Source organism: Haliotis cracherodii, unplaced genomic scaffold, assembly GCF_022045235.1.
Source record: "Haliotis cracherodii isolate W230 unplaced genomic scaffold, xgHalCrac1.p SCAF_6, whole genome shotgun sequence".
Lineage (NCBI taxonomy): Eukaryota > Metazoa > Mollusca > Gastropoda > Lepetellida > Haliotidae > Haliotis > Haliotis cracherodii.
This window is the reverse complement of record NW_027266319.1, coordinates 18,488,397-18,560,485: the sequence shown is the minus strand read 5'-3', so window position 1 is coordinate 18,560,485 and position 72,089 is coordinate 18,488,397. Positions and strand designations below refer to the sequence as shown.

General features: G+C 40.7%; 2 protein-coding genes across 2 annotated transcripts; both read left to right on the top strand.

The window, feature by feature from the left end:
- Positions 1-16,071: 16,071 nt before the first annotated feature.
- LOC139445037 (MIP-related peptides-like) lies at positions 16,072-50,604 on the top strand. The gene is made up of 4 exons (XM_071226099.1): positions 16,072-16,182; positions 46,759-46,854; positions 48,834-49,633; positions 50,437-50,604. The coding sequence occupies exons 2-4, from the start codon at positions 46,785-46,787 to the stop codon at positions 50,506-50,508; spliced, it is 942 nt and encodes a 313-aa protein (XP_071082200.1). The 5' UTR covers positions 16,072-16,182; positions 46,759-46,784; the 3' UTR covers positions 50,509-50,604.
- A 122-nt stretch (positions 50,605-50,726) lies between these two features.
- On the top strand, positions 50,727-69,351 carry LOC139446298 (uncharacterized). The gene is made up of 5 exons (XM_071227648.1): positions 50,727-50,869; positions 66,376-66,774; positions 68,180-68,450; positions 68,699-69,026; positions 69,257-69,351. The coding sequence occupies exons 1-5, from the start codon at positions 50,727-50,729 to the stop codon at positions 69,349-69,351; spliced, it is 1,236 nt and encodes a 411-aa protein (XP_071083749.1).
- Positions 69,352-72,089: the final 2,738 nt, after the last annotated feature.

The window sequence follows — 72,089 nt, the reverse complement described above, 5'->3', positions numbered from 1 at the left end:
CAGTGTTGTGTTTCCTCTGCATGAGACAAATGAAAGTGATGCACAGCATGTATTGAATAACAAAACTTCTTACTGAAAAATAGGCCGCGACTGCTTGTAATGTTAACAATGTTCTAAATCTTAATGGAATCTTCCCTGAATACACAACAAGATTTCGTCAGAAATATAGTCCCTGGTCCCATAAAACAGTTTATTCTCTTAAAACCACCAACAAGGTACCGTACATAGTGAGTGAGTGAGTGAGTGAGTTAAATTAAAGTCACGTCGGCAATATTTCAGCCATAATGTGACTTGAACAAGTTATACAATATTTATGAAAACTTACCGTGCATAGAAATGACTCATGATGATTTACAAACCCCAAAATCTATACATATAGAGGCAGCATGACAGTGGTATGCTCCCCGTAACATGTTTTGTGTTTGAGTTTTGGAAACGGTTGGCACATGTTTAGAAGAACCTACTAGTTCAAACACCTGCATCTTACGAAAAGAAGAAAAATAGTTTATTTAAGTGTCCAGCGGTGTATACATAAAATTACATCAATTTATACAAGAGGTAAAATATATTAAAATATATACATCGCCCGGCCAGCGTGGACCTATTAGACACTTATGTTCTTAAAAGCACTAGAAGTGCTAAAATAGTTATAGTGGACAGTGATTTATTTGTTAATGGTGCACAAAATACGAGATTAAAGTTAAAATGCTCGTACATTTATGACAAGCATTGCCATACAATGACATGTTTTATAAAATATAAAATATACAAAGGCATACAATACTGGAATGGGTTTATGACACGTTGTTATATAACCTACGTTTGTACTCGCCGGTACGCCGGTACCTAGAATCTGTTGGCATGCATATTCCAGATAGTTTAAGAAAACACGAAATAGGAAGTTGTGATTACAGCGGAATTCCAATGAAGGAAGATATAAGATTTTTGGTTTTATTCTATTATATTGTGTTTAGGAAATGCATCCTGATGATTAAATGTCAAACGAAATGCATTAGAAATTCATAACCAGATCTCCATCTCATTTCTTTATCAAATTGAACTTGTATTGGACAAGAATGAATACACATGAATTTGCGTTTTGAAATGTCTTTCAATATTAGATTTCACAGTGGAGATTATTGAGCAAAAGCCACCACCATGATATGTCTAGATTAATGCTACATATAGCATAAAGACACACCTGTCTCACCCGCATACTCTAAAAAGTGAGGTGGGTTAAAATTGGGTTTACCCTCTACAATCTAATGGCACTTGTGTTGCGATGTACATGCACGTGTGTGTGTGTGCGTGCGTGCGTGCGTGCGTGCGTGCGAGTGTGTGTGTGTGTGTGTGTGTCTTCTTGTACCAATCCGGACTTTTGTCGGTCTAAAGTGCTTGCCCACTTAGATGCTACGTTTAACATGGATGCCCCACTCGGACACATTGCACGCACTCGGAGCTGACCTGTCCTTGTTGTATCCCAGTAATGTCTAACGCCAGGCAGGGTAACAACAAGTACCATGGTTTAAGGTCTTTTTGGTAGAATGCGGCCAGCGTATCGAACCACCGACCTTCCACTGTGGAAGGTAAATGTTTCGTCACCATTTCAAATCTATTTTATCTATTGCTTTGTTTCCTTTAATGCTTAAGGATTGAAGATCAATTCTCCCTGCATGTGCCTTGTTGGCGGGTAAAAGCATCGACCACATTTCCACAGTGTGAACCAGCATTATCGCCCCGTGAGATAGCCGCACTTTTACAGCGACTCATAGTTCCAATGAATGGCACCATCATTCGGTGTCAATATCGCCTCTGCAGCGCTGTGCGGTGAGATTCCCAAAAGCAACTGTTGTAGCAGCTTAATGCCGCACCTGACCATTGTCAAACCGCCACCAATTCGCTTATGGCACCACAGCAGTATCCCGAACGCGTACATGACGTCGTATGTAAACACGCCTACGACCTTCATCGAAGAAATGTGACCAGAGACTGACGGCAACTGACGATGATTCCAATGCTGGTGACGTCTGTATCTGATTCTTATTGCAGCCGGGTTATGAAAAGTAGATAGCAAGAAACTAATATAACTCTAAAGAAAGAAGCCAGCCATTAACAGAGACCAAGGCACTACCTACCCAGCATGTACTCCGGTCCATTGGGCTTTAATCATATCATCAGCCACAAATGAGCATCTTGATTGCCTTATTATTTTAGTTACCATTGTCAACCCTATGTTATGTCGCCGGGTCGTAAAACCTGTCTATTCACCGTCTCGTGACCGCACCGCTTCCCTTCTCCTCTAATTGTCCGGCTTCCGTCTCCATTCGGCAAAGTCCGGCGGTCGGTTCGTTATCCAGCGGCTTAAAGGGGCACTGATCTAACGCAATTCCCCGGGACTGGTTGTTGCCTTTGTTATTGTTTTTTCCCAGTGAGTACCCGGATGTATAGCAGAACTCTAGACTAGTTCGCAACCTCTGCTGCGCCATTCGTAAGCGCATTAGTCACTTTTATGGGTAGTAATAAGGGCGTATGGTCACATTGATCAACAAAATGAAATACAGTTTTCGAGATAATAAGGAAATGTAGGTATATTTGTGGGTAGCATCGGTAATGGTGACGAAGTTTTGATAAGTCACTTGCTTGGTAATTTTGCGATTTTCGTTTACACTATTTTTACTCGCAACACAAAGTAAATATTTCACCTGAACATTGCTTTTTTTATAGTGTGTATATTTTTTTACAGTTAAAATGTGTAACATTTTAAAGTTTTTCAAACGCCTCAATATTCAGTTATATTACAAAGTGACCGAAAAATATTTCCATCTGTATTATTATGATAACGAATTCCAAACATTTTGATGTTTAATGTCATCCCCAAGGGACTGAAAATGTTACGTTGAAAAGTACATTTCTATGTTGTTTGGCTTCTAATCCTACATAATAAGCTGTTGTGATGTTTTTAGGCCCTTTTGATCGTCTTAATCAATTTTAGTCAATCTGGACAGATTTTTCAGTCAAAATGACTGAAATATTTAAACATTTTACAAACTGACACGCTCACAAAGGAAAAGACTTGTGAAAGCAACGTCTTTCGCGAATTGAAGAATTTCCCAACCAAAACGTAGAGGAACAAGAACGAATCGGTTCAATGCTACAGCAAATGAAGGAAAACAAAATGCGAATATTATTATTACAACCTACCAAATTTATGTGTATACAATTTAGGCAGCTTCCTTGTTCGAGGAATGTATCCGTGAATATCCACAAAAAGGAATAATATCCCACTTGTCTGCAGCTGTACAAAGAAACTTATTCGATGTCACGTGTCTCTGTAACAATCAAATATTTAAAAAGATATATATCGTTTCGGGATATTATAACACCGTGTTCGTTTCTCAACTGATCACTTAGATTGTTTCAGGTGTTTGACATAGGTGTCAAGTCTCAAGGGTCGGCTGAGAAAGCCCACTTGACAACTATTTTCATAACGTAAACGGTTCCTAAAAAATCCATTGAGTGATAGATAACAATGATCAATCAATCAACGTATTTTCAGTTAACCCTTTGAACAAAGTATGTTGTTTTTACATCGGCACTTCACGCCATGATATGAGTGTATTCCCTTTGTTTTAGTAAACCTAGACATGTAAACACTCACTTTTGACATATCCACTGTGCAAGATAACAGTGATAAATCAATCAACGTATTTTCTATTAACCCTTTGATGACTAGGAACGATCCGTTGATTTACAAAAAAAGTAAATCAACTGATCATTCACCTCTTGCTGGGCTGCCACGTGCATATTACATAACACACATTTCACCTCACTTCAAACCTAGATTTAGATTGAATAACTACCCCAGACACAATAAATGCCAAATGGGAACCTTTGTCAGGTAATCTAAGTGGTGCTACCACTAATTGTACCTGTAATAAATTCATTAACTGAGCATCAAGCGAATGACGACAAATACACAAGTGTAGGGTTATACCAGAAAACGTGGATGACAACAAGGGATCGAGTAGTAATCGTATTATCGACGCAATCCGAAATCCGAAAATGCTTTCACTGCATGGATACTTTTTTTTATTATTAAACTATAACCATCTAGGGTATTTCCAAATGACGACATCCGATGAGCTCCGCCGTTCTTTTTGTCTGTTTGTTTAGGCTGAAGAAATTAATTAACACGCGCTCTTTGTCGAAATCTTTATAGATCACAGTTAACCAATCAGTGTTCAAAAATGCGTAAAACAAATATTGCCTCCAGCCTCCAAGTTTATTTAGGTGTCCTTGCAGACGGTAGCCCAGTCTCTTGTCACGCTCAGTTGCGTTGCGTATCATCCGGGTACTTTCGGGGGAAAAACAATAACAAAGGCAACAACCAGTCCAGGGAATGGCGTTAGATCAGTGCCCCTTTAACATTCTTTGTTAGAGAATTGATGACCCGTATTTTTTTCTCTCTAGTAGTTTAATCGCATACTCTTATCACGTCTGTATTTGTTAATTGTTATCTCGTATATGTATGCAAACTAATAGCTTTATTGAAATTGTTTTAGTAACTTTGATTTTCACGCAGTAGCGGGATTATCTAGTACTGGTAGATATTTCCCATTTTTGCCACCTCAATAATTGTACATATCAGGTTGTAAATCGTTATGGGTACCGTTGGATAGCTTATCTTCAGTGCTTTAATTTGGTATCTACATCTTCCGTATCGTGTTATCTCACCAGGCTACTGGATTCCCACGCCTGACCAGAACAGGCTGTTCTCTCCGCGGTCCGCAAACTCTAATATGACCCTTTGTGAAATCTTTTGTCCTCACCACTGAGGTATCGCAAGAACGTTTACGGGTAGTCTTGCTACTGGTTTGGTCAGGTCGAATCTTCGGTTTCGTTACACTCTGGTGCCATTGAGCTTAAACTTAATGGCTAGGCTTTATTATTTCGTACCCCGCTTTTCTAGTAATACGTGGATAACCACTTTTCCCGTGATTGCTTAGTTTAGGTCAAGTACATATTTAATACTGTGAGTCAAGGTTCTCTTTTGGTCAAGTTAACTTTGTTAATGATTGTGAGTCTAGATATCCTTAAGTCAAGTATCTTGTCATTTTGGAAGTTTTAGAATGTCCTTGCCCAGTCAAAGTGACTAAGTCTTTAGTTTATAAAACCAGTTTGTTATTCAGACGTTTTTGTCTATTATTTTCCATGAGATAGGCACTCTATGTTTAATTCACGCTATTTATCCGAGCCAAGGTTATTCACACATTAGAGTGTTAAGTCAATTAACTCACAGGTGTTGATTGGTCGTAGCCAACTTAATTGATTGTCTACGCATCTTGTCAATTATCTTGTCAAAGTGTTGATTCAGCTACGCACTTTGTATTACTGTGAAACAGTTGCTTAGCTAATAAGCTTGTATATTTCTTCTGATTTAATTAAATCAGTGATCGTTGTTAGTGTAAATTGTTTTTTTTATATCCTTTTTAATGTTATTTATACTTACTACTAAATGATAATCATAAACCTGTGAAGTCTATTACCACGTATTCATTATTAGTTTATTCTTGCTTAAAGACTCTCTGGTGGGGGGCGGTCGGGTAGCCTTGTGGTTAAAGCGTTCGCTCGTCACGCAGAAGACCCGGGTTTGATTCCCGACATGGGTACAATGTGTACTTGTGTGTCCCGCCCTGATATTGCTGGAATATATTGTCAAATCCTGTGCTCTTTTATCATTACATTTGGGATGTATTTTGTAGGGGTAGATGCCACCCTTAATACTGGAACAGGGCGCCCAAACACACCATTTTGACATGTGAAAAGCATGCGTTTTGTCTCTGACTTGATTATATAAAGCCATGTCTTAGCAGTTTTAAGACACAGTTGATCTTTCACTGTCGTGAGACCTGACCAGGGGAAAGGCTTTTGTGAGTATAATATTGTGTAATTTCAAGGATAAATGTGTGGAATAGTTCCTTTGTGTTTAATTGTAAATAAGGTTTGCTTTGCCAAAAGGATTCACCATCATGGAAATATAACCTGTTATATATGTTATTTTCAATGTTCTTAACTTCTGGTATTGAAATACATGATAGTTGTCGCCTAGTAGTTAGGCATTTTTCATTATTTCAGGCCTTAGTGTGATTGCTCCTACTTGCGGTCCCTAATTTGTACATCCATCACCGACCTTTGAATGGGACACCTGATGTTGGGAACTATTGCTGACTTAGCCTGATGTCAAATATTGCTGACTTAGCCTGATTTCAAATATTGCTGACTTAGCCTGATGTCAAATATTGCTGACTTAGCCTGATGTCAAATATTGCTGACTGTAATAAATGTAATCAACCTAAAGTATTTTTCTTTTTCGTTTGTAATAATGTGTGCTGTATATCCTTAGTTCTACTTTAGATTTGTGACACATATACTCACTCTGGTCTCTGAAGTACAGCTCCTTGACAGGTGTTAGGCCCACCCAGCAAACTAAATTTACATGCGCTGAATCCATACTCACCAGACGAAGGGGCAAGAAGTAGCTCTGAAATGTCGTTACAAAGAATAATGTGTTCATCCCTTGATATTGTTAATGTGGTTGGAACCAATTGTCCAATTGTTCAATATGTTCATATCTCGAATGGTCGCAATGAGTTCGGATCTTACAATTTGCCATGGAACACAAAATTTGTAACAATTTTGGTTAGTCCTTTATTGCTCCGGTATGTCCTTGTTCAGTTTGTTCTATTACAAATGTCAAAACTTCATCATCCTTTGGTTGTGGGCGACTGGGTGTTTGTTACTATTAGTATTAGTTTTGGACAGGGCGGCTACAACACTATTGGTTGCGTTGAGTCTAATTCAAATATATTCAAATAGAAAAGAAAAACTTCAACGTAGAAACATATACTCAACAACAAAAGTTCCTGTGACACCAATATTTTAGTGTATTTTTCGAACAAGTAAAGTTTGGTTTTCAATATTGTAGTACATGTATGGAATCAAAACCCAAATGCTACAGAAAAGCATGCATTCCATGCAAAAGTTGACTTTTATGCAAGCCCCATGCATATCACTACCCAAGAATTGGTATAAAAACATGTGTAACCAATAATAAAAAAGGCAACTGGATTCGAACAACACACCTACGAAATCGATTCCAGCCAGCAACAGTGACTGCAAGAAGTATCCCTGGCCTTCGACGAATATCTTCACAAACCGTACGTCGTCGCCTCAGATGTGCAGGGATTGTCGCCAGAAGACCCGCCAGACGTCCCATTTTGACAGGAAACCACCGTCAAGCACGTCTACAGTGGTGCAGACAGCGTCTACGCTCGACAGCCATGCAACGGGGACAAGTTCTATTCACTGACGAGTCTCGTTTTCACCTCAGCCACGGCAATGGCCGGATTCGAGTGTCCCGACGTCGAGGTGAACGTTACGTCATACCAGCGTTATGGTATGGGATGGGATTACAGCGAGACAGAGGACCCGTTTGATAGTGGTAGAGGGAACTCTAAATGGACAGCGCTACCGCGACGAGATCATCGGCCCTGTTCTACCGTTTTTGCGTCGTAATGGCCCAGGCATTACCTTTCAACATGACAACGCCCGGCTTCATATTGCTCGGCTTGTTCAGGATTCTCTTCCATAAAACAACGTAGATGTCATCCCCTGGCCGGCTCGCTCCCCTGATCTCTCACCAATCGAGCACATGTGGGATGAGATGGATCGGCGCCTTCAACGTCAACCACGTGATCCACACACTCCAGGAACGTCGAAACATGCTCCAGCAGATATGGACAGACATCCAACAGGACTTTGTGCGACGCCTGGTCCATTCCATGACACGAGGATGCGTTGCTTGCATCGCAAGCAGAGGTGGATTTGTAAATTGACATTTTTGGCATGTTCATGTTTGTTTTGTTTTTTATGAAATCACGCATTTACTGAAGTCAGTATGGCAAATTAAACCATTTGAACACTTACAGGAGTATCTGTTGCAAACCAAAATTGTTTCAGATTTGGTAAAAAACATAACTTTGCATTAAATCTTATTCAGTGTCACAGGAACTTTTGTTCAGTATATTTGAAATACGATTCTCACTCAACAAGATAAGATTATATGTCAAGAATCTTATTTTCATTAAATCTTGGTTTTTACGATTTATTCAGCGATGCTAGCGCTGTCCGCAAATGCCTGTTGGTGGCTTTCCTATGTTACAGGAGAACATTTAATCGAACAAAGTATTACTTTACCACACGCAGTTGCCTTTAATGTACCCCTAACCACCCAAGGAAACGAAAACGGAGGAAAATTGACATGATACTCCTCTTGGGCAAACATGGGTGTCAATTGCACGATTGAACACTTCGTCAAACTGTGTGGAAAATAGTCCATCAAACTTGTTTAGAAATGTACTTTCCGTGTCAACGACGTACTAAAAACGGAACCATTCAATTTGTGATAGCTGTTTTCTTTAATCTTTCAATAAACATTCCTTTTCAGAAGGTTCTGAGCTACAGCGAAGGATTCGCTGATGTGCCTTGTGATTGGTTATGACAAATATTGTGACGAATTGTTTTTTCGTGTGAGGTTTTGCTTTTCAGAATTAAAAAAAGTCTAAATTTCGCCTTCAGGTCATAGCGATATTCTATTTAGATGTGTTTTTTTTGCAGCGTGCATTGGGTACAGATGTTCGAAGTTTGCAAGAAATTGTGGTTATTTCTATTCAGTGTTTTATGTGCGATTGTTCGGTTGATGTCTAAGCTCTTTCGTGTGTGAAATACTGCTGTGAATCCTTAAAATATGATAAATATAGTGTATCTTCAATGTCATAAATAAAAGTTGCAAGGACTGTGAATTGATTCAATCCCAATACTTCCTTAATTGCCAAGTGAGTGCGTTCGGTGTTGAACAGTTTCTGTTATATCACGGCGTGACAGCAACATTACGTCTTCTGTTCTTCGGAAATGACCATGTAATGTCATCCATGAAATAACACGAACAGACGAAATTCAAACTGAAAATATCAATTTAAGTTTAAACAAGATCGGTACTGGCACTATCGTGTCCCTCGATTTTCTGGTTGTCTGTTTTGTTTACAGGCCGCCGTCACATTGCAGTTGTATTGCAATGTGGCATCAGGGAACAAGTGGTCCTCTTGGTAGGCCAGAACATGCTTACCCTTTTCGCGAACACCTGGTGTCATCAATGATTCTCAGTAATCGATTCATATGATTGCCTTAAATCCAGAGTTCTAATTCGGTGTGACGAATAACGTCCCTTGGTTGCCAGGATCCGCTTGTCGTGTGTTCATGTGCCAGATTTATCAGTTTTAGGTCAGCACGTGACAATGGGCATTCCTCAGAGCTGTTACGCAATGGCATAACTTATCCCCCTTGCTGATTAGAATAGGTCCCCAGCAACCTATGCCTGTCGAATTAATGAGTGAGTATAGGTTTACGCCGCTTTTAGCAATATTCCAGCAATATCACGGCGGGGGAAATGGACTTCTGACTTTGTACCCATGTCGGGAATCGAACCCGGGTCTTCGACGAGACGAGTGAACTGTCTAACCACTAGGCTGCCCCGCCGCCCGCGAATTAATGGATCGGGTGGTCAGGTTCGATAACTTGGTTGATGGCGTGTCATCGTTTCCTGACGGCGTGGTCGATGCTTATAGTATCACTCACTGGATTGTTTAGTGTTCACTCGATTGCATGAAGCAACAAACTTATATAACTGAAATTTGCATTAGAGCTGCATTTAAGTCAATTCACTACTTCACTCACCTTATGATCAAATGAATTATTTTATCTGAGACTGTGTCGACCTTTGTTGTGATCCTTACTCTTTTCGAGATATTTCCCACACAGTTGAACCTACAGATGACTTAGGAAATAACACTGTTGCATTGATAATTTCACAGTACAACTAGTTTTGATGAGATTGAAAAAAATATGTCACAGATGACACGTATTCGATAGTAGTGATTATACGACAGACCACTTAGAGACGTTGAAACTATTCTGAAACTAGTAAACGTTTTGTATTTGTTTTGTGTCTTTATCGTCTGTGACATGGCATTGGCTTCAATTATTTTTTATCACTGCGGGATTCATAATTGTGATTTATTATAATATGTATGTTTCTAGGTTTGTCAGCACCATAGCCGTGCTCGTGGGTGTCACCGAAGTGGTAGACGTCTGACACCCGCATCACTTCGGGCTTTCTTCCCACATTAAGCTGAGATATAACTGGAATACTGTCAAATGCGGCGTTAAACCCAACTCACTCACTCACTCATTATTATGTGCATGGTGTACATGTTTTCTTTTGGTTGTTGTTGTTTTACACTGCAGTTATTATTATTGCAGTTGTCAGGGAATGTAAATAATCGAGTCTGGGTCTGACAAACCAGTGGTTGATATTATGAACAACGTCACAAGCGGTCGAGTAAGGAGAAGATGACGCCGACCGCCCAAACACAGCAACAGCGTGATTGGGAATTTTCTAAGCTGAGTGCACTCTTCCATCAGCTTACTAACTTACCCATCGGCTCACTTACATCACCAGTCCTCACAACCCACAGCCTCGGTAACCAAGCTCACAACCTCCCCCAGTGTCCACCAACTAACCAATCGCTCAACTGATTCACTCATAGACCTGCTCACCAACCAACTAGCTCACACGCTTCGTCAGTGTCCACCAACTAACCAATCGCTGAACTGATTCACTCATAGACCTGCTCACCAACCAACTAGCTCACACGCTTCGTCAGTGTCCCACCAACTAACCAATCGCTGAACTGATTCACTCATAGACCTGCTCACCAACCAACTAGCTCACACGCTTCGTCAGTGTCCAAACTACCAACTAACCAATCGCTGAACTGATTCACTCATAGACCTGCTCACCAACCAACTAGCTCACACGCTTCGTCAGTGTCCCAACTAACTAATCGCTCAACTGATTCACTCGTAGACCTGCTCACCAACCAACTAGCTCACACGCTTCGTCAGTGTCCCACCAACTAACCAATCGCTGAACTGATTCACTCATAGACCTGCTCACCAACCAACTAGCTCACACGCTTCGTCAGTGTCCAAACTACCAACTAACCAATCGCTCAACTGATTCACTCATAGACCTGCTCACCAACCAACTAGCTCACACGCTTCGTCAGTGTCCCACCAACTAACCAATCGCTCAACTGATTCACTCATAGACCTGCTCACCAACCAACTAGCTCACACGCTTCGTCAGTGTCCCACCAACTAACCAATCGCTCAACTGATTCACTCATAGACCTGCTCACCAACCAACTAGCTCACACGCTTCGTCAGTGTCCCACCAACTAACCAATCGCTCAACTGATTCACTCATAGACCTGCTCACCAACCAACTAGCTCACACGCTTCGTCAGTGTCCCACCAACTAACCAATCGCTGAACTGATTCACTCATAGACCTGCTCACCAACCAACTAGCTCACACGCTTCGTCAGTGTCCAAACTACAAACTAACCAATCGCTGAACTGATTCACTCATAGACCTGCTCACCAACCAACTAGCTCACACGCTTCGTCAGTGTCCCAACTAACTAATCGCTCAACTGATTCACTCGTAGACCTGCTCACCAACCAACTAGCTCACACGCTTCGTCAGTGTCCCACCAACTAACCAATCGCTGAACTGATTCACTCATAGACCTGCTCACCAACCAACTAGCTCACACGCTTCGTCAGTGTCCAAACTACCAACTAACCAATCGCTCAACTGATTCACTCATAGACCTGCTCACCAACCAACTAGCTCACACGCTTCGTCAGTGTCCCACCAACTAACCAATCGCTCAACTGATTCACTCATAGACCTGCTCACCAACCAACTAGCTCACACGCTTCGTCAGTGTCCCACCAACTAACCAATCGCTCAACTGATTCACTCATAGACCTGCTCACCAACCAACTAGCTCACACGCTTCGTCAGTGTCCCACCAACTAACCAATCGCTCAACTGATTCACTCATAGACCTGCTCACCAACCAACTAGCTCACACGCTTCGTCAGTGTCCCACCAACTAACCAATCGCTCAACTGATTCACTCATAGACCTGCTCACCAACCACACGCTTCGTCAGTGTCCAAACTACCAACTAACCAATCGCTGAACTGATTCACTCATAGACCTGCTCACCAACCAACTAGCTCACACGCTTCGTCAGTGTCCCACCAACTAACCAATCGCTCAGCTGAGTAACTGCTTCACCTACAGTCGCACAAGCGAACACTCTATCTCACTAATCCACCGAAGCTCCCCTGTCTCACCAATTTATCAATTGCTCACCAGATTCACTAACAGCTACATGTACAATAACCCACCCACGGATCGATCACTTACTCATTGCATCACTCAACTGCCACCCGACTACCTCACGGTCCCAGATCCGCACTGCCCACACTTACCCATTGGAAAACATGTGGCATGCAAATGTGTGTATACCAGTAGCACTTGCCTACCATTCAGTACGGGTTGAAGTGCGGGACATGTTTGTGCTTTGATGCTCTCACATGTCACAGCATAATCCGTGAAGCACATTTCGACTCGACAACCTTGTCGGACAGCAAGGTAAATAGGATGATTATACGTATTAGCGAAATAGATTTGAAGAGAGTAGGAGTAATCACATCGGAAATACAATCACTTGTAATGTGATGTTCAGTTGACCAAATTACCAGAAGACATCATATGTGCATTCGGATGTTATTCCGATGAGTTTCCAATGATATATCTATATCTTTATTGGTTGTTTATGTGTCTATGTTGTTTCAATCGTCAACACTGTAGATTTTAGATAGCGTTCAGCTGTTCCACATGCCAATGTCTTCCAAGTACTTGATGACATATGTCAGACAATACAAACTTAACGTGACATGTTCACATGTGTGTGTGTGTGTGTGTTGGGGGGGGGGGGGGGGGGGGGGGGGGGGGGGGGGGGCACGGGTGGCCCAGTCGTCTAAGGCGCCGCGATTCGCTGTGCAGAGTTGCGTCCCTTGGGCACGCCAGAAACCTATGATTGTGGGTTCGAATCCCGGTTCGCCCCAATTATGTTTCTAGGTTTGTCAGCACCATACCCGTGCTCGTGGGTTTCACCGAAGAGGTAAACGTCTGAGACCTGCATCACTTCGGGCTTTCCTCCCACATTAAGCTGACACGCCGTGATATAACTGGAATACTGTTAAAAGCGGCGTTAAACCCAACTCACTCACTCACTCACACGTGTGGACAACACAACGTGACTTTCATCCTGATCGTCAGAGGGTGCGTGAAACATCTCTGTCGCTACACTGAACTGCGGACGTACACACAGTCCCCGATCGCAGTGCTTGCATGCTGTAAATTATCAATACAGCACGCCACAAACTCACTCGATATTATCGCGATTATTTCATATCTATTCCCTTATCAACACCCACAAACCATTTCTAATCCTGTCCCATCTAATGTCTAGGAAGTCAATAACAGAGACAATAGCCTAATGGTTAATTGATCAGAACGGAAGAGAACAAAACGGAACAGCGCAAGAGCTTCAGAAAGTGAACAGAACAGTGAAGATGGTATTGTTTGTGTCTGGAAGCGACAGAACCGAGCTGTGTCTCATGACTGAAATCATGATATCCCACTGATTGTGGTAGATTAATTACATCGTGTGATTGGTATGAGGACGCCTACCAGGGTATCGTCTATGGCATATAATTAATGGTGTGGTGGTATCCGAATGATGACATCACATTAGTTCGTTCATGATCAGGCACCTGAAATGGTATCGTATGCATGGTATGCATTATTTTCCAATACATTCATAGTGTTATCAAGATGGTACCACATAGACGGTATCACAAAGCACACTGGAGATATTTTCATAGTGTCACATATATTTTACTACATTCATATCACATATTTTTAATCATATCGGCGTTATTCCATTGGTGATAACGTCATGGCATCAGTTACCATATTGATCGCCCCCCATAGGTGATATCATCGATCTGTCACATTGATGGTATCACATTGGATGGAACTTGGTGGGAGTATTCGATCAACCATTATAAATACCTTATATTATGAGCAGAACAAAACACGTAACCCTTTAGGTTGGCATATACAACTAAATACAAATAGTTCTTGTGTTACTGGGATCTTAATATGAAAACATGTACTTTTTATCCAGATTGAAAAGAACTAGATATTTTTGAAAAGCCTCATAACCCTTTAAGAGAGTTAATGTGATAAGAAGTCAGTTTATGATATTTGATACATGAATATCAGGAATGAAAGCGTTAAAGAAGTGAGTCCATGGATAGTTGAAATCAGAGCCTGAGAGATGGGTTATATCAAGGCAATGACTATATTGTGAGGACACCGGCTCAGGATGGACCAACTTTGATGTTGAATCTAATTTATCATGGCAAGACTTAAGAGAAAAGTATTCCATTAATTATATTGAAATACTGAAAATCGTCAGAATTTACAAGATCAAACGACGATATTCAAAAATACATATATCAGAAATACATTTATCAGAATAAAATAGCATTAGCCAGATTTCAAATCTTTGTCACAAGGAAGCATTCGGTATTCAATCCTGCAATAAATGTTTAAAATTAGATTTCATTCGCATTTATCTTCTGGAGTGAGAGGAGGTTGGCAATGGTAGGTTAATAAAGTCTATTCTGTTCAAAAGCATCCCAATACATAACTAAGGAATTGTTTGCCCGATGTTGAGGAAAATGAATAGATTCTCCTAAAAGCTTTGTAATATAACGGCTATTGCAGTTCCTACATATCTTAAAGAATCAGGAATTGTAATATACTCTCTCTGAATTAGACGAAAGATTAAATCCTCACAAACTGAACCTCAAAGGTTACCACGTTCGTGTATTGCTGTCAATCTTAAGCAACTATAGACGAGAGTAGTATCATTGTCGCTTCTGGTGTGGGTTGGGTTTGCTAACATACTTTCATCCTCGGCCCATGTTTTCCAAGTTGTAACACAGAGTTATTACTACAAATAATAACACACCAAAGCTCATCAAAATGATCCATTGTTTAGTTAACCAAAAGTCAGAATGTGAACAACTCCAATAATTGTACTAAATGAGCCGTTACCAGATTTTTCATCACCTTTCAACTGTACATCCTCACCAGAAGCGGGTGGTCACCTTAACCATTATGCACATAAAATTAGCTCATTGTCTCTGTTGCACGTTTCTCTTTAGTAATTGCAATTGATCGTCAACTTTGTTCTCAAGTTCGTGATAACTTTATTGAGCCCGTAACTGAAAGACAAAGACATTGGGAAATGCGTGACATGTTTGAAAGGTATTCAAATTCAAACAGATTTCCTATGGGCTGTTTTCGATCGTTCAGAGGTCGCCGTCTAAGCGGCAGTCCCCACACACCGCTGCAAGCCATCAGAAACATATTTGAGTTAATCCGGGCTGCACTATGCCCATGAGCCTCTCCAATTCGCCCTATTGGTAGTGTCTTTCTGTCAAGCTGTCATACCGACGTTTCTCACCGAGTCCTCGATGCCAGTTCAATATGTCAAAATCTTCTTTTCTGACAATCAGAAAGCTGGTCTACCCAGACAAGACTCGGCTAAGTGTGTAAAATCGAATGAGGCTCGATCAGAATTCCATATTAATGCGGAAAAAATGAAGGTATTGTTTCCGATAGGTGATTAAGAAAAACGCAACATGATCGCGAGCGGTCACTCTTTCCAATCGTAATCGAATCAAACCACTTCCTTCGTCTCCAAATCTGAAGCGATCATGGAGATAGGACATTTTTATTAGCCTTCTGTTTGGTTTCATTTTACGTCTAATACAATTTGTATAAAATCCCACACATTATCTTTCCGTTGCCGACCCAAGCATCCCCCCGTGTTTGCTTCCCCCCGTACCGAGCGTCAATCCCATCATTGTGGCCCACATGATCACGTGATCTATTCCTGCGACACCGCCAGGTAGCGCGCTATATAAGCTATGATAAAGAGAAGCCAAGCCTTTGAGACTGGAACGCTGAAATCTTATAACATCAGATAGGTGAAACAGACAGTCGACAAAATCCACTTAGGACTGGGAACGGAACGACTAACGGACACTTTTTCTCTCTCCAGTAAGTACATTTGATGCGCCTTTCGTTTTTATTTCTTAGGCTGAAACTTTGATCAAACTTTAAGTTGTCGCAATGTAGGTACAAGAATATGGATCGTCGTGTAGCTATGACACTTCGGTGCTTTGAAAGCACGGCGTTGATAGATTGCGTTGAAGTGTGTGTGTGTGTCACTTTTGCATGTCACTATATCATCTTCGTGAGTGACTTTTACGAGTGTTCAAAAACGGTGAGAGACTGGTTCTATGTTAATGATATCGATCATTCATGGTAGTGTCTGGTGGTAATGATATTCTAGGTCGACTATTCTAGATTTTAACTTTTCTGTGTCCAATTTTAGAAGGTAGTGAGGTTCCGACTGTTTCCCCACAGCGAATCATGATAACTCATAAATGTGTACCCTCATTGTTTAAGCTACTAGGGCATAGCTGAATCGCAGTTTCCATTTAACTGGTAGACAAACACTTCGTATAGCAATAGAGTCATTAGAAACAAGTAGCAGTCTAACTTAACAGTAACGTTAAATTTAAAACCACGAATATTATCCAACAACCGCCCACTAAGTGACGCCAAAAGCACAAATATGTTCCTTTGGAACTGAGTTTAGACATATCAACCATGTTTTCATTGGATTTAGTAAATGCTCCAAGTACAAAACACAGCTCAATAAATATATCCTTGAAATACGACCCCGAGATTTTCCCAAACAAGTCTACATGGCCTTTGTTTTAAATGGACGTTAACCTCAGCATCGATCCGCTTTTAGTAATGAATACCACGAAATGCAGAGATAAACACGAGCCAGGCAGCCACGTCGCTAATGCTTGATCTGTATCACAGAAGTTATGTTACCGGATTGACCAGAACCTGTTAATCATGGTAATCTTTCCACCAACATACAGAAATATATGTTGTCAATACAAGCCATTAACCAGCACAGATTTTCTGCCGAAATAAATTCCACTTGGCGTCAAGGGCAAATATCTGTAAAAAATATATGAAATGACCACTGAAAATCAGTGACACAGGTGTATTTGTATTAAAAAGACGTTTAAATGAAATGGTTATCATTCAATTGGCTGACATTCGTGTTATACAGTACTTCTGGAAAAGGGGTATTGTACTGATACTGATTTATTTCTGAAAGTTACAATGGATTCAAATTGAACCTTCAGATGGACCATGTCGTCAGATTATTTGATCCTTCCTCATTGAAATGTCTTGCTCACACTGACTTGGGAGAAGCAACGAACCTCAACATCCCCGCCTCTCGTTCCTCAAGTCTCCTTTTGCTTCACTGTAGTTGATGATGTGTATCGCTCACCTCGTCTCCCATGTCAGGCAAATTGATGTATTGATCGTAAGCTTGAATCTCCCAGCCTAGGAAATTGTCAAGATTCGCGTAACTATTATTTTAATGTTTTATTAATTCAATGTTACTGTCGACTTTTTGTCCAGCTGATACATGGTGAAGAGTGTCTGTCAACTAATCATGTCTTCATCGTGTCTTGATCATGCCACCGGTAGGGCTGAATACGCTTCCTTTTCGCGAAGATCCAGAATCATGACTATCTTAAAGTGATAGATAAAGACATGCTCAAAGATAGGAAATGGCATGCTTAGCCTTTTCCCGAATGCCCCACTAATTTTCAGTGATACTGTTATATATTTTCACCGTCATTTTGCCTTTTACGCCCATTGGGATCTGTTTCGGTGGCTAATCGAGACTGGTTATTCTCAGGCGTTGACGTTTTATATTGTGATATATTCGGAATCGTCCAATCGTTTTTAGCAGAGATGCTTTATGATTACTGAAAGGGTTTGTGGGTTATTTTTTCATTACAACAAAGAACTTTAGCCTTACGCTACTACATCCTACTGTTCAACCTCTGGCATCATATATGAGCCAAATGATCAAACACCAACCGAAACGGATAGGTAACCATGTACAAAGACATCCCCAAAGCAATTTCCCACAACCATTTAATCTGAAACATTCAGAGTGCCCCGTATCCTTCATTACTGCGAATTTACAACAACTTCAACATTAATTATTCAACATGTAAAGTAAACCGGAGGGAGGCTATGCGTGTTGTAAATGGCAAAGCCTACCGTAAGACGTAAAAGTAATATGAATCAGCCTTAAAGTCGGATTCTGAAACACGATTTGTCAGACAAAATGGTTATTCAGCACAGGAACTCATATTCTCTCAGACATTAAACCCGTAAGCGAGAGACGCAACTCTGTCAGTTTGCTCGTTGCTCCCGTTAACAAGCTGGTCATAGTAACACGGTAATCCTCTTCGGTATCCATGGCATTGAGAAAGGAAACTATATATTCAATCGTATCGGCACAATAATAGTATTTACACTATAAGGTGTTATCAGTTACGATGTACGAGTTACCTTTTTCAGTAGCACATACTGTTATGTTCTCATGGTCACTATTGGATGCTTTTGGGCAGTACCACAGTCAGGAAGAGTCACACAATCAAGGGTACCAAAAGCATAGCAAACCCTTGCCAATAAAGGATTTATGACATACTGAGATCCTTGATTCCAACGTCGTTAATGATACTGATGCCTCAGTGTGAAGAAGTAGGACCATAGTCATTCCCATAAGATAGAAAGAATTTTAAAGTGAATGTAGGGCGCTACCTTCTTGTAAAGTGAGTACAGATAAGGTATTATAAGATTGTTCGTTGATTTTAAATTCATAATGTATTCATTGCGATCAATTGTGATACAGATATTTTCCTTAGAAGTAATTTGAGTGATATGTGCAACCTTGACAAACTCCTTCACCGAAAGGCATTTAGAGTGAGTGAGTTGGTTTTTACGCCGCTTTTAACAATATTCCAGTTATATCGCGGCGTGTCAGCTTAATGTGGGAGGAAAGCCCAAAGTGATGCAGGTCTCAGACGTTTACCACTTCGGTGAAACCCACGAGCACCGGTATGGTGCTGACAAACCTAGAAACATAATCGGGGCGAACCGGGATTCGAACCCACAATCATAGGTTTCTGGCGTGTCCAAGGGACGCAACTCTGCACAGTGAATCGCGGCACCTTTGACGAATGGGCCACCCGTGCCCCCTAAAGGCATTTAGAAGTGATACACATAATAAAGAGAATTTATGGAAGTCAACTTCTTTATTATAAGGAACACATCGTTTCGGAGTAAACTAAACAGCTAGTTTAGTTTCTTTAGTCCCAATGGTTGTTGATACGGTGTTTGGTTGTATTCCGACATATCTCTGTACCGTCACATTTTATTGTTGCTAGCTATTGTCGCCGATCCACAAAGCGTAGCTGAGACTGTCATTAATCGATTGTTTAATACAGACGTAAGACTATCGAGACGGTTCGAACTCTTTGGTAATGAGGGCACTTGTCATAATTGTTCCTGCACAATATCGTTTTCCCGAATGTGTTACATCTGTATATATTGAACATAAAACGCTCTGCAACCAAATTTCTAAAATATTTTACTGGAACAAACGCGACATAATTTAACTTTTAAGCCGTAACACATGTGCGTGAGTAAGAGAGTATGTTTTTTTCAGCGATGTTAGCTATGGTCAAGCAACATCACGGCGGGGTAGAACTTAAATTGACTTCACACATTGTACTCATGTGGGAAGCGAACCCGGGCCTTCGTCTTGACGAAGGAATGCTGTAAGCACAAGACTACCCCACCACCCCGTAATACATTTGCAAGACTATACACTGTATCTTCTTGGTTCTCACTGAAAACATATTAAATGATAACAGGTGTTAACGAATTGACTCCGTTGTCCATCAGTCCCATTGTAGGTATTTCCATGTAGATATATTAATATTGCTATACTCGGTATGACGGTATATATATCACTATGGTTACGTGTAGATCTAAAGTACATATATATATATATATATATATATATATATATATATATATATATAGTAATAATTAAATAATTGGATTAAGATTGAACACAGTTTTAATAGGTTACCGCTTTCAACTCGTACCACGTACGAGTCTCATCAAGCCATAACTGAATAACGTTGGTTTCACCAAAGTCCTAAACATACTACTTCATGTCCGTTATTCAGTTATGGCCTGATGAGACTCGTACGTGGTAAGAGTTGAAAGCGGTAACCTATCAAAACTGTGTTCAATCTTAATCCACTTATTTAATTATTACCATATTGTGCCTGAGAGTTAGAACTTTACTGTGCTTTTATATACACATATATATATAAAATAAATTATATATATATATGTATATATATATGTATATATATGTATATGTATATATATATATATATATATATATATATATATATATATATGTATATATATATATATGTGTACTTTAGATCTACTCGTAACCATAGTGATAAAGAGAGTATGTATTTAGGTGGGTGTAGAGAAGGGGTTTCGAGGAGAGAATTCATGGTCTCTGAGGCGAACCAACAATATCTATCTGTCCGTTGGACTCCGAGATTCCCCCAGTTATGTTTCTTTGTTTGTCATCCCGGTACTCGTTGGATTCATTAAAGTCCTAAACCTCTAAGACGACATTCCAATGAAGCTGACACTTTCATTCCAATGAAATATCGTTCACAGCGGCGTTACACCAAACACACTCGCTTTCATTCACATCATGTTTCAACTGTTGAGCATTACAGCATATGTTCTTTTTATTTACTTTTTGATATATCAATATCGATATCAGTCAACATCGAATACGACGAAGAGTAACAAAGGCTATCGAGAGCCAGATCTGACCCAATAAACTTTCTACTTAACGCCATGTTCACTGGGAATTTGGCTAATACGAAGTCTATCGTTATTTCCACTCTTCTTCCCAGACACCCTTGCGGTCAACATGGTACCTTTGCCATAGGCCTGTGAGAAGTACCAATTCATCGCATCTTATACAGTCCATACAACAAATTTCAAATGTTATTCATATGTTTCATACTTGCAAAGTCTACACAAAGGTAATCAAATGGTTAACATTCATTGAGAAAAAATAACACGTGAAAAACTATTTCGATTTGCGTATTTTCCCTTTGTTTACATCGGTTGTAGTGCTCCACTTGCTGTCATCGACACCCTGTAGCTTGTGACAGTGGAGTCATCACTGTGCCGTGTGTTGATAATATCCGGAGGGAACTACATGCAGACCATCTATCAATGCTCGTGAACCGTATGATTTGTAAACGCATAAGGTTTCTCGGTAACAAAATAATATGCGTATACCCTCTATTTGCTTGTTTTTACCATAAGTTTCCTTGTGTGTTTTTTCAGCTAAACAATTGACTTGCCTTTGTATGTGTTTGTGACGGATGCCAAAGGTTGGGTAGGATACACCTGCCCTTTGTCGAACACCTGGAATCACCACTGCTTGACAGTGATTCATAAACACATGCTTATGATATGGTCGGAATCGTATAATGGACACTGCTTAGGGCAGAGATTTATTATGATTATGGAAAAAGTTTGTCGCTTTTATTTATTTGCTTGTGAAACAGATGATATAGGTAGACTGTTTTGTACAGTAAAACCGATTAATTGTATACCTGCGAACACTTGTCTGAATATGAAAACAGATCATAAGTGTATATGCAATATACCCACCACTTTTCGTTGTTTGCTGAGTAGAACAGATGTTCTCCATGCGGAACGTATCACAGTATGTGAAAGCAAATTCATGTCGAGAAGCAGGCACACACAACCAGTCTCAGAAGAAAAGCATGCGGAAGCTTTCTTCTCGATTGCTTGTTTGTTGATTTCGCCTCAATCACCAATATTACAGTTACATCACGACGCCTGTAAATAATCAATGCCAGGTGAACCAGTGGCTTGATTTTCAAGCAACGTCCCTTCAAGCCGGCAACGTTGGCATGTTGTCAACCAAGTAACCGAACATGACCATCCGACCAACGTTGTCGCCTTTTTCGACAATCAATGAAGTACTGGAAGAGCCCTATATCCTATTCACAGACTTAATAGCTGTATGATCGTGGATCAGTCTATTATCAAAGGAATGAATAGGCTCGATGAGACGTTTCGCTATTCATGATTTCTTCTACTGCCTGAAACAATTGTTTCATTATCTTTACACATCGTGGTATTGTTATTCTGTCGTATAGTTTGTTTGCTAAATGACGGCGGTCTGTAAATAATTGAGTCTGGGCCAGACATTCCAGAGATTGATATAATGAGCATCGATCCAAGCAAATGGGGTACGATGACATGGATCAAGAAAGCCAGCAACTCTCTCCACCCTACCCGAATTCGTCGCCCCGTACAACAAGCAAAGTCACCGACAAGCATTGGTTGCTGAAGACCTATTTTTCCCCGGATCCTCACGGGTCTTGTCGTTCTATTTTCCTGTTAATATCAGTTGTTACCAGATAACTTGTATATATACATATGTTAGAATATATCATGGACTTGTATCGTGTATCACTATGCGACTGAGGTTACTGGTCCGCCCATTATCAGCAGATTACTTGGATTTCTATCACAGATCACGGGGACTGCGATTGGCTTGCAGAGTTGTGAGTAAGTTGGATTTAACGCCGCTTTTATGATTATTCCAGTTATATCACTGCGTGTCAGCTTAATGTGGGAGGAAAGTCCGAAGTGATGCAGGTCTCAGACGTTTACCACCTCGGTGAAACCCACGAGCACGGGTATGGTGCTGACAAACCTAGAAACATAATCGGGGCAAACCGGGATTCGAACCCACAATCATAGGTTTCTGGCGTGCCCAAGGGACTCATCTCTGCACAGCCTATGATCGTGGGTTCAAGTCCTGGTTCTCCCTGATTATGTTTCAGGGTTTGTCAACACCGACAAGCCATGATATGATACTGTTCCCAGCAGCGTCAAACGAACACTCGTCTAGTTTCTACAGGAGTAATAAATATATGACAGATGATGAGACGTCTTGGCGTAATCATAGGTAACCAAGTACGTATGTGTTCTATCACAGATAACTATATAACCTGGAGTTCTCATAAATCACAAGACATCGTGTAGGCGATGTAGATGTTTTATCATAGATTACTAGATGGCGATATGATATGCCACAGATTACGAGGCGGCATAAGGTACTATATCACATGTCACAAGACAACTGGTCACTTGATGACGAGATTTCGTATCGTATGTTACTGGATGACCAGAACTATCATTGATGACTATATGATCAAGGGGCGGTCGGGTAGCCTAGTGGTTGAAGCGTTCGCTCGTCACGCCGAAGATCCGGGTTCGATTCCCGACATGGGTACAATGTGTGAAGCCCATTTAAGGTGTCCCCCGCCGTGATATCGCTGGAATATTGCTAAAGGCGGCGTTAAACCATACTCATTCACTCACTATATGATCATATAGCTTATCATAGATCTCAACAAGAATATGATTTATAACTAGGCAAGTATATGTCCTTGCATAGATGACTCACATCGCGACTCATGAAGATCCGGCGTAGAATAGGTCTTCAGCAACCCATTTGTGCCGTAAAAGGCAACTATGATTGTCGTAAGAGGCGACTAACGGGATAGGGTGGTCAGGCTCGCTGATTTGGTTGATGCATGTCATCGATCCCAATTGCGTGGATCGATGCTTATGGTATCAACCACTGGATTGTCTGGCCCAGACTCGATTTTTTACAGACCGCCGTCATACAGCTGGTCATAGTCATTCATAGACACATGCTCATGAAACAGTTGGAATCGCAGATTGCAGATATTTTTCATGAATATGGAAAAGGTTTTGTTGCTATTATTTATCACCACGGGTCACTAGGTGACACTACATGATGTGTCATAGGTTACTAGATGACTATGTGTTATAAACTAGATTACTAGGTAATACAACATGTTGTACCACAGGTCACAATGTGACACTACATGATGTGTCATACGTTACTAGATGACTATGTGTTATAAACTAGATTACTAGGTAATACAACATGTTGTACCACAGGTCACAATGTGACACTACATGATGTGTCATAGGTTACTAGATGACTATGTGTTATAAACTAGATTACTAGGTGACGAGCGTTATTTTATCATTACGAGACAACACGAGGAGTCATATATGAAGGTAGTAATTACATTTGCGAAACTGTGACTCGGGTGAGAAAGTGCGTGACGGGGTGGAATGTTACGTCCCGATCACCACAATGGCAAACAGGGAGTTTTAGACGGAGGTTAGGGTGGTTATAGACGGAGACTGTATAAGTTAAGACGGAGGTTGTAGAAAGTGTAGAAGGAGGTTGAAAAAGTTGTAGACGGGGGTTGTAAAAGGTGTAGACGGGGTTGTAATAGTTGTAGACGGAGGTTGTAAAAGTTGTAGACGGAGGTTGAAAGTTGTAGACGGGGGTTGTAAAAGGTGTAAACGGGGGTTGTAAGAGTTGTAGACGGAGGTTTAAAAGGTCTAGACGCTGGTTCTAAAAGGTTAGGAGGTTGTAAAAGTTGTAGACGGGGGTGGTAAAAGGGGTAGACGGGGGTTGTAAAAGTCGTAGGAGGCTACAACAGTTGTAGATGGAGGTTGTAAAAAGGTGTAGACGAAGGTTGTAAAAGGTTAGAAGGAGGTTGTAAAAGGTTGGAAGGAGGTTGTAAAAGGTGTAGACGGAGGTTGTAAAGGGTGTAGAAGGTGGTTTAAAAGTTGTAGACAGAGGTAGTAAAAGTTGTAGACGGATGCAGTAAAGGTTGTAGACGGAGGTTGTAAAAAATTGCAGACGGATGCTGTAAAAGTTGTAGACGGATGTTGTAATAGTTGTAGACTGAGGTTATAAAAGTTGTAAATGAATATGTGAGATAGGTGTGGAAAGATGTTGTGGTTGTTGTACAAATAGGTTTGGATATGTCGAATCTCGAGTAGACTATCCAGTGATTGATAATAAGAGCATTGGATACCAATGTACTGATTCCTAGCACTCGAGCAATTAAGTCACTTCTTACCATCAGCATAGGTTGCTGGAGACCAATTCGAACCCGGGAGCCCTACGTGGAGTTTTAGAAAGATGTTAGAACACTAGTAGAAGGTGGTTCTGATAGTTGTAAACGGAGGTTTATATAGTTGTCGACAGATGTTGGGAAAATTGTAAACTGAAGTTTGATACTTGTAGACAAAGGTTGAGAGAGCCAATGTCGTACGTTTCGCTAGCTAAATGGTTTTGGCAGCGGTTTCTGATAACCTTCACACCAAACAGTGTCATCCACATATTTATGAATCAAATAATAATCCAGTTCAGGATTTTAGTCAGCGCATTTTCCCCTCGGTGTAACAAGCATTAATTGTATACGTAAATGCCTTAACGGAACAATTTATATAATTTACAAAATACACCGAAATGAGTCCTCAGGCCTAATGATCCCGCATTTAGCCTTAATCAAACAGATCTTATTTGTCTCCAAATGGAGTACAACGTTTTCTCTACAGAATAGCGTATTCTTTATATAAATCCATAAAGTGATATTTGAGATGTGCCCATAAGTAAATATTCCATCTGAAAAACAAACATGTTAATCTTAGGAAACTGTGATGCTTTGGTATAATCGTAATTAGATAAGTGGTTAGTCTATTTTGCTTTCAAACCGATTGAATGTCGAGAGCCTGAAGCGACTGGAGCGCTGAATGCATCTACCGGGCGGCAGGGACGCATGCAGTAACTCTTTATCTCTGTAAATTATCCACTTAACATCTTACGCTAATGTACATGAAAGACGCATTGAAGTTTAAACAGCATAGTGTCGTACATGTACCTTTAGGGCCATTTATATAAATGCGTGTGATCATACGTTTTAAGTTATAATCTCCCACCGCATCTGTTAAAATTTACGCAGTCATTGATTTACACTTGTAATTTCACATTATCAACACCCTGGTATGTTGAACAAAATGTCGGTGATTTAACACGCAGGATTCAGATTCAGGTGCAAGTTTGACTTCCGTAATGTCAGCACATGATTGACACTTGTGTGACCGGAGCCGTGAAATGGAACCCATTGTCAAGCTCTGTCACATATTAACCCCATGTGTAGAACATGTCCCTGTCATCCTTTTTTCTATACTTCCATACGGCATTATGCTCGCAAATAGCACATTCTAAATGGAAATCTGCATGGTTCTTATGCCATAATAACATGCGTTTTCCATTAATTTGGTCATTTCCGTCTCAATCTCGACTAATGATTCTGGCAGCATTGTCATAAAGGTTCCCTGTAGAGTCTGGGAGTATTGATAACAATTTGTCAATATATTTCCCACGACTCGTTGGAAACTTTCCATCCTTGATTTTTTTCCTCCTGAACAAAGAGACATCATCAATGTTTTCTTGGCTTCCGTTCGCTCCGTCCGTGTCGATTCAGTGTTAATGCAACTGATTACAAAGAGTCTTTATCTTGAAGATTTGTGCACAATCCTGTCATGGAAATGCGTTGCCTGTTTCTTGATTACTGTTGCTTACCCAAATTGATCATGTATGAATGTTCAATCTCTTCAGGAATCCATCATGGCAATAAAGGCAGTCGTGTACCAGCTTCTAGGAGTTTTAATGTGAAATTCAAACGTGCACAAACAAAAGCCCTTTGTATTTGTTTTCGTAGCTATATTGATGCATGTATATATTAGTTACCAATAAATCGTGTGTAAATGATTAGATGTTTGTTCCACAGTATCAATTAGATTTTGTTTCTTCCCGGAATTACCCACCGAATTAATTGGATTTCTATCAAGGGTTAGTCGGTTAAGTTTCAGCCCACGTCGGCAACCTTCTATTGTAAAAGGACAATTTTATAATTTCTTCTGGACTTCAAAAGTTTGTCTCCAAAACATATGAACAGACATTTTTTTATTGTAGTATATTTTGGCGAACTTTTTATGTGCTTGCTGGATTTACTCCTTTTGTTGTTTTTAGTCCTTGTAGAAATATCTAGATAAGTTGACAGTATATCCACCTGCCACAAGAGTGAGTGAGTGACTGAGTATGGTTTTACGCAACTTTTAGCAATATTCCAGCAATATCACGGCGGGGGACACCAGAAATGGGCTTAACACATTGTACCCATGTCGGGAATCGAACCCGGGCCCTGCCGCAAGAAAACCTGAGTAAGATACCGCATACTGCTTCACATCGGTCCTGCTTCGACAGTGATATGGTGTAAACCCAGCCTCTATAAAATCAATATGCTCAAGCTCTAGCACTTTTTAAAACTGGTAGAAATGAAAATAAAATCTCTAAATGCAATTATTTTAATGTTTTCTCACATGAAGTGACAGTCACGTGAAATTACAACACAAACCCTTTTTAATGATAAATCTGATCTTCAGAAATGGTTTTCGCATTCCTGAAAACATACACGACAGGAAGAAAAATAATATTGTTCTCTAAACTTAAAATCTTGTTTAACATTTGTGAAATGTTGGGCGATGGATTTGGAAATCAAGTAAATAAAAGCGACAAAAACCCGTTATATTTATAAGAAATCTCTGCCGACAGCGGAGTCGATTGTACGATTCCGACTTTATCATGAGTATGTGTTTATGAATCATTAGGAAATAGTGTTGGCGGAAAGAAAAACACTTAAACTGAACTTCCTAGAGTGACGTGTAGTGATGTACGTATTTGGAACATCTCTCATTACACAGTAACATATCCTCACTCAATTAACTTATTGATTTCTAAAAATACACCAACTTATTGCCAAGAACGTAGTCTGTACTTTGTGCGGTTGTTTACCTGTATCTCAATCTGCATAATAAGTGTGGGCGATGGCCCTCTTATTGTGGAGGTGAGTCTATCAGCCTCTGTAGCTGACGTTAGCCTGCCTGATGAATAACAGCGATCGAACACAAGTCAGTTAGTGATACGTAATGGAACTAGCACGCCCCACCATGCTCCTATTCAGAAAACCAGTTCCCACACCGCCATTTACGTTAGTGATTAATTCAACGTTCCATATATCTTCCTATCAGAGCACGTCCGTTGTTTGTAGAGAATATTCCTCTAATATAACCGTTCATCTATCTATTGTGCATTTGTTTGAACTTGTCAAATGGATGTTTACTCCCATGCCCAAATCAAACAGGATTCCTAGTCAAGAAGCTTAGAAAAAAGATACGGGATCAATCTGACGTGGATGTATGGGCTTGCCTTGCCCAAGGTTAAAATTCTGCGCAGAGTTTGCTTGCTTTGGCTAATATGCCACGACCTTTTCGTCATTTGAAACGCTTCGACTGCAGAAACAAAAGAACACATTTGCTGTTAATATATCGAGAAAAACCGTTTAAAAGACTTAAAAGAGAATTGGAAAGTAATGGCAGAAAGAGAATAGTTAATTGATCGAACACGTTCATGGAGTTTGAACGGTTTGCGCTGAAAAGAATTAACTTTGTTCTGCAGTGTGAGCCCATGTAAACCTTTGTCTGAAATAAAATACCTTTGTCTACCTTTGGCTTTGACAACATGCCACATGTACGGAAGATGAGAAACACACCCACGGGAGCTTCCATTCGATTCCCCTAACGGCATGCAAAGTTCTAGCATGGGACTAGGTAAACAGTCTGTGTAACAGATTGCAGCACATAAGCTAGGAAAGTATCACGCACGATGACATATTGAGTGTTTTGGACATTATATGGGAAATGATTACCCCCTGTTTCGATATAAAATTAACACTATCAAAACAAGGGAATTTGACAAGAAGGTTTAAATAAGCTTCAGATATATCGATGATCTGATATCCTTCAATGACGGTCAACTAGCCAGTTCTCTTCCACTGATTTACCCACACGAACTAATAATAGAAGCGACCATTGAGACCGCCTCGTCTCAGATCTATGCATAACTATTCAGAGCAGCAAAACACTATCCACAAGACTTTATACTATGGAGAACAGGGGTAAAACCTCAGCAAGGGTCATTTCACAGTCCAGAAACAGGCCAGTGGGTGATTGACAGCTGGTGATGAATTGTTACCAGATGGCTCGACCTGGGCTCGCAGATGACACACTATTATAAGATGCATTGAAAGAAATAATTGAAAGCCTACTTATAAGCATAGGGACTATGCATTATATTTTCACTTTATCAAGTCTCTGTAACCATTTCAAAATAATACAGAATTAATAATACAAACTAAATTTATATGTGTGCATGTTGTAATATCCTACAAAATGAAGAATTGTATTTATAATGACAATGTTAGAACTAATGTCCCGAAACTCATATCTATCTCTATGTTTAATATGAAATAGTATGAAACTTGTAGTTGTAATATCATCATTAAAAATAAATTACTATTCCTCAACTGAAGTATTCTTCTACGCTATATTCAATTTGTGAGTGAGTGGGTATGGTTTTAAATCGCTAATAGCAATATTCCGGCTGGGGAGCCCAGAAACGGGCTTCACACACGGTAATCATGTCGTGAATCGGACGTGAGCCTTAGGTGTGATATATGAACTTTTAAAACATGCAAACATATCATTATCAATATTATGCAACCAATTGAGGAAACAGAGTACATTACGTATATCACAATGATGTCTTCTTGGGACACTATACACAAGAAAATCAAGAGTTATCAGGAGATGACATATCCCCCGGTCTGGTGCAATTCGGCAATGGAGTTTGGCAACTTATACCCCACTTTTGGTTCATTGCTATTGGATACCTTCAGTTCAGCGAAGAAAAAATGGTGTTCAGTCCGTTTCCATATCCCAACAGTTTTTTGGAGTTCTGCTCCGGAAACGAGCACTTGTCTCATTTTCAGTAAAATCCAATCTTTCGTAATGAAAACATTAAAAAATATAAAAATAAAACTCCTAAATCATCAAAAAGCACCAGTTCACCATCACCATCTGTATAACAACTCTCATTTAGAAATATTCAACGGTTTTAGAGTTCTGCTCCGGAAACGAGCACTAGTCTAATTTTCAGTGTCAGTCCAACTTGTCTTCACGAAAAAAACAAAAATATAAAGAAATATCCCACATCATCAAAAGGCACTAGTTCACCACTAGACTGATATGTTAAGCAACATTTAACAAGAAATAGTTAACGGTTTTTGGAGTTCTGCTCCGGAAACAGAAAATGGACAGCTGACGGACGGACGGACAGACATGCGGATCGCTATATCCCCTGCTTACATATCACAGTTTGCTCCTTTGTATTAAAAAATGTTTGCAGCTAGCAAGGCTACTCATTCTGAACATGCAAGGCACAATATATCTTCGCTTATCACATCAGTTAACAAGTGGATTATTGTATGGGCAGGAGGCAGGGGGCAGGGGTGGTTGGAGAATTGCAAGTAGGTTGGGGGCAGTTAAGTTGATGGTACAGACATATAAGAGAGATCATTTTCAACTGCAAATCCTTATTCCCAAAGGTACACATGACAAGAGAGATGACAATTTCTACGAAGATTTCAAAGATAGTTATGCGACTCTTGTTCAAAAGTTGTATGATCAGGTTTACAACATCCAAGCCAAGCTGTCAAAATGTTGTATGGAAGACATGTGGAGGACAGTTCCAAATTTGAAGCATCCGTAAAAAAACTGATGTCTGATCCAATGTACATCTGTTGTTGGTGACGGTTGCTACCGTTGGGTCAGGATATGCGCACCCTATCGCGGCCACCTGGTATCATCACTATTTTAAGTGGGTCATACATGGGTGCTCATGAAATGGTTGGTTGGTTAGTTGGACCAGACAATCCAGTGATTGATATCATGAGCATCGATCCACGGGATACGATGACATGCATCAACCAAGTCAGCGAGCCTGAGCACCCGATCCCGTTAGTCGCCTCTTATGACAAGCATAGTCGCCTTTTACGGCATCATGATATGTTCGGACTGGTACAATGAACTTTACCAGAGATTTCTTGTAATTATGGAAATTTTGTCGCTTTTAGTCATAGTCGGATGAGCAAACTACACTAGCCGAAGTGTTGAGCCAAGAGTGTGACGAATAGTTAAAGAATCATTAGGTAAACTCATTTATTGTTGAAGTTAGATTTTAAGTAACCACATCTGTATCTGCCACAGACATTGTTGTTAAATTGAATTAGTTTTTTGGTAGTAATTGACAACTGTATTGTGATCCACATTACTGTGAGAGCTAAAATCATCATGGCTGAATCCATTGTTTTCATTCTGTCAATGGTAACGAAACTGACATTTACATTGATTGAAAATACCACTGAATATGTAACAATGGTTTTAAGTGTTATGGTCGGTTTTATTCCAAAGTGTTTTATTCATTACGAGCAACATTTGTTGTGAAGGCGGTTTAGACAACTGTGTTGGAAAAAGTCGTCACCCTAACAGTACAAAAACACTGCACAAGTGCCTGGCTTTCAACCAACCCAAAGCAGTCAGGAAGAATTTAAATCCAATGTATTCACTGCTTAGGTACTGGCTGGTTATGTAAGTGGTGTTTTTAAACCACATTTACTTACTAATGGTACATTGGATACATTTAGCTCAAGCTTCTACACACTTATAATGTGAAGTAAAATGGGACTTAACGTCCGCATCTAATAAACTACAAAATCATCAACTATATCACCAATCTAAAACCATAAAAACATCCAAAATAACACTGAAGCACGCAAACACCCTTAGGTCCCCCACCTATAGCACAGCATTCTTCAAATTCCAAAATTTCCCCCAAATTAAACACGGAACCCTGAACCCCCAGACCCATGAGGATCCGGGATAGAATAGGTCTACAGCAACCCATGCTTGCTGTAAAAGGCGGTTATGCTTGTCGTAAGAGGCGACTAACGGGATCGGGTGGTCAGGCATGCTGACTTGGTTGATGCAGGTCATCGATCCCAATTGCGTGGATCGATGCTCACAATATTAATCACTAGATTGTCTTGTCCAGACTTGATTATTTACAGACTGCCGTCATACAGCTGTAATATTGCTGAGTGTCATGCGTTAAACAACAAAACAGCCAACCCCCCCCCCCCCCCCCCCCCCCCCTACCTTTACCTTTTTTCTCTCTCTCTCTCTTTCTCTCTGTGTAGACACTAAGAGCTTCTGGCTTATTTCAAAGTAGACGGAAAACTTTATGGATAATAACTTCTTTATTATAATGTAATAGCGACGTTTCGGTGTAGATGCTTATACCGTTGTAAAGCAAGACTGAATAACGAGCATGTTACAGAATTATATGGAGTTGTGAAGGAATAGAACAGCAACAACAATTATCATTGTTTTAAGAGTAGGCTAACTATTAACTACAGAAGGAAAATATAGTTACAACATGATAAACAGGGACCAAACGATGATGAAGCCAATAAACGCATTTACCCGATATAATAGTGGGAGGGATGGTTGGAAAACCTATTGTTCGATGGTGCTCATAATTAGCGGACGAATGAAATAAACTATATCTCTGTTGATAGAAGGTTTGTGACAACGAATCGGGACTGCTTCTGCTGGCTTTCTTTAAGTGAAGTCATGGAGGTTGCTGGAAAGTATTTGTATGTTTTCCCAATTGAAGTTGTGATTGGGGGCAGTTGCTGATATGATCCGAGATGGCTGATTTACTAATTTGGTCGTTGAAGTGTTATTCTCTGTTGATGGGTCAGGATGTTTCGCCTACATAGGATTATCCACATTCACAGTCAATTTTGTAAACTGCACCCTTGAGTTCTTGGGGGTTGGTGGACAGACAAGACAGACAGACAGACATTCTTTAGTGGTGTTTTTGTCGTTGGCTTTTAGTAGGGTATTGACCGAGGCGGAGCTGGTGAAGTAGGTGTCAATGTTGGTTTGCATGAGGAGCCGGCTGATGATGTGGTAAGAGGAGGGAGATGAGGAAGGGCGTTGGTTCAGGTTTGGTGGTCGTGGATCAGGGATTGGATGGAGTGTGCAGGAGATATCTTTGTCGAGGAGATTGGGTGGGTAATTGTTGAGATGAGTGCACACATGACGGACGTGCTGGATTTCAGGTTTTGGGTCAGCAGAAGAAAGGTGGACGGCTCCTTTGTTGAGTGTTGATATGATGCCAGTCTTAGGTCTGAGGGGGTGGTTGGAGTTGTAGTTGATATTCTGATCGGCTTTCTGTAGACACTGGTTTCGATTCTGTTGGCTGGGGATCTGGTGACAAGAACATCTAGGAAGTGTAGTTGGTTATTCGTTTCCCTTTCAAAGGTGAACTGTACTCGGGGGCGTTGTTGGTTTAGGTGTTGAAGTAGCAGGGTTGGGACTTTTCTGCATCAGCAGGTAAGTTGTCAAGGTGATGCAGTGAGGGCTTACTGTTCAAAGAAAGTCGAAGAGATTTCAGTTAGTAAAGGAGAGAGGAGGGGCCCTATGGGTAGGATTTATCTGTTTATAGACATTGTTTCCCCCAAACCCAACAGATGTGGCGATTACATTGGTTCCTTTTATTGTTAGCTCTTATTCAGCCAATCCACATGGTATTAATTTCACTTTTCTCAAATACTTACTGTAAAAATAAAGCCCTTCTTGCATTGTATTAAACATTATGGTTAATCTTTGAAACAGGGATTTAGTGTAACATTTGCTGCACCCAGCAGTATCTCACTCTTTGTACATATATTCACGGAGCCTTGGAATCCATAAAGAAGAGTAATGGACATACCTTTAGGTTTTAGTGGCAAGTCAAATGTTGATATGTATATGGCGACATATCTGTATATGTTATGAAAACAACTTGGCACACTCTGCAATATGTGATTGTTTCCCTCTGTTCGATTCCCAACACACAGGTTCAACCGGCTATTAGTCCCATAGTTAACCACCACACGGGAGTAACGAAAATAGTTCATGTTATAGAATGTCGCCCTTTCTACCATATTATCGTTCTGGTGACCATCCATGCACTTCGATAATTAAGGGCGAAATGCGGACAACTATCCTTGTACAGACAAACGCGCCGTCTACCAATCTCCACAGAAGCACTTTCAGCTAAGCCGCTTGAAATACCTCTTTCCACAACCTTTTAAGTCTACATATGGAAATGCGGTTTTAAATGTGTGGTTTCCGTGCCAAGGCTCTATCTTATATTCAGGGCTATAGTGCTACATTTATCCGGGTTAAAGCAAGTATGGTTCATTTCCCATCGTGTATTATGATGTTAAAACAGTTTGAGTCTATTGATAGTTTTAAGCTCCGAGCTTCATGGGGGCTATGTTGTTCCCATAGGCAACAGCTTTGGAAACCATCATGTTGTTATATGAAGAACGTTTCGTTCTAAGCCATATGGTTGTTATCAACATATAAAAACTGACAGCACAGTTCTCCTTTGGTGATAACAAAATATTTTCTAGCCCAACGATGCTAGTCGAATTTCTATCAATGACTGCACATCCTTCATAGTGCACATTGGAGTGCAGTTGAAAATGTGCATACCAAGTTTTGCATAAAAGTCCTATATTATCTATACAAGTCCGTTTTTTCTATATAATACATTAATTGTCTTCAAAAGTATATCTTTCACGTTCAGATGTCACATTTAATGATAACACGTGATTCCCCTACAGTCTTTAAGTAAAATTATTGTGCTTTTCTGTTCTATAAAATATTCATATCTGTCTCCGATTCAACGTATTTCACATAGTGCGATTTGTGATTTAGACGTTTATAGTCTTGCAATTACTGTACTCCCTGCGGTTAACAGAACTTTCCGACACCCACGGTTACCGAAACGATCGCAGTAGGATGTCTGCAAATGCTCACTCCTCTGGGAGTGGCCTTCACTATGGCAATTTCATAAAGGTAATTACAAACAGGTGATTAAACCACCTGCTGAACAGTGCCTGCAGAGCGAGCTCATTGCTATGGCATCTTATCAGTTATAGCTGTGCGACCTTCGGGCTCAATAACATTTTTTTTAAAATAAGATTATGAAAGCCCTAGAAACTCCAAGCAATAGGAACGCCTGTCCTGCCAATGGTAAAATATCTACTTATGGACACGATGTAACACTTCTAGCGTTACCGATGACTTACCAACAGAAATAAACTATAATTACTTGTAGGATAAATCGAAGCTTTTTCGGAAACATTTCTTTATCATGATACAGTGTCATATTAATGGATGCCATGAAACAAAAGGCCATTCTGTCGTCACTGATACATCTCTGGTTTTGGATTGAATGGTTGTGCAGAGTAGTATCTCTATTGTTTTCGTTTTTAAAATCCCAGACATATTTTCGAAATTATAGCATATTCGTAGTAGTTAAACACAAATCTTTTAACTTATTTAGCCTGTATGCAAATATGAGGTCATGTGAAGATTTGATTCATGATAGCATTATACTGGATGCAATTTTCACTCTTTTAGTTGAATGCACAAGAAACGTTCGTTACTTTTATGATTTTCAGATAAGTTACTTTGTTTCTTCTGAAATAGGTTGTGTCTCACCATTATATTCTATATTACCATATTAAGATCGCAAGGACAAGATGTGATAAGGACCCCTTTAGGCCCGCGTGATCTTCATATTTCAGAATTGAGCAAACATTTTAAAATATTAAGATTTTTTCATTTGACTGAGAATTCAACCCCCGCATGGTTTGGACTAACAGCGCCGTATGTTTAGGTCAGGCTGTAACATGTCAAAATGAGATTTCAGAAAGCGTTTTTGAACTTGAGAATGATTAAAATAAAGATTAGTTCCTCATGGTGTAGGTCAAATTCGTCTTTTCCATCACTTATGTCAGAATACTTACCAATCTAAATGTTACATTTCTAGTGGCAAACATAACACTTCATCCGTACCTCCAGTAACCAAACGCAACAAAACAAACCTCAAGAAATGTATTCGTCGGGACTGTCTGGGGCAATAAGTATGAGATCCAGAAACCAAAATATATTTTATTTTATCCTTAAGGAAAGTAGGTAATAAATTTCCTAAATTTTCACACAAAATTACACAGACAATAATACATTTGGCGTGTCCTCAGTCTCACAGATTCTTCCTTTGGTGGTTCAATCCTATCTCAGGTTGCTTGATGTTATCGTCACCATGTTATCGAACGAAGCCATAGAGTAGTCCCGGGACAAAGCTCTCCACAAGGAGGTATAGTTGGTAGTGCACGATGTAGTTTAATTATTCTTTCTCCATTTTTGTCGCCTAATTTCGCCATATATTATGAATGTATATGCAGTTTAACCTACGAAACAGCACCTATGAGAATTCCGGGTTAGAATCGGTATCCAGTAAAGTTTCCATGTTTTTGTTAGGAGACGACGAACTGGATCAGCTGGTCAGACTTTGTTGATTGCTGTGTGGTCGTACGCCGACGGCGTGTGACATTGCTAATGATATCAATCATTGGTCCAATGTGTCTGGTCAAGACTCGGTAATTTACAGGCCGTCGTGATAAAGCTGAAATAGTTCTGACTGTGATCTTAAATAACAAAAACACTTTTCAGAAACTTGTGTTTAAATAATTCCCGCATAATGCATTCCTCCGACATCAGGATACATAATGCGAATGTTGTACGATGCTTTACAGAACTGACTTAACACTTTTCGGGATAATGTTTCTGACAAATCCTATGTTCTTCTAGGTGGATTTCGTCATGTTAATTAACAACATCCTGGAGGTTTCTTCAACAAAGAAATTATTCGGCCCGGATTCACTGTCCATGTGCCTGTCTCAAATTGCTTCTTGCAAGTGCCCCGTATTCCTCATCCCTGGTTTGCTAGTTCGTTTACTGCCTAATACTCAGATGAAATCAAATATTTAACCCATTCAATGTTTCCTTTGAAGATTATCCTCAAATTGGCATCATCGTCACTTAATATTTCAAGAGCTTCCGTCAAGAACGACAATATTTGATCATTAATTTCAGGAAATCTGTATAAAGACTGTCACCGTATGATATCAAGAAAATCCAATTGCTTTGATACGCTCAGAGTAATCACTTAGGATTGACGATTATGTAAATCTAATCTTTTTTTCAAATATGTTTTCTTTACAGTAAACTAAGATGACGGCATTATGCAATGACAACTACTGATGTTCTACCTTTGAAGCTTAGCTTCTTCCTTTCCCTTTGTTCGATATGTTTTTCAATGCTGATTTTGACAGGAAACAGCGACGCTATTGTAGAAAAGACAAGACAACGATAGGTCATTTCTCATGTGTACGTTGACAGTAAGTAGTTTAGAAAAAAACATTAGATGTCCTTTTTCAATTAGGTTTATGAATCTGTCGATAGGTTTTATAAATACAATGGTAGTTACGACTAAGATGAATAGCTCTTGAGATATTCCATAAGGACAGAACCACAGTAGATTGGTTCAGCATCTTAAACATATACATGCACTATTGCATCAGTTTCCTGTTTGCATCATGTTGTATGTCTTACATCGTTATAGAAGATAGGGACTATTGGTAGCATGGGTTGTATACTCTTTCAACTAAATTCTAGTGCAAAAGTAATGTAACGCTGTGAGCATCAAACATCATTGGGTGGATTCAGCACATTGCTAATGTACTTTAGTAGTAGTAGTAGAGTAGTAGTGGTAGTAGTAGTAGTAGATATTTGTAGCAAAGTTTTAAGTAATGGTAAGGATTCGTTAACCTGAAACAGTACACAGAGACGAGATGCAGAAACATTATAACAGTGTCTCTTTTCACGGGGTCACCTGCCCAGCTTACCGATACAGAAACTTGATGCACTTTCATGCCCTTTAGAACGCCCGATTAAAAGCCACGGTGTAATGCGTCCCTAGCTCATACCTTTTATCGATTTTGGGATCCTCTAAAACGGTTTTCCAGTAAAGGTCAATCATGGTGAAACGGAGACTGTTGGTATTTGTCCAAAAGCAAACTTCAACTCAGCCAACTTCCTGTCAATGAAAGGATTTATTTTCCTTGGTTGTCATAACATATATTTTGCTGTTATTTTAAAACAAGAATTATGAAAGACAGCTTGCAACTTCCTGAAGAAAACACGTTAACGCCAGATAGGTAATGGCGCATGTCCTAATATCCCCATTTCACTTCCCCTGTTATTGTGACATAATATAATCGATATGATGGAATAACGTCACGACCACGTCCGTCAACAAACTTTGAAAGAGTTCTGTGTTAGTAGAATAGCTGTCCTAAACAGATAACGTAAACGATATTTGCTTGACGATGCGTATACTAAAAAGAAATGAAGATAATTCTACCATTTATAACTTGACGTCTGTCACATTGGATACAGGCATTTAATATATCAAAATGGAAATTCAAAATCGATTTAATTTTTCTTCAGGGAAATTGCACATTATTCCACACCGATGAATTAACAGTCCAGACTCATTGACGCTATGCTCTTCTCATTATTTGTTGTTTTTTATGTTGTTTTGTTTGGCTTAACACAGCACTTAGGAATATTCCAGCCATAATACGGCTCACCATTAAGTGCTGTAGGGATATTATAACCCTCAATGGTCAAGGGACGTTTTTTAACTAAGATTACTAGCAACCCTCTATGTCACGTGATTTAAGTAGATTGTGCTTTCTTTGGGTTTTTTAACATGAAACAGAATGCACTCAAGACGGTTTCATTATTAAGGTCAATAAGACTCTTTCATGTTTACTTCCGGTGTAGAATAGGTCTTCAGCATCCCATGCTTGTCGTAAAAGGCGACTAACGGGATCGGGTGGTCAGGCTTGCTGACTTGGTTGATGCATGTCATCGATCCCAATTGCGTGGATCGATGCTCATGATATTAATCACTGGGTTGTCTGGTCCAGACTCGATTATTTACAGACCGCCGTCATATAGTTGGAATATTGCTGAGTGCGGCGTTAAACAACAAACCAACCAACCAACTTTCATGTCTACGGTTGTGTTTATTAAGAATGATGTCCTTTCTTACTGTTTTTTCTAAAGATCAGTACGAAAATGCGCGTAGTAAGACAGGTAATGGAACAAACCAACGCAAATAATACTGTTACAACAGACTTCAACAAACTCCATGATCAATCAAGCACTGACAAACGCCATCATGCCAATGTATAAACATTGGTGTCTTCTATTACGAATTTGGAAAAACGTACTTGTCAATTAAATGAGGACGTTTGATTATTGTTTGACGCGGCAATATTCCAGCTAGATGACGGTGGTCTATTTCAATAATCTTGAACAAACAATCCAGTGATTGACATCATGGTCATTGATCAAAGAAAACTGGTCTACGATGACATGCGTCAACCACGTCAACGAGCCTGACCACCCAACTCCGTTAGTCGCCTCTCACGACAATCATGGGCTGCAAAAGACCGTGAGTGAGCGAGGTTCATGTAAGCCAACTATAACATAATGCCAGTTAATATCACGACGTTTCAGCTTGATGTGGGAGGGAAGCCCGAAGTAATGCAGGCTTCGAGACGTTTACCACTGTGGTGAGACTCATTGGGGCCGCCAGGATGCTGGCTAACCTGGAGACAGAAACAAATGCTGATTAAATTATTGAAAACATTAACATGCATGTGCTAAGTCTCATGATCACAGATCTAAGAGTTCCAGTATTAGCATAGTCTCGATCAATTGGTCTGCGTATTGTTGTTCATCGCCCAAACAGCTAATCAGATGAGATGCGCCTATCTTACACGTCAGCCATTACCCGCAAGGGAGCCAATTTGGACGACTTTGCCTGTTAATACTCCAAACTGTTGCTGAATTTCACAGGGTCAGACTACAGAGAGTGTGACATATTGTTTGATGTGATCCTGCGTTTTGTCACAATGTTGTCGAGAGAATAAGAGGTCCCTTAGCACTGTACCATTAGTAGTGGCAGCCGCAGCTTTGTCAACTACAAGGACCAATCCCCAGTCATCTCCCATCATGATATCTGTTAATGTCACTATGTATTAAGCACAAGCTTGCGCTTTGCAAGATAGACATGATTTACTTCGCCTCAGCTATCCTGTACTACACGAACGGCCATAAATAGCTTGGTTTGAAGAACTGTAGGTTGTCCTTGGTACCCAGAGAAGGTGAAATCAGTGTTACATCCTTTTCATGGTTATTGTTCAATCTGGAAACTAAATGTTAATATATCTAAAAGTAAAATTGTAATCTTTGGTAGCGGCTCAAGTAACAAGCCGAACTTGTCTTTCTACCTTGGTCAACGTCGTATTGCAATCATAAATGACTATATGTATCTTAGAATTGTATTCGACAGAAATAGGAAACTGAAGTTTTCAATTAAGAATCTTATTATTAGTTCAATAAAAGCTGTGTAAGTTCTTGGGAATTCTCGTAATATTCACCTTCCTTTAGACTCGGTTTTAATAGCGTTTGAACTTATGATATCACCAATTCGTCTGTATGGCTCTGTAGTTTTCGGTTACTAATCAGTGGACCCATTGAAAGGTACATCTAATTTCTTTTAAAATGACATCGGGTCTTCGGGCGTCAATCCAAATCTTCATAGTATAACGGCGAATTGGGTCGTTTTCTTCTTCACATTACCATAGCTAAAAGAGTAATTATTTTTTTACACAAACTGGAAATTCATTATTACCTTATCTTATTACCCCAATATGTTCTTAGCTTTATCAAAATAGATAACTCTGTTAATCCAAGAGTGAAAAGATGGTTGAGAAATGTCCAGAAAAGTCTTGATAACTGTGGCATATCACATGTGTTCAATAACCCCTATTAGTACAACAGCAAGTGACTAGTCTCTAAGGTAGAGTTAACGTTAAAAGATCAATTTATACTATCATATGTGCAATAGTTCAAACTTAACTTGCTATAAATTTCTTAAATTTGTCCCATCCTTTGAAAAATATCTCCTTCTTCCAAAAACAATTACCTTTCCTGCTTCTAGGTTTTGGAACATGTGACCATTATTTAACCTGTAGAGACTGGCCGGTGGCTTGGCATACAAAGAGCAGAAAGAACCTGTGGCCTTTGTAACTCTTCAGCTATTGCTAACATGCTCTACTACCTATTTAAATGCTTTGATACAATCTGTAGTAAATATTTACCAGAAGAATTGTATTCATGGCATAATCTTAATAAACTGAAACAACTAATCTGTTCAACCAATAGCAGAACTGAAGAATTTGTCAAAGTTTATTTCCAATTTCTACAAATTCTTTAGAAATATACTTAAACGTACTCTTCCTGTCTGAATGATCACTTTAGTCGAACATAAATTCTTTTCGAAAAATACGCCTTTGTACCACCGTGGGTGGTTCCATAAGAATAAAGAATTTAATTTGAAATATCAGTAACAGTATGTGTACTGAAGGCGTTCTTTTCGCAGTAACTGTGATTGAAGTATGTTGTAAGAAAAAAGTATACACATGACTAGGACTTGTACAATAAGGGGTGACCTTACCTTTTTCTTCTTTGGGGGGTGGCTGAGGTTGTTCATATCGTGGTGTTCAATCAGAAATGCTAATCGATTAGGGTCATATGAGCATGGAGACATTATCTGCCAAAAAACTTTTGAAAATAAATGCTGATGATGTGTTTTCAAAATTGATGGAAATGTGCGTGCGTCGTTCGGTTTGCACTGTAAGCGGACTCTTTGGTACCACACGTATGACCTGTGGCCAGGGTTCAACTTGTCACATATAATATGGGCCTAACAGATATCTTTACAAAAACTTTAATAAGGCCAAGAAAACACGTTGGATGAGGAGATTGAGCAATCGGTGTGCGCGGCTTCCCTTCCCATTAAAGCATCTCCAGTAGGGTTTCCGCTTCGTACCCCGTGGTGAAGCCATCCACTATCTGTCACTTCCATTTAGTCCGCCACAAGCAATCTCTAAATACCAATGTTTTCAACCAGGGCCGGATTTTAATGTCATACTTTTTTCAAACGCTCATACATGGCCAAAATCAGAATTTTAAACAATTGGCTTATTGTGTGTTTGCCACCATGTTCCTTCCGACTATATAACCACTTTAGAGGGAATATTCATCCTCATTAAAATCCTTGAGGTTTTTATGTTGGAATGTACATCAGTAGGTACGCGTATGGATATCATAATCTCATCATCTTTAAGAAAGAAAGATCAATGTGTATGTTTTTCTTATCGTAAAGTGGTTGAAAACAACGATGATAGGGAATGGATATGGAATGAAATGGAATGGAATGAGTAACGGGTAGACTGAAAGTTTGGATTTTCACGAATATCAAATAATGCACCCTGGCAACACGCACCACACATGCACCATCACTACTGTCATGATCTTCTTCACGTGTGTGGGAATAATGCGTGTGGTTTGACGACAGTCAGATGTAAGAATTAGATAAAAATGCCTTTTACACCCACAACATGAAAAAAGTCGAATCACCTTTTCACTTCCAAGACCCAAATCATTTACGAATTGATACGTTTTATGAAGAAATGAGTTTAATTACAGGGAGCGGTGCATTTCCCTTCATAACTATTACCTGTATGGCTTCGATCAAATAGGCTGTTAACACAGAACATCAAAGTGAAAAGTGACGTATCCAAGTGCAGTGTGATACAACAAACAAATTTTATAAAAATAAATCTGACAAGTTCTTACAAGATGCATTGTAGGCACTGACAGCCACCTCTCTGTGTTTGCCGGAATGAACGTCTGATTTATTAAGGACTAACAATGTCTAACGTGTTAATGAAACAATGTCCCTCCAGCGAGTCGAGTTTCTCCCAGCCTGTTAGTTAACGCGTGGTAATTCAGGTGCCGCACGTCCTCATGTCTGTCTAATACATTGACAATAACAGACAAGCTACGAAGAAATACAGAATGCTTTGCTAGACAGGAGAAGAGCTTTGTAAATGTGGATGTATTAGATCACGAGGGAGAGGTAATCTTTATATTCCAATGACATGTTTCCTGTTAACACAAGAGAATTGGACTCTTCCAATGTAAAGTGTAAATATAATGAATATCACATCCACTGAGCACACTAGTTTCACCACAGTGTATACATTATAGAATATCGAGAATGTCGTATTTGTTGCAATATGGCTTCAAAATAATTTTGTTAAAATAGCACCCATAAACAACTCATAAACAACCAATCAAACCAACCATATTAATTTAACTGTATTTATTATCCAAAACTGGTCTCCGGAGTTATATCGCATGGTTAAAGATAACAATGCTCTGCATACCATTGTGACGTTATCGTTATCATGACGTCACAATAAAATGATAAGACCATACTCTCTGCGACTGAAGCTCGTTGTCAGTAAGTTTTACACTTAAAGCACTGCTTATTACTGTTTACAAACTGAAACAGTTGGAATGATGATGTTGGATGATAAATAGAATCTCCCACGAGGGTCTTTTTATATCACATACTTGTATATTTATATATCAACACTCGCTGATAACCACTTAAAACCCCTCGGTAAACCTCGGGTTTTTTAAACTTTTATTGACGCGTGTAGATATATTTAGTATTGAAAGACACTCAGGTGAGTTTCTCTGTGTATACTGAACTTGTACAGCTGCAGTAATATTTTATTTCAGTACCCAACTTTAATCAAGACTGTGTAATACTTTTTCGAGAGCATACGTACGAGACAACTAAATAGCCTTAAAATACATGAATGCAAAAACTAAACGTTGCTGTCACCTTACGCTTAGGCCCCTTTTTCTGTATAACAAGAAAAACACAATTTGTCCTGACCTTCTAACAGTTGGGTTCTTGTGGCGTTGTTTTTCTAACCTTTGAAACTTCAGAAAAGTAACAAAAAGATTATCGTTCCATATCTGCCGTTTTAACGAAACGGCAACACGTTCAAATACAGTTAACTAAAGGAATGAGCGACAGCCTCTCTGGTTTGCAAGCCAATGTGTCTTCTCAGTCGAGAGATCCTTCACTAACACAAAGCTCTCAAGCACTCCTTTCTAGAAAAAAATGACATCGATCTATTTACTGTTTTAACATTTTGTTGATTTAGGATGAAATTGATAGCACAGAGTACACGATATATTGTGTTAATAGTTACGGATTGACATAAGGATTGTTCCTTGTCTCTCGTCCATATCAAACTAAATGAATTTCTATTGATTTCGGGGGGGAAATATGTTTTGAAAGTTTTGGCCATGTTGTGTTTTATGTTAATAAGTGACAGGTTCTCTCTGAAAGGCTGTCCACTTGATACAAATATGATTTCATTATGACTTAGTTTCGAAATGTCAGGAATTCAAGCCAGGGTCCCCTTTATAAAGAGATCGTGTCACTGTCGCATGTAATATAAATTAAAAACGTAAATGCCAGCGAATAACCAGTCTTTTTTATCCACCGAAACAGCTTCATTTGAAGGCAAAATTGTAATAAAAATTATATAACAGTTTTCATTAAACGTATAATGAGCAATGTTCCACGTCGTTTGGGTATGCCGACAACTACGTCATTAGGCATGATAACCCGATCCATCATAGGAAGTGCCAGTAAGCAGGAAAGAAGGTAGTAAATCTCCGTGTGAAGGTTATACATGTAAGTACAGAGTATTAAACCAATCAAACCTTACGATACAAACTTGGAAACTGTGAATCCATATTTCTAACGTAAACGGTCTTCTGGGAGATCTGGTTTAGAGTAACTATCTCTTTAACACAGTTTTCACAAAAACGTAATATTTCATTTTTGAACGCAACAGAAAAAGCCAACATGGTCTGATCAATGTGTCGCAATATGACCAGGGCAATTGACAAAACATTGCAAAAGCAATTGCAACACAGGACATTTAATTGAATATTGTTCTAGTTGACATTACTATTTACATGCAGTGGATACATGTGCACATGTGCAAATGCAAAACAAATGAAAGTACATGTTTAATGTAAAGTCATGATGGCATTGAAGAACTGGCTCAGTACACAATGGTGTTAGATTTTTTTACGAAGAGTAATAACTGACAGCACAACTTTATATCATATGCAAAATAGTGAATAAATTAGTAGTATTTGTATTTTTCGGTTAACTTAACCAATGCTTATAGAAATCACAATATTGGGTATCCTTACGAAGGAGCGAACAGATGACTAAGCGTATTTTCGGAGGATTCTGACCATGCAATCACACGTGTAGTGTCCAGGCAATCTGTTGACCATTTCATTCTATTCAAGGTAGCTCTTGTCTAGTTTTGCAAAGCATGGTCCGACATTTTTCGTTGGTCCCAAGCAGCAGTAGCAGCAGAGATTTTACAATGGAGTGGAGCTTTCATCTCAGTATGATGCATATTCCGTTCCCACTCACACAAAGAGCTGTATTAACATTAATATATATATATATATATATATATATATATATATATATATATATATATATATATATATATAATGTCAACATCAATGAGCACCCATGATTACTTTAGCCGTAGATATATGTATCCAGATGATTTACGTCCAACACTCAAAATGTTGAAACGTCAGCGCCAGAGAATAGCCAGCGTTGATTCACACCTGGAGAAACAAACTGAGAAATGTGTCCACGAGCATTGTAGTTGAAGAAATGAAACGTGGCAGCATTAAGTAGTTGTAACAGATCCAGTTTTATTAGAGCCATACCTTGTACGATAGGTAAAGTTTAGTGTTTATGTCTTCAGGAAAACAATGGTTTGAAAACAAAGTGTTTTATTGGGTGATATTGAAGTTGCTAAATACATGTTGTTTTTAATTAATTGAGTGTAATTGGGTGTAATTTGTCGTGTTAAGTGTTACAGTGTGTCAATAATAAAACGTTTCAGCATAATGAGGAACGAAGGACTAAGACGGTGATAATTTTGTTGAATACAAGGTACAAATGTACATGATTACCTTGCCGACAAACCAATGATTACAATCAGGCCTAATCTTGATCTTGAAATAACGACACTGGCATACTTGAGGGGCGCAACTTTCATATCGAACAGAATATCAAAGCATTAACATAACGAATGTCGAAGGGATTCAACATAAACCTCTGTGTCAGGATGTCAAACGATGGTTGCAATCTCACCAAAAAAAACAATTAACGGTGATTTATCTACATAATGAATTGGTATCAGCGTCAAATGATTTCATTGGATTTAGAAAAAAGATCAGGTTTGATGGACTGGATACGTCTGAGGCTGTATATAGGCCTATTCCAAAAATGTCGTATATTTCATTTTCCATGACGCCTCTACATATTCTGGGTCCTACCATGGATGACCTTTGTGTCAAATCGAGCCACTCCATCATGTCGCTTTAAATAAGGTTTCTTTGCTGGGCATCCACTGACAATATGTTGGACAGTCTCATTAAATTTATTACATAATCTACATTTCATATTTACATTTTGATGCAAAATCGCACATTGACGGTTTCCAGTGTGAAATGACTGGTCCTGAGCAGCAAACAGGAAGCATTCTGTTTCACTTTTCAGGCAAGCCGACTTCGTCCAAGCGCAGAACTGTGCAGGGTTGCTGATTTCTCAACACACTGCACCTAAACTCAATGCAATGGTCGTTCGCATAGGTATAACCTTCCACACGATGGTCAATAACTCCTTCCGCAATTAAAGTATTATTATTTTTATTATTTTTGTTGTTGTTGTTGTTGTTATCATGACTTTGTTTTTATCTCCAGGGTCTCCATCAGTTGGCATCCAAGGAATGCGTGGCATGATTTCATCCAGTTTTATTCTTTTACTTGGATCTGTTTTGACGTTCGCCGAGGATGCAGGTATGATACGCTATGCTTTGTAATTCTTAACCGTGTTTGTTGCATGGCCACATATTCTGGCATTAAAGAAATTACATAACTGGTGCTCTTTCTATTTAATGTTAGTCTCCATGTGTACTTGGACTCTATCACATACTGCGATTAATCCCACTATTTCGTACGTTGTTTCATCATGTATGCCTCTTAAGTCATTTTAATATAACTACTTCTCACGAGTTGGTAAGTGAATGCTTATAGTCAAGAGCAACGAAATGTAAATTCATTTAGGAGACAATAATACTGATCAAAAACAGAACGGGTTGGAAGCTAAACTATTAATAACATCATGTTCATGTTGTGCTACGTTGGTTGATAACCGTACTTCATTGTCTCTTCTTTCTATTTCTTGAACGACTCTTGTTCTGATCAATATGTCAAAAGAACTTAAAAGTCTATGATGTTTTTGTTATTAAATATAAAACGCCAACGCCAGAGAATATCCAGGCTTGATTATCCGACGAAAATTACGTTGATTTTTCTGAATAAGCAATCTTCATTCCATTAAACAAGATAGATGTCTTTTTAGTTCATCTTTAAACTTAAACGTTTCAAATAAAAAATACATAACTTCATTTCCAAGGATAACTGTTCTCTTTTAAATTGTGTTTATAGCAATACTGGCAGATAATGGACAAAACAAACACAATTAAAAACAGTCAAACACAATGCAATGCAATCCAAGCCAACGCTATACAAAGCATTTTCAGTCAGGGTATATTCTTGAAAAGGCTGTCGCTTGAAATAAGTCTGTTCTGAATGTCATTTATATGTTATTACAAGTTAGAAAGACATCTTTTATTGCCGTGTGATCATATTGACCGAATATCTATGTATGTATGTATGTATATATGTCAGGCTGAAAAGCTTAACGACATGCCGTATTTGTTACGATGAATAGTTGATAATAGAGCACAGGTGTACGAATAACATAATATCATTGACATTTCAATTGCCTTTTATTTTCGTGTTTTCGTATCAATGCAGGAAAAACGTGATTTATGTTAACAAGGTCCATTGTTTGAATTAAAAGTGATGACCGCTATTTCCTAAAACAAATGATAGACGCAGCTAAAAGTGAAGAATTTACTAACATAGGAATGTATTATATCAAAATTCAGAAAGTTTTTTGAACGCAAGGTGATGTCTATAGATTGAGGGGAGTGCAAGTTTTAGACTATCGGAAATATACATTGTTTTAAACAAATGCCCAGTAAACGACTTCACTGTACCGGAAACATAAACATTTCATTACAAGAAAACATAATACAACAATAAATTCATTTGTACTTTCTTTTATCTTCGATATTGATCTCATCACACTGTCACTGACCATTTCTTCATCACGTGTTATTAACTGATTTGTATACCTGCAAAACGTGATCGTAGTCAGCCATTTCAAACACGACACGACAAGAAAGTGTTACCATGAACTGGATGTTTGGTTCGTGAAGTGAAAATAAATGGAGGAAAACATTACATAAAAAAAATGTATCATGACCACACCCATAAGTCTCGACCGCCTCCGTGGTCTTGTGAGGGTTTGTCAAGGGAGCGAAAGGTCAGTGATCGGATCCCCGACTCCGTCATACCAACATACGTTAAAAAGTGTTGCTTCCCTGACTGGTGTTCGGCATTAAAGGAAAATACAGGGTGTCAGTATACTGAGTCTGTGGAGAGGTAGGGGGTTATCTTTGTTAAACTGCGGCAGGGTATATCAATGGGTTAACAATATCATGCTAGCATTAGTACTGACTAATACAAACACACACACACACACACACACACACATACACGGACACACGCATATCCATGCAGGTCGCTATTTAAGCGCAATAATCTTGAACGCGACGTTAACCCACATTACACCTCATCTCGAACTTGATGTAGTGCATGTTTGGTTGTTCTATTGTGTTGTCTGACTGCTACTTTTCACCACGCAGGTGCTGACTCTCCGCCAATGCATGATTCTGGCCTGCTGTCGCCGCCGCCGCCGCCGCATTCTGCTGCGTTACGACAAGGGGAAGTAGCCAACCCTCCGCCTGACGGGCTAGCGCGCGATGCTTACATGTTGTCGGATGACCAGGGTCTAGAGCGCCTGCTCAGCAGTGATTCTTCTAATACGGACTCTAGCCAGCCGTATACACAACTTCTCGATGATGAACTGCTACAGAGAATTAAGCAATTGGTTCAACAGGAACAGAAAAGACTAGCATGGAATAGGAGATCTTATGCCCCTATGTTTGTGGGGAAAAAATCAGCGCCTTTATTTATAGGAAAGAAATCAGCACCTTATTTTGTTGGGAAGAAGTCTGCTCCTTATTTTGTCGGCAAAAGAGCCGTTCCTTACTTTGTTGGCAAGAAATCAGCTCCATACTTTGTCGGCAAAAAGGCCGTACCGTACTTTGTGGGAAAGAAATCTGCACCTTACTTTGTGGGCAAAAAGGCCGCTCCTTATTTTGTTGGCAAAAAAGCTGTACCTTATTTTGTTGGCAAGAAGGCAGCCCCTTACTTTGTGGGCAAAAAAGCTGTTCCTTACTTTGTGGGCAAGCGAGCTGTTCCTTACTTTGTGGGCAAAAAGGCCGCTCCAATGTTTGTGGGAAAGAAATCTGTTCCGATGTTTATTGGGAAGAAATCAGCACCTATGTTTGTTGGCAAAAAGGCTGCCCCGATGTTCGTCGGCAAGCGGCGTTTAGCGGATATTCTCGACAACCTATCCGGTTCCAATATGCAAGAACTGTCTGTAAGTCCTTTAGCCCACATCCCTTCCAAAGAAGAACCTTTCCGCGCGTTTCCCGTAAAACGATCCTCTGATTACCCCCAATATGCAGAAAATGAAATCTTGAAACGAAACATGTACCCAGCCCCCTACTTCATCGGCAAACGGTATGATATCCCCCGTTTCATTGGAAAAAGACAGGAGGAATCGTTGAAAGATTTGCTTAGCGCCTTTCACTATTACGAAGCTGCTAGACAGTATCGGCGATTAGTTCAGGCAGAAAAGCGTTTTGAAGCCCCTCTTTTTGTGGGTCGGAGAAGTTCCCCATCACAAGGACATGGTTTTGAGCCGGATTCATATTACTGATAGTGTGGCTCTGCACTTTTCCACTGATGTTCTCGTGAAGCGTTCTTACTGAGAGAATGATAATAAAGCGAATGCAAACAAATTCGGCGTTGCAAAAGCGGCCTTATTTTGAGAGACAATTGATGCCGGTGCTCCTACTTCCTTGTAAGGCGATGTACAAAATGTATTAACCTTATGTCGCAGTCTTACTCCTGTACGAATTGCCGAAATATCATTCTTCAGGGCGCTTTAAATTACGTTCCTCATGATGTAAGGGCGTTCCAATTTATTTTTAAAAGTCTATTTTTGTACTGTTGATAGATATTGTTACGTGGGTGTGACCAATACATTTGTAAATTTGACCGTGAGTCGTGAGCAGTGATACCAAAGAATTTCTCCACCGTGTAATATGTAAATAATATACCCCCAGCCCCACCCCATTCGGAAAAAAAAGAAAGACTGCACTATGTATTCTGTTACAGATCGGCCAGACCCCAAGGTCTTTAGACCCTCTTCGGCTAACCTGGCTTCAGCCCTTATCCAGCGAAACTTAGACCTACATAGTATTGAGGGGCCATCGGCAGGGGCTGAAAACAGCCAATGGGATTTCCAGGACACGGATCCACGTGACCCCCGCCTTCTGGCCGCTCCTCAGGCCTTTGGTTTCCTAGGAAAACCGGAAGGGGATGCCCCTTTATCTAAGAGATATGCAGAGTTTCTCGGGAAACGAGTTTTTGACAAACGATTCTCCGAGTTTCTTGGCAAAAGAGACATGGCTCCTTCTGACTTATTGAGGCAGAATATGGACAACCGCCTATCCGCTTTATTGAGCAAGAGATTAAGATATAGAATTCCCGAGTTTGTGGGAAAGAGGGCTCGGTCCCAGCAATCTGGCTTCTATGAGTTCGTCGGGAAGTAAACCATCTACCACACAAAATGATCATTATTGCTCAAGTATATGGACAAAGGTAACATGACCTGTAGGAAACCTTTGCTCTGTATAACGCCTTACACTATGGTATGTGAAGTGAACAATATGTGAAGTAAATGTCATATCAAATTTGTAGACTCAACTTTTATTTTATTAATGTTGATACCAGAACGATATTGCCCCTGTCGCCGGACGGTCTATGATTTTCCAGAGCATTCTCATGTCCCTTCATCTATCATCGATGCTTTGACAGCGTGATCTGAATTCCGACATGACATCCCTGGCGGTCCCTCCTGTTTTGAACAAAGTCACGACTCTTGCATATTGTGTAACATATCAATAAAATACGCGTGTCCAGCAAATGTCTTTGTATTGCTTCTTTACCACAAAGACGTGTCAACAACGTTAACGCCATGGAGTAGACAGGTTCTATACAACAGGGGAATTGGTGTTCTGAGAAACAAAACAGTCAATAATGTTGTGAAATGAAACAGAAAATTGTATCACAATATCATATTCTGTAGCCTATGACGGTGATGCATTTTACAAGGAATGTGCTACTTTAGAAAATTGATGCACCTAAGGCAGCCCCTAGAGAGGCGGCGGAACCATATGTGATATCACAACACTGTCAGCTTAATTTGTCAAGTGTCGTGTTCATGGCTTCTCGGCATTTCTCGTTCCTGAGGTTAAAGACCGCGAGTCTTCTAGATGCACATTGCACATGCAGTTGTGCTGCAAAGTAGCCAATAATGCAAAAAAACATTGAAGCACTGCAGTTCTCCAAATTGCATTTCGGAATGAAGATTGTGTTGCACATATAAACGTCATGTCGCAACATCCTCCTTACACATACTCTTGATGAATTCTCATTCCAAACTGATATAGAATTAGGTACACTTATGCCACCACACAGCGACTAATAGATATTTCAAGCGGCCAACCGTTGAAGTCATTTACGATATAACAGAAGAAATACATAATTAATACGTTGTACATCATCTACACCGTTAGCAGGTTTTGTTTGTATTTTTTCCCATTTGAATACGAAACAATCTCATGATTGTACACTTATGGATAATATGTAATTTGAAATTACATGCACATACGAAGTACTACATTTGTATTGTGCTTAAAGATGTGTGATATGATTTCTATATATTTGTTTATTTAATATACAACATAGGACAAACCTTATATCGAGGTATGGTTAACATTTTACTTGCGTGGTGAATATGCCGTTCCCTTGAATAGTCCTGTGTCCTTCATACACGATGCGAACTGCTGGTACGGCAAAATACTTCAGGACCATCAGGTGCCATCAGTTGGACTTGACATATGCATCCTTTTTCGGAACACCAAGTGATATTGATAATGTGAGGCATATGCATGCTTTCAAGACCACTTTGTGACAGGCCAGGATATAAGCACGTATTTCAGGACCCCAGGTGTCATTGATAGGGCAGGGCATGTGCACGTATTTCAGGGCCACGAGTCATCATCGATAGGGCAGGACTGATGCATGTATTTCGGGGCCAATAGTTGACATCGATAGGGCAGGGTATATGCACGTATTTCAGGGCCACCAGGCGACATCAAAAGGGAAGGACATGTGCACGTATTACGGGGCCACAAGTTGTAAGCAATAGGGCAGGGCATATGCACGTATTTCAGGGCCAGCCGGCGACATCGATAGAGCAGGACTTATGCATGTTTTTCGGGGCCAATAGTTGACATCGATAGGGAGGTCATATGCACGTATTTCAGGGCCACCAATTGACATCGATAGGGCAGGTCATATGCACGTATTTCAGGGCCAGCAGGTGACATCGATAGGGCAGGGCATATGTGCGTATTTCAGGGCCACCAGGTGACATCGATAGGGCAGGTCATATTCACGTATTTCAGGGCCAGCTGGTGACATCGATAGGGCAGGTCATATTCACGTATTTCAGGGCCAGCTGGTGACATCGATAGGGCAGGTCATATTCACGTATTTCAGGGCCAGCTGGTGACATCGATAGGGCAGGTCATATGCACGTATTTTAGGGCCAGCAGGTGACATCGATAGGGCAGGGCATATGTGCATATTTCAGGGCCACCAGGTGACATCGATAGGGCAGGTCATATGCACGTATTTCAGGGCCAGCAGGTGACATCGATAGGGCAGGGCATATGTGCATATTTTAGGGCCACCAGGTGACATCGATAGGGTAGGGCATGTGCACGTATTTCAGGGCCACCCAGTGACATCGATAGGGCAAGTCATATGCACGTATTTCAGGGCCAGCAGGTGACATCGATAGGGCAGGGCATATGTGCATATTTCAGGGCCACCAGGTGACATCGATAGGGCAGGTCATATGCACGTATTTCAGGGCCACCAGGTGACATCGATAGGGCAGGGCATGTGCATGTATTTCAGGGCCACCAGTTGACATCGATAGGGCAGGGCATGTGCACGTATTTCAGGGCCAGCAGGTGACATCGATAGGGCAGGGCATTTGTGCATATTTCTGGGCCAGCTGGTGACATCGATAGGCAGGTCATATGCACGTATTTCAGGGCCAGCAGGTGACATCGATAGGGCAGGGCATTTGTGCATATTTCAGGGCCAGCTGGTGACATCGATAGGCAGGTCATATGCACGTATTTCAGGGCCAGCAGGTGACATCGATAGGGCAGGGCATATGTGCGTATTTCAGGGCCAGCAGATGACATCGATAGGGCAGGGCATATGCACGTATTTCAGGGCCAGCAGGTGACATCGATAGGGCAGGGCATATGTGCATATTTTAGGGCCACCAGGTGACATCGATAGGGCAGGGCATGTGCATGTATTTCAGGGCCACCAGTTGACATCGATATTCTTCTTTTCGTAAAGCAAACCTGCCCGGCATTTATTGACCAGACATTCCTTCTGCTGACGGGCTGAACAGATAATGGGCCATGAACGAAACAGACAATAGTACACATGTACAATTAGCTGGAAACAAGGCACTGTTATACACTAGGTATCATCAAAGTGACTGGCTGGTACATGTATTTATGGTAAAATGAAGAAAGAAATGCGTTGTTGTTAATAAGCTACCTAACGAAGTATGTTAAGTAAGTATCCGTTCATTTCAAGGAGATGACTTTGGCAGATATCCTACAAACATTGTTCAAGCTGACATTCCTAGAGCGAATGAAGCGACCTTTGTAATATTTTGTTCAAAGGTTCTTCTATTATTTCGTCATAACGTTCTACACATGATAAGTCTATGCATTGTGACGAGGTTAACATGGCGTCACAGTCCGCAAAGGTCAAGCCGTGCTTATGTTACTGAATTTTACAATCCACGCTCAAGTATTTATTCGTCATGATTTCCGCTTGACATTTATTGTCACACTTGCCATAAATAATATAGGAACTCCAACAATTTATTTTGCAACAGTAATGAAATGAGACACGTATTTGAAATTGTCAATGGCGCGGGCGTGCGAAAAAAGCTCTTCTGTATAAATATTCTTTCACGGTAAGGCGACATTAGCAAAATCATGGCCTGACGTCAATTCGATACCGCTGGCGGACCAATCAGAAGGCAGGATTCTAAATGTTATGGTGGACTTGTTATTTAAATATATATATACCCGATAGACGGCGTTGGGTGTATCACACGCATGTGGGAGATAACATCATCAGATGTAACATGTATCTGACCAATGTGCATTAATCAAAATGACGCCAACATACCGACTGCCGTAAATTACTCAAACACATCGTTTTCACTCAGTCAAACAACGGCGACCTTCACCTTTATATTTCAAATGGGCGTGGCCTCACTTCGACCAGCTCCTAATCATCTTTAGAAATTGGATTTGTGTGAAATTCTCTGAACCGCCTCACAATTCCCACTTTATGTGTTAACCAGGCCCGTGCAAGAGGGAAAACATCACGGTGAAACTCATTGACAGTCTGATGTGGCCTCCCTCACAAATACATGTATTGAGAGCTGAAATGTGACCAACGAAACACAATAATCCTGCACACAAGTTTATTATTTACATTTGGATAATTAAAAATGAAAATCGACGATGTGCCGAGGTAGGTTACGGCACGAACGCGAGCATTAACAGAGTTTTAAATGAAGGCACAATTGTTCGTCCGCACACGAACATTATTTTACATTCTTATCGCTAAACCGTAACTCTAAAAGCAAATGCGGCGGTCTTAATTAAGGCGGCAAGACCTAGACGGTCTGTCAGAACTATCAAAGTAACAACCAACAACTGAAATGTAACAACTCTGACAAATTAAACGACTACATAAATATCTCCATGGATAAATTTGTTACCGGGACGAAGTGGAACAAACATTACCCTGTTTCAATATGTAGCCCACCCGGCTTCAGAATCAATAGTACACATCCGAGATTTCATATGCGGGTCGTTTCGTGTATCATGCTCACTAGAGTTCATTTCCGGCACAAGGTCATCTCTGGTATAAAGGTCATGTCCCAACCTCTCCACAGTGGCGGCACCCAGTGTCAACCGAAATGGCATGGACATCGGCAATTGGACAGTCGACTACATCTGAAACCTTTGACACCATAATATAAGTCACTTAAATTGCGTAACATCACCCTTTCTCTCACAAGAGGCGGACTCTGAACATCTACTCCCTTCTATGTGATAAGGGGGCACGAGTGGCCCAGTCGTCTAAGGCGCCGCGATTCGCTGTGCAGAGTTGCGTCCCTTGGGCACGCCAGAAACCTATGATTGTGGGTTCGAATCCCGGTTCGCCCCGATTATGTTTCTAGGTTTGTCAGCACCATACCCGTGCTCGTGGGTTTCACCGAAGTGGTAAACGTCTGAGACCTGCATCACTTCGGGCTTTCCTCCCACATTAAGCTGACTCGCCGCGATATAACTGGAATACTGTTAAAAGCGGCGTTAAACCAAACTCACTCACTCACTATGTGATAAATGTAGCTTGTCGATACGGTGTGGAACAGCTTATGGCATATTCATGGACAGTCCATTGGGTTCCACCAAAGATGTTATGTGAACTTTGGGCAAAGGGCACAGGGCACAGAACAACCACGACAAGTTGGAACGATAAGCTCTCGTTGCCGGACTACCGGAACGTCCTACGAGTCAGATCACGTCACATTCATATACTACATTAACAATTTGCTTTAAAACGTGTGTTGAAACACGCGTGTGAAACAATCTACATGTACGTGATAAAGAGAATCATCTGGTTTTGTCAACATATGTCAGTATTAATGAGATGATAATAATAACGAGAACATTCAACTAAATATACTCAATATCTGATGGATGCTGGCTAGTACCCACATATAGTCCATTGCTTCTGCCAGGCAACTATTGTTACAGTAAACTACGTTTATAACGAACACGCTTATAACGATCTGGCGGATATATCAATCTGGTTTTCAGGTCCCTGCCATTTGCTGCATATATGCTGTATATATGCTTATAACGAACCACGGTTATAACAAACTAAAATGTGTGGTCCCTTTGAGTACGCTATAACTATAGTTTACTGTATCATATTATACATTTATACACTGCAGATATCCAGGTAGTATCTGCTCAAATGCGTTTTTTATCATTCCCCGACCAGTGGATCCGTTTGCATTCCGGTTATCATTCTCAGCTCCATGGGGCGCGTGAGGTTTTTACTTCCACCTCACATATCGGGTACCCATTCTCTGCTGGGTGAACAGAGACATATTTGCCCAGGGTGACGCAACACGTTCTGACACTTGTGTTTCGGGTGTATGTACGTATTCGTGTTTCCACCATCTGGTCATCTACCATCGGACGAGCGGGTTCTTTCAGTGCTAGCTAGCGGTGGTGACAACGCTGTAAAGACCTGGTACACAAAGTTGGACTAGAGGCGGAATAAGAACCCGGTCACTAGCCTTGCGCTTTTGACTCCGCCCCGGATAGTGGGACAACTACATGTACCTGACTCTGGTGTCTGCACCAGTAGCAGCTGACCACAGTGCATAACAGCTTACACGATTAAACTAAAATCCCTGAATTCACAGGATAAAACGACCGCCTCCGTGGTCTAGTGGTAGAGCCTCCGCCCGGAGAGCGGAAGGTCCGGGGTTCGATCCCCGGCCGCGTCATACCAAAAGACGTTAAAAGATGGTACTTGTTGTTACCCTGTCTGGCACTCGGCATCAAGGGGCTAAAACAAAGACCGGTCTGTGTCTGAGTGGGGTATTCATGTTAAACTGCGGCATGGTATCTCAATGAGCTAGCACTATAAATCGGCATCAGTCCGGACTAGTACAAGCAGCCACACAAACACGTGCATGCACGTCGCTATTTAAGTGCAATAATCTTGGACGTGACGTTCAACCCCATTTCACCTCACCTCACCTCACAGGATAAAACAAGTCTCAAAACAGGATCACGGTACACGCAGTTGGGTCCACCATGATACATTAGGTTGGGCCAATTCCATTTCTAATATATGTCTTTTTTAATACAAGCTGAAATAGAATTCTTGTTCACAACAATATCGGCCGGATGTTTACAGGCAGATTAGAAACACTACCCAAGCAAGGGAGTCTACAATGTGGAGTGCTTCTGCCTGGCAGTGATCTGTGAGGCTTAGGCAGCTTATACAGACATTAGCGTATTTCAGCTGGACGTTAATAGATAAAGAGCACTGACTGGCGAGGGGGAGGAGGATTTTGGAGGAGGATCGAATCTCGTGCATTTGCTTGTAGGAATAGCTGGCTGTGTGTTGATGTGGTAATATTGCATTGTAAAACTTGTTTCTAGTACTTGCATCTCCATCAGACGCTAATTGGATTTCGTATTTTTAATATTCCACATCAATGTATGTAACATCAATGCTTACGTAATACATACGTTTTTGGAGTTTTTAAATGAGCCTTGTTATGAAAATATTAATGAAGATAATATCACTGTCAAGCATAAGGAGTGGGTAAATTCGGTTTATCTCCCCTTTGAAAAGTATTACAGTTACGTCACGACATGTCTGTTTATTGTGGGAGGAAATCCCGAAGTGATGCAGGTCTGAGACGGTGAAACCCACGTGCACGGGTATGGTGTTGATGAACCTGGGAACATAATCGGAGCGAACCAGGATTATAACCAACGATCGTAGGTTTCAAGTGTGCCCAAGGGACGCAACTCTGCACAGCGAACTGCGACGCACCCGTGCAAACATAAGGACTTTGATTCAATAAACAAGTAGTGACAACTTGTGTGTCATTGTGGTATGTAAACATTACTGATATAGATTAAGTTTGATGAAGTAAGGATAAGACATATTGATGAACAACTTCTTTATAACAATTAGGAGCAATGTTTGTGTATGGATGAGAAGCTGAATAGATTGGGGTTTGGGATTCAACTTGATAGCGGCGTAAGAACCTACACTGACAAGTCGCATCTAATTGTAATAAACAAGTTGTTTTCCATATATCTTATCGTAACCTAGTACTCGCAATTCTTAATGCCTCTCAAAGGATTCAGTTGACACTTTCACAGCTCACTGACGGAGGCCAAAACATACCTGAATATGGAACAGACAAAGCCAGTGATTGATATTGTGAGCAACGATCTACGACGTCATGCAAATCTGACCACACGATGCATTATGTTGCCCCAAACGACCCTTTGCTCAGGACAAATTCTAACCAGGAATCCCACAAAGGTACCAGGAGTGTGTGAGAGTGTCTATACCCCGCACATATCAATATTGCAGGAATTGCCTATATTATAAACATGTATTCAAACTGAAATGTTTATCCTCTCCATTGTGACTCTACACCTCCGAGATAAGGAATATCCTTGTCATCATTTGCAGATCATCTCTGTTGAAATGTCGAGAACATTATAGATATGTGATACTGATGCCAATGAAATGACCAAAACAAATCGAGGGGGCATTTCCAGTTTGTTTAATCACCATATGGTTCCTCAAGGGTCATAACTCCACTAGAGGGGCGGTCGGGTAGCCTAATGGTTAAAGCGTTCGCTCGTCGAGCCGAAGACCCGGTACAATGTGTGAAGCCCATTTCCGATGTCCCCCGCCGTGATATTGCTGGAATATTGCTAAAAGCGGCGTAAAACCATAATCACTCACTCACTCACTCCACTGGATGCAACAGCTACATGACATCAAGGCTTGGAGAAAACACGGTAGTCACGCCAACATTGAGTTAATGATACCAATGATATGACAAAGAGACAACCTGGTGTATAATTGTCAGTTTGTTTAATCAGCATATGGTTCATCAAGGGGCATCACTACACTGGAAACAAAACCTACATAACAAAGGCTTAGGGAGACACGTACAATAACGCCAATTACAAGCCATTCCATCTAGAAGGTGAGTCCAAATTTCGAAGAGTCCAACAATACATGTATGTGGGTCTGTTTTAGTAATTTGAATTGCATAGGATTGCTTTTGGTCGTTATGTTGTAAATACTAATAACGAAACAAACTGTGCACTAAAGGTATTTTTCTTGGAAATAATATGATACAGGTTTCGGAATGCATTGAAATAAAAGCTTCGTTACATATTTGTTACTGCTCCGCGAGACATTTCTCAAGGTACGTGTACATCGTCAAAGTCTAACTCAAGCTATCAAACATCATTATCACTTTTGAGCTTCAGCAATCTCTGGCTCACTTGTCAGATTCAATTTCAACTTTTTACTCTTCGAATTAAAAAAACCTTGATTTCCTGGGTGTTAGCGAATTAAAGGAAAGAAACTCCACAGTGGAATATGTCATAGATATTACATTGTCATCTGATAGGATAGGATAGACATATCTCGGAAGCATGGTGGTTGTTGAAGTACACCAGGAACTGCGGGTTTGTCATATAACACAACATCCGACAGTTGTGTTCTTTACCGAATATTAAATCAATTTGTCAGTTTGATGTTCGCATGGGATTATCAAAATGTTTCAGGTTCTTGTGTGAATCCAGTTTGATGGCAACCGATCACATTTTGACCATCTTTGTATATTTGTATGACAATTTCAAGTCGTTTGGTTGAATATAAACACATCCAGAGAAAAATTATTAGATTTCAAGAATGGCATTTCTTCTTAAATGTAAAATGTTTCCGACAGAAGAAACAGTGGGATGTCGGAAATATACCCGGCCAGTACTGCTTCGCCTACACATAGTCATACCAGTGCATCTTCCACATCACACCAGTAATATATTTCGTGCTTGAATAAAGGTAGTGAACTTTTCAATAATTCAAAACGATTGGCGTGGTTCTAATACAACACGCTTAGGGATTCCAGTACGTGTAAATGAAAGTCAACAATCAACGACGAGATGTTAGATTGACCGTAAAATGAACTGTAGTCCCATGACTGATTAAAATCTTATCTTTACACAAGTATCACTTAATGAATGTTTCATGCATCACTCCATCTTCACACAACACTTGTCGTATCCAACACAGATCAATAGTGTCGCTATCTACTCGCGCTTCATCCCATATAATTAACATCTATACTATCGGTTATCCATGTGTAGCTAGTAGACACATTTTTACGAGCAAAATAACTCCGGGTCGTACCATGATGTCAGTCCATCGACTGCTCTCAGATGTGACGGATGTCAAGATGAATGAGGAAACAGGCGATAAAAGGATTATAAGAATTGTATAAGACTCTACACTCTAGGTAACGAATGGCATCGCAAAGTACCCAAGCTCTGGCCGTCCAATGGAACTGTTCCAAAACTCACTGAAGCTAATTACGTCTTCAATGCAATAATGGCCTCGTGGTCAGGTCAAGCGTCGTGTGATGCCTGTGATTGAATGCCTCTATAATTCCCTATACAAGCTTGGAAGATATGTGATAGGATGTTCTGGTAATGACTATACCTAAAGTCGCTAGACAAAGTGTGTATCCATTTCTATGGATACGACCGTGTCGTTTTGATCACTGCGGCATGAAACAGGTAGTGTTCAATGGAGACCCATAATCGTGGCATTTACTTTGATACATGTTTCGGGCTGTGGTTCTTACAACACCAGGTTCATAACTATATAATTTCGTTGATAGGCATTTAGAAGTTGGAGTACTAAGTAAGGATAGGATTTATGGATGAACAACTTCTTTATTACAATTAAGAGTGACGTTACGGTGTAGGTTCTAACACCGTTATCAAGCACTTGCAATTCGTGACAAGCTTAACTAGATTCCTGGTCAACATTTCAAGTATGATAAATTGGCTGTGACAGCAAGATGTCTTGAAAGTCGTGGAACCCTACAAGAAGGAGGTAATCTCCTACCACAGATTTATTATGTTATCCTAACTTTACTTCGAAAACATTGTGTGAAGTGTTGGACTTGATTACCATTATATCTATGCAAAATTAAGGTGAAAGACATTTAGACACGAAGTAGGTATCTCCACGGCACCTATTGTGCTCCCCTTATTCCTCATCTGTCTTATCATGAGTAGGGAATTTCTGCTCGGATGAGCAAATTCTAAAGTAGGGAATTTGGCCAAAAAGTTTACGTTAACTTAGCTTCACGTATATCGATGATCGTATATCGTTCAATAATCGTCAAATAACCAATACGAGTGAGCAAATAACCATAAAACAAAAAATCCACAAGACGGTATTACAAGAGGGATAATTCTTTAGTAAAGCTTTGAAAAACGTTTTATGGTAGACACGGGGAGGAAATTTCGAAATTTCAGTGACTAAAATGATGTCTCATGCAATTCCCTAGTTGCACCATCATCATATGTTCCCGTCGTTTAAATTGAACAGTTGACTTGCCTCTGCATGTGTTGGGCATGTGCCATCGGTTGGGCAGGGTCTGCTCACCTTTTCACAAACACCTGGTATCACGACTTTTTGACAGTGATTAATATACACATGCTTATGCTATGGTCGGAATATCACAATGGATTTCTTACGACTATGTAATGGGCTTTATTTACATTGGAGTATTTCTGAAACACAGGGGTTGGGGGTAGCTTAACTGTTATATACTGTCTCACATTAGAATCACATTTGATTCCCCAGCATACGAATACTTTGGAAGACTATTCTCTGTGGTTTTGTATGTTGCGATGAATTCATGTCCAAGAATCAGAATCCACATTAAATCATGTATTCATAAGTAAAATTAATTGCACTAAAAGATCAGTGTAATACTACAATAATGTAGTCACACTTGTAAAACTACAATGATGTCCCTATATTTTGAGCAACAGCTGCATATGCCCAGCCGGACCCATACAATCTGTCTGTGAAGGTCAAGGTCACTTGTTGGTGGACAAAACCTCAAGTCATTGGCTTTTTTCAGTGCCACCAGTGTGTGATTTGATTGTATTAAATCACAACCTCAAGGATGTCAACATGACGCAGGCTAATGTGATGTTAGAACACAGTCCAAAGTTACACTTCAGTCCTTGGTATCGCAAATGTCAGATGTGGTATGTGTGTGTGGTGACATTTGGAAAGTGATCAACAATAGATTAGTTTACATGAACCAGAGACACAAAGTTGCACTTTGCTTCGATAATGACAATACGCTTCATCAGAATGTCACACTTTCAATAACGGTAAAGTCCATAAACATTCAACAGATCTATGGGAAGAAAGGTGCAAAGTTGTGTCAATGCCGTCTGGGGAATAACCCGTTGATATCGTTTAGGAGATCGGGAATTGTTTACAAGGCCTGCTTACATTCTGGTTATTTATCCTTGTCATGTTTCGTCATGCAAATACAGATAAGAAAATAAAGTGTAGAACTTGTTTCCTCGTTTATATATTGTTTGTACGGGTTTATGTTTATTGTCTTTCACACTTCCGAACAGAATTACGATGCTTACAATAATCCATTAAAATATCAGCAAGCGGTGATAGATCACAATATAGCCGTTGCGCAATTCCCTTAAGTCGTATCCGCTAAATAATTTCAATCCTATAAACTGACTCGAAAAAACCACCTACATTGGCAAGTAAAAACTGGAATGCATTGTGATGTGATTTAATCAGAGACAATCAAGGATTACTGTTTGTTACGGACAATGTACATGTCTGTGGAACACTGCAGGTACTGTTGTCATGGGCAACGACTGTTGTTATCGACGACATATATATGAGTGGAACACTACAACGACTGTTGCTACGGGCAACACACATATCAGTGGCGCACTGCCACGACTGTTGTATGGACAACACACATATCAGTGGAACACTGCAGCTACTGTTATGAACACCACACACATCAGTTCATCTAGCCAAGAATATCAGCCAGAATTCCGGGTTAGAATTGGTAGAAGAGGTAAATTCATGACTCAGCCATGGTAACAATCCGCTGATTCTGCTTCAAAACGACGTCAGTTCTCACGAGAGACGATGAACCAGGTAACAGTGACAATCAGCGGACACTCCTTGGGTGTGATCACCAGGTATTAGTGACAATCAGCAGTCAGTCCTAGGATGTGATCACAAAACCAAATATCAGGGCTCGATTTCATGTGTACATATGCGTGAACCGCATTAGTTATGTCCCGCAGACTCTAACCCCGTCGGTGTGATAACAATGTGATGAAATTCAGAAAGCTAACATTATTTGAGTATTATTATAATTTTCCGACTTCGGGTAGGCCAGGGGCAGTCGGGTAGCCTAGTGGTTAAAGCGTTCGCCCATTTCTGGTGTCCCCCGCGGTGATATTGCTAAAATATTGCTAAAATATTGCTAAAATATTGCTAAATTGCTCTCTCACTCACTCGGGTAGGTCACGACCTGCTCAGATTTCACTGGGTTGAAAAACAGTGCCTTGATCACTGATGTTGGCGATTTTCTTGTATAAATTCCACACCCTCCAGTGTACATGCTGTCAGCATAATAACGACAGCTTCTAAATAATCAAATGGACTAGCAAACCAGTTGCTGAAAACATGAACCGCCTGCGTGGTCTAGTGGTAGAGCGTCCGCCCGTAGAGCGGAAGGTCCGGGGTTCGATCCCCGGCCGCGTCATACCAAAAGACGTGTAAAGATGGTACTTGTTCTTACCCTGTCTGGCGCTAGGCAATAAGGGGCTAAGACGAGGACTGGTCGGCTCGGAGTCAGTCTACTGTGTCTGAGTGGGATATTCATGTTAAACTGCGGCATGGTATCTCAGTAAACTAGCACTATAAATCGGCATCAATCCGGACTAGTACAAGCAGCCACACAAACACACACACGTACATGCACGTCGCTATATAAGTGCAATAATCTTGGACGCGACGTTAAACCCCATTTCACCTCACCTCACCTCACATGAAAACGCGAGTAACTACCCACGTCCTGTGACCTCGGAGCACGATGACACACGAGCAATTGTACGATGAGATAACAACCCGAACCTCACCAGCCGCCTCTTACGACCGGGCTTGGGGAATGTAATCAGTTCTGCGGCGGGCAAATGGGATGAAAGCATGCGGTGCTTGAGACTTACACTGTCCCGGAATCCATCGAAATACTCACTGGGCATGAGGATGTTGGTGTCTTGCTGAAAAAATGCATATGTTTGTTAATAGGGTAGGGTGGATTTAAGTAAAAAATAGCTTTACAGCTTTACACAGAACATATACACAGGTCTTCAGATCCCCTATTGCATTTATCATGGTTCTAGATACAAGACATTACACACAGAACAACAGTCCAGACGGAGGTATCAAATACTCCGTGCTCTTGAGCCTAGATCTAAGCTACGTGCGTGCGATACATGATGATCACCAACTCTGTGTGGCATCTCAAATAGCACACTGATTCAGTACGACAGACTAGTTGAACTTATCACAGTTCAGCCAAAGTGATCTCCGACATTTTAGCCACTTAACAACTAACGTGGTAGATCCCCACCCTGTCTTGTGTCAACCGTAGGCTGATGTCAGAATACGGCAGAATGTCAGGTCGTGTCGAAACAGATGCATCAAAGAAAATCTTTGCGGACATGGTAAATATGATAGATTTGTTCATCTTATGAATGCCTATGGGTGTTTGGGGCAGAATCGGTCCACGGTACACCAACAGTTTGTGCCATTGTAACTCGACGGCGTTGACCATATAAGCAGCTTACACTGATTTGTCCTTCCTTGTCAAGATGCGATTATTTACTGTGGTATAACTGGAAGAGTATATGAATCTTATATGTCATTTTCATTGGCCGCTCTTTGTTGAGACATACACTGAGTCGTTACTTTGGAGACTCCCTCGTCGGACGATCTGGATGGGAAAGTCTATAAAAAATAAAAGCGACAAAATAAAAAGCACAATAAGAAAAAAACTCTACTAAACGCAGACTGGACCGGAGATTTCTGCTGTATAATGAACATGTGTTTATGAATCATTATCAAATAATGATCATACCAGTTGTTCGAGAAAAGGTCACCCTCCTCTGGCACCCGCAACACATGCAAAGGCAAATCAATTGTTCACCTGAAACAATACGGGATTATATGGCACAAGTCACATTAAGGAATTGCATTGGATATCATTTTAACTCTGATGTGTCTCGTTTGAAAATATAATCCACATGTCTACCATAAAAAAAATGAAAGCGTTTCTGGGGCATTGAATGTACCAAATAACGTGTGAGCAAGAGTCGTTTGACGCTTTCTCTCGTTAATCCCAAGTTTGGTTAATTCGGACTTCACTAAGATAACGGTACCGTCTTGATTACTGAGGATGCACGCACATGACGGGCTAAGAATGTGTCAACGCTCATGGCGTGAGGTGTGTGTGTGTGTGTGTGTGTGTGTGTGTGTGTGCGTGTGTGTGCGTGCGTGCTTCCAAGAACTGCTGGTGGGCAGCATCTGTTGGTGAAGGACTGAATGTGTTTCTTCTCTTTGTCCATTTCGGAGTTATTCTACTCTGTAGCGCTTATATTTAAGAAAAATAAAGACCTTTGAAAACTACATGGCGTTTGTATTGATTTTCAAGCATTACACTTTCGGAGCCATTTAGGTACCTTCAGGACAAATAAACCTCATCCATCTCCGAAACAAACTTCGGGCATATTTGAATGTTCAAATATCATCATAAACTATTGTTAACTGAAAAAAGATAATTGGAAATAAATCCCGTCATAGGACTAAACTCAGCCTCAGGGCAAACAGTTGAGGATCATGTTCGAACTGACGCAGAAGAAATACGATATATTGTTGCACCCACTGTCAGTTATTAAACAAGAATAGAAATCCACGTAGATTTTCCCGATGGACCGATAATAAAAGACAGTTCTTTAAAGAACATCCTAAGTTTCCTAAACATGGAGTGCAATGAAACTGGAGGCTGCATTAGGCATATATATTCGAGACTGATTAGTCTCTAGCGTTGACGTTTTTAGATTTTATCTCTGGCAAGTCTTTCACCGCGTAAATATATCTATCACACAAACTTATTATGTTAGGTTTGTGAAAGTATGTTTGGGAGACGTAATGTAGTGAAGAAGAGAATGAGGGAAAGAGAGAGAAGGGAGGCAGAGAGAAGAGAGGCAGGGAGACGAAGAGGGGCCGAGAGAGAAGAGAGGCAGGGAGGCAGAAGAGAGGCAGAGAGATAGAAGAGAGGCACACGGAGAGAAGAGAGGCACAGAGAGAAAAGAAGCAGGGAGACAGAAGAGTGAGGCCGATAGATGGAAGAGAGATAGAAGAGAGGCAGAGACAGAAGAGAAGCAGGGAGACAGAAGAGAGGCAGAGAGAAAACAAGCAGGGAGACAGAAGAGAGGCAGAGAAGCAGAGAGGCAGGGAGACAGAAGAGAGGCTGGGTGACAGAAAAGAGGCAGTGAGACAAAAGAGAGATAGAAGAGAGATAGAAGAGAGGCAGGGAGACAGAAGAGAGGCTGGGTGACAGAAAAGAGGCAGAGAGACAGAAGAGAGATAGAAGAGAGGCAGGGAGACAGAAGAGAGGCTGGGTGACAAAAGAGGCAGAGAGACAGAAGAGAGATAGAAGAGAGGCAGGGAGACAAAAGAAAAGCAGGGAGACAGAAAAGAGGCAGAGAGATAGAAGAGAGATAGCAGAGAGTCAGAGATAGAAGAGAGGCCGAGAGATAGAAGAGAGGCACAGAGAGAGAAGAGAGACACGCAGAGAGAAGAGAAGCAGGGAGACAGAAGAGAGGCACAGAGAGATAGAAGAGAGGCACAGAGAGAAAAGAGAGGCACCGAGAGAGAAGAGAGATAGAAGAGAGATAGAAGAGAGGCAGAGAAAGAAGAGAGGCTGGGTGACAGAAAAGAGGCAGAGAGACAGAAGGGAGATAGAAGAGAGGCAGGGAGACAAAAGAGAAGCAGGGAGACAGAAAAGAGGCAGAGAGATAGAAGAGAGATAGCAGAGCGTCAGAGACAGAAGAGAGGCCGAGAGATAAAAGAGAGGCAAAGAGAGAGAAGAGAGACACACAGAGAGAAGAGAAGCAGGGAGACAGAAGAAAGGCAGAAAGATAGAAGAGAGGCACAGTGAGAGAAGAGAGGCACCGAGAGAGAAGAGAGATAGAAGAGAGATAGAAGAGAGGCAGGTAGACAGAAGAGAAGCAGGGTGACAGAAAAGAGGCAGAGAGATAGAAGAGATATAGCAGAGAGACAGAGACAGAAGAGAGGCAGGGAGACAGAAGAGAAGCAGGGAGACAGAAGAGAGACAGAGAGATAGAAGAGAGATAGAACAGAGGCAGAGACAGAAGAGGCAAGGAGATAGATGAGAGGCACAGAGAGAGAAGAGAGGCACACAGAGAGAAGAGAAGCAGGGAGACAGAAGAGAGGCCGAGAGATAGAAGAGAGGCGCTGAGACAGAAGAGAGGCAGGGAGGCAGAAGAGAGGCAGAGAGATAGAAGAGAGGCACACAGAGAGAAGAGAGGCACCGAGAGGAAGAGAAGCAGGAGACAAAAGAGAGGCAGAGAGATAGAAGAGAGATAGATGAGAGGCACAGAGAGAAAAGAAGCAGGGAGACAGAAGAGAGGCCGAGAGATAGAAGAGAGGCGGGGAGGTAGAAGAGAGGCAGAGAGATAGAAGAGAGGCACAGAGAGAGAAGAGAGGCACCGAGAGAGAAGAGAAACAGGAGACAAAAGAGAGGCAGAGAGATAGAAGAGAGATAGAAGAGAGGCAGAGACAGAAGAGAGGCAGGGAGACAGAAGAGAGACAGAAGAGAGGCAGAGAGACAGAAGAGAGGCAGAGAGGCAGAAGAGAAGCAGAGAGATAGAAGAGAGGCGGAGACAAAAAAGAGGCAGGGAGACAGAAGAGAGATAGAAGAGAGGCGCTGAGACAGAAGAGAGGCAGAGAGACAGAAGAGAGGCAGAGAGACAGAAGAGAGGCGGAGAGACAGAAGAGAGGCGGAGAGGCAGAAGAGAAGCAGAGAGATAGAAGAGAGGCAGAGAGACAGAAGAGAGGCGGAGAGGCAGAAGAGAAGCAGAGAGATAGAAGAGAGGCAGAGAGACAGAAGAGAGGCGGAGAGGCAGAAGAGAGGCAGAGAGATAGAAGAGAGGCACACAGAGAGAAGAGAAACACAGAGAGAAGAGAAGCAGGGAGACAGAAGAGAGGCAGAGAGATAGAAGAGAGATAGAAGAGAGGCAGAGACAGAAGAGAGGCAGGGAGACAGAAGAGAGGCAGAGAGATAGAAGAGAGGCGGAGAGGCAGAAGAGAAGCAGAGAGATAGAAGAGAGGCAGAGAGACAGAAGAGAGGCGGAGAGGCAGAAGAGAAGCAGAGAGATAGAAGAGAGGCAGAGAGATAGAAGAGAGGCAGAGAGATAGAAGAGAGGCAGAGAGACAGAAGAGAGGCAGGAGACAGAAGAGAGGCAGAGAGACAGAAGAGAGGCAGAGAGACAGAAGAGAGGCGGAGAGACAGAAGAGAGGCGGAGAGGCAGAAGAGAAGCAGAGAGATAGAAGAGAGGCAGAGAGACAGAAGAGAGGCGGAGAGGCAGAAGAGAAGCAGAGAGATAGAAGAGAGGCAGAGAGACAGAAGAGAGGCGGAGAGGCAGAAGAGAAGCAGAGAGATAGAAGAGAGGCAGAGAGACAGAAGAGAGGCGGAGAGGCAGAAGAGAGGCAGAGAGATAGAAGAGAGGCACACAGAGAGAAGAGAAACACAGAGAGAAGAGAAGCAGGGAGACAGAAGAGAGGCAGAGAGATAGAAGAGAGATAGAAGAGAGGCAGAGACAGAAGAGAGGCAGGGAGACAGAAGAGAGGCAGAGAGATAGAAGAGAGGCGGAGAGGCAGAAGAGAAGCAGAGAGATAGAAGAGAGGCAGAGAGACAGAAGAGAGGCGGAGAGGCAGAAGAGAAGCAGAGAGATAGAAGAGAGGCAGAGAGATAGAAGAGAGGCAGAGAGATAGAAGAGAGGCAGAGAGACAGAAGAGAGGCAGAGAGACAGAAGAGAGGCGGAGAGACAGAAGAGAGGCGGAGAGGCAGAAGAGAAGCAGAGAGATAGAAGAGAGGCAGAGAGATAGAAGAGAGGCAGAGAGACAGAAGAGAAGCAGAGAGACAGAAGAGAGGCGGAGAGACAGAAGAGAGGCGGAGAGGCAGAAGAGAAGCAGAGAGATAGAAGAGAGGCACACAGAGAGAAGAGAAACACAGAGAGAAGAGAAGCAGGGAGACAGAAGAGAGGCAGAGAGATAGAAGAGAGGCACAGAGAGAGAAAAGAGGCACAGAGAGAGAGAAGAGAAGCAGGAGACAGAAGAGAGGCAGAGAGATAGAAGAGAGATAGAAGAGAGGCAGAGACAGAAGAGAGGCAGGAGACAGAAGAGAGGCAGAGAGATAGAAGAGAGGCACAGAGAGAGAAAAGAGGCACAGAGAGAGAGAAGAGAAGCAGGAGACAGAAGAGAGGCAGGGAGACAGAAGAGAGGGTGGAGACAGACGAGAGGCAAAAAGAGAGAGAGAAGAGAGGCAGGGAGAGAGGGGACAGTCAGAGAGACAAATTCAAAACACCAAAAGACACCAGTTAGGTATGTGTGTGCCAGTTTCGTAATAAAATAATTAACGGTTTCTGAGTTATGCTCTGGAAACGAAACGTGACGGACACACGGACATACGGACACACGGACGGACAAAACCCATTTTTATATCCCACTTCGTAACGGGGCACAAAGATACATTGCCGGAAAAACGGTGACGAAGTTACCCCCGCCACTGCGCCTGTCGCATACGGCAGCAGCCGGGCTTCCAAACTCTATCATGTCCATGCTGACAGTGAAAATGGTTTACATCCAATACCTCAAACAGAAAATCAGGATTGATTAATTAATCTGTAGATGTCAGCAGTTCGAAAATTAAACGTAATTTATGGAGTGCATTATTTATTTTTTTAATTGTTAACAATAAATACAGTATGTAATACATAGTATAGTGTATGAGGCTGGTTCAGTGTGATGTATCTCTCATCTCGCAACGTGGAAAAGGAGATATTTTCACGAGTGACGCATGAAATTCTCCCCTTTGTAGCACTTCAGTATGCCTCAATGACAAATAAAATAAATAATATTATAAATAGCGATCATTTGTCTTATCATAAAAACGCCACTCATGGGAATATGAATTGGTCAAGATAATGATGAGTATACGTTCGTCATTTGATACAGAAAACAACAGATTCTCTACTTAGTTGTCTGAAACTGAACTTTCTACATTATTCTGATGTAAAACAAAAGATGTATACTTACCAGAGTTGCGCAATGTTAATATCGATATACCGGTATACCACGATATGAAATACGTTTGAAAAATACCGTATACTGTGTTTTTCATAATCATGTATATCATCTTTGTGGAAGATTTTACACTGGTGACAACGCAAATGGAAATTAAGAAATTAGCAACTTTTTCCTGTGGCGAAAAAGTGAAACTATTTATGACAGCTTCCCGTATATAATGCTTTGTGACCATAACAACATCCCACATAATACGAAGTTGTCAAAAACATGCGGGGAAAGTGTTTTTTATTCAGGTTCATAACTAATCACAGATGAAAGAACGTATGCAATATATTGTGGTACGTATTGCAATACAGGAAACATTATTGCAATATACGAGTATTGCAATATAAACTTCAGGCCAATACCCTTCACTAATACTTACGAAATACATATGTCTTCAAACGTGTTTTTCTCTCATTCCCACCTTGGCTTTGGAGGTTTAAATAAATTTCCATTTTAGATCAACAAAATATCGTTAACTGTTCCCCTAATTTTCCAAAAGCGAATAATTAATTAAGTTGTTTTGACGTTTATTATTTACAAGTATTAATAACTTGAGATGTCCGTTTTGTTATGTGTTCTTATGGCGTTGGTTATCATTAGTTATTTAAGAACAAACTTTCACTTTGTGTGAGTTCATTAGAGTGTGAACCTTCACAGAGTTAGGGCCAAACATTGTATCAACGTCGTCGCAAGTCGCGGGGGACACGAGAAATAGGCTTCACACATTGTACCCATGTCGGGAATCGAACCCGGGTCTTCGGCGTGACGAACGAACGCTTTAACCACTAGGCTACCCGACCGCCCCCTCATCACTACCTCAGTAAGTCGGTCACAGTGATAGGGCGTCGTTATACATTTTTATCAAATACGGCACGTCAAAGTGGCCGACACGGGCATTTGGTCTGTCTTAGCCCAATGTATGATAAGCGCTTTGTTCAAGATTAAAGCGTCTAAATTATCCGAATCAGCGCTTAGGAATCTATTTGTGCAGGGTGTTCTCAGGGGTTTCCCCAACAATGAGGAAGTAGTCCGTCCGTTTTTACGCCATTTCAAGAATACAATAAAGTAAAAAACGTATGAACGTCAAAATATGCCGTTCATACAATGAACGTCGTTTAGCGGCCATGGTACCAACCTCCCATCCAATGATAAAATCGTCTATCGTGTAAACTTCACATTAGAAATATTAATATTCGTATACGGTAGAGGTCAGTGTACTGTTCTCGGTAAGACGTGCCGTCTTCAAACCAATTGCTTGGGGTGTGGACCATATTGACCTGAGACGGATGATGTGAACAGGCAATGTGAATAGAACAGAACAGTTGTTTCCTCTTCAAATCAAAAGCGGGGGTACAAAGGAGTACAGGAAGGATATATACATTCATTGTAAATATATTACAAGCATGTCATGTACGAGTTTTAAAGCATTACATCCTTTCTGTTGTATGTTTTCGTCCAGCTTTAAATATTATATGAATAAATCTCGGTAGGTT

What these genes read in the sequence shown, in the direction of transcription:
- LOC139445037 (XM_071226099.1), top strand. Translation starts at nt 46,785, where the DNA reads ATGCGTGGCATGATTTCATCCAGTTTTATTCTTTTACTTGGATCTGTT. An exon ending in GACGTTCGCCGAGGATGCAG is followed by an intron (nt 46,855 to 48,833) that starts GTATGATACGCT and finishes TTCACCACGCAG; the next exon opens with GTGCTGACTCTCCGCCAATG. An exon ending in CCAATATGCAAGAACTGTCT is followed by an intron (nt 49,634 to 50,436) that starts GTAAGTCCTTTA and finishes ATTCTGTTACAG; the next exon opens with ATCGGCCAGACCCCAAGGTC.
- LOC139446298 (XM_071227648.1), top strand. Translation starts at nt 50,727, where the DNA reads ATGGCTCCTTCTGACTTATTGAGGCAGAATATGGACAACCGCCTATCC. An exon ending in AGCAGGGAGACAGAAGAGAG is followed by an intron (nt 68,451 to 68,698) that starts GCAGAGAGATAG and finishes GGCAGGAGACAG; the next exon opens with AAGAGAGGCAGAGAGACAGA. An exon ending in AGCAGGGAGACAGAAGAGAG is followed by an intron (nt 69,027 to 69,256) that starts GCAGAGAGATAG and finishes GCAGAGAGACAG; the next exon opens with AAGAGAGGCAGAGAGACAGA.